This window comes from Dromiciops gliroides, chromosome 6 (assembly GCF_019393635.1).
Source record: "Dromiciops gliroides isolate mDroGli1 chromosome 6, mDroGli1.pri, whole genome shotgun sequence".
Lineage (NCBI taxonomy): Eukaryota > Metazoa > Chordata > Mammalia > Microbiotheria > Microbiotheriidae > Dromiciops > Dromiciops gliroides.
Window position 1 is genome coordinate 170725311 of NC_057866.1, and position 72089 is coordinate 170797399.

At 38.4% G+C, this 72089-nt stretch overlaps 1 protein-coding gene across 2 annotated transcripts; it reads left to right on the plus strand.

Annotated features, from left to right (window-relative positions):
- Nucleotides 1-37611: 37611 nt before the first annotated feature.
- Nucleotides 37612-46542, plus strand: NPY2R (neuropeptide Y receptor Y2). Of its 2 annotated transcripts, XM_043971623.1 has the most exons (3): nt 37612-37727; nt 38376-38703; nt 42795-46542. In XM_043971623.1, exon 3 carries the CDS (start codon nt 42815-42817, stop codon nt 43967-43969), a length of 1155 nt encoding a protein of 384 aa, XP_043827558.1. In that variant the 5' UTR covers nt 37612-37727; nt 38376-38703; nt 42795-42814; the 3' UTR covers nt 43970-46542. The 2 variants fall into 2 exon arrangements, with proteins under 2 accessions (XP_043827558.1, XP_043827559.1); XM_043971624.1 differs by lacking the exons at nt 37612-37727; nt 38376-38703 and adding an exon at nt 40610-40685.
- Nucleotides 46543-72089: the final 25547 nt, after the last annotated feature.

Sequence of the window (72089 nt, forward strand, 5' to 3'; positions counted from 1 at the left end):
CAGTTTCTTCATCTGTAAAATGCTATTATTTTTACACTTACCACCTACCTTGAAGTACTGTAGTAAAGAAATTGCTTTGTGAATCATAATGTAATATATCATTACTATATTAATACTTGGTGAATCTTAGATATGAGCTATTATTATTTCAGCTAATGACCTGAAATAATCTCTGTAATTTCCCCCCACTGTAGCAGTTTTCAGGCAGTTGATTGCTATTTGAATTCCTTCCTATTTGATTGCATGGTACCCAGCTTGTCATCCATTTTAAGGTCAATGAGTCCTTTAAATTCAAAATACAATAATGGAAAGTTTCTTGAGTAGAAAAGGACATTTTAAAAAATACATTTCTCCTAGTAAATTTCAGGCAAAACCTTAAAATTCCTTATATTTGGGACGTTTATGTTTCTTATTCTTAGTAAACATGTTCTCCATTTTCTTATGCACTTTAAATAAGAGAAAGTTCAATTTGTGTTCTATTAGAGTCTTCTAATGTTTAAACAGATTAAATGTAAAGAAATTGAAAGAAATGTCAAGCTTGCAATGTCCGCGTATGGAAAAAGTCCTACTATCAGCCAGTATGCTCCAATAAATGTCCCACTTTGCAGGTAGGGATCAAAAAGAGAATGTCAGACATAAAAAATTGGACCCTCCTTGGTTTCCTTTTAGCCAGGCCATGTCAATTGAGCATAACATCTCACACTACTTAAAGTAATGGTGGTCCAAGATAACAATACCAAAATAGGCTGAGAGTGTACAGAAAGTAGGTATATAGTTTAGCTTAAAATATTGTTAGTTTTAATGCAACTCCACAAGATTGTTGGAAATGATTATTTTCCATTTGTTATGAATCAATCTGTCATCTTAGGACATTTGGGCAGGCTATCCCCCATACCTGGAATGTACTTTCTCCTTATCTCTGACTCATAGAGTCCCTGTCTTTGTTCTTTTTTTGTTTGTTTGTTTGTTTTGTTTTGGGTTTTTTTGTATGTGTGTAGTTTTTTTTTTTTAATTTTTTGGTGAGGCAATTGGGGTTAAGTGACTTGCCCAGGGTCACACTGCTAGTAAGTGTTAAGTGTCTGAGGCCAGATTTGAACTCAGGTCCTCCTGACTCCAGGGCTGATGCTCTATCCACTGTGCCACCTAGCTGCCCCCCTGTCTTTCTTTAAGAGGCAACTCAAGCATCATTTTTTCACATGAAGCATTTTCTGATCCCCCCAACTCTTAGGACCCTTCCTCAAAAACTATTTTTTATTGAACTATTTTGTATATATTTTTATTTATTAACTTTATGTTTATGCTGCACCTGTATTTTATACATGCTATTGTCCTCCCTGTTAGAATATGAACTCATGGGAGTGGGGATAGTTTTAGCTTTGTATTCATAGTCCTAGGACCTAAAACAATGCCAGGCTCATAGTAAGGATTTAATAAATACTTATTTATGCTCATGTTGTGCCCCTACAACACAACCCTTAAAGAACTCCCAAATAATCAAGGAATTGATTATTTCTCTTTCTTCATTTTTTGCATATCTATATGCATATATTATTATACACACATATTCAACCTTGTCCATCAATATGCATATCCAGGATAGATAGACAATGAATTGGGCCTAGAGTGAACAGGAAAAGGGAAATGAACTGGAATGTCTTCAGAAATTGAAAAACTCCTTTATTGACCCCAAGCTTCCCATGAAATGCAAAGCCTGACTTAATAATTTCAAGAGGTGCTGGTGTGGTTATATGGCAAGGAGACATGGAATACAATTATTTCCAAGGTATTAAAAATATATATCACGGAGAGGACAATGAGGAGATACATGATGGATATTTGGAGTCTGTCACACATATTCAATTAGTAGTCCTAAAGAACAGGAGTAAAAGATGTTTTCAAAAAATTGTAGGATAGAAAGAAAAGATGGGTTGGTCATGTGACAAAGATAAGGAACAAGAAGAAAGCTAGCATGCTCTGTTGGCACCCTTATGATGTCAGGAGAAAGCAACAGAAACTTCTAGCACATTGAATGGCAAACTTATGAGAAGAGAAGAGTCATAGAGTGGGAAGCCATGGATGAGATACAATCAGCATTGATGGTGGGAACCCCTAAGTCAAGGAGATTGCACATTTATACATTGGAGAGAGGGGGGAGGGGGAGAGAGTCATCCTGTTCACTGTACCGATTATGAGATGTTCAGACTACATAGATTTTCGAGAGGGGGGCAGAAAGGTCACCACATCAAACTGTTTCAAAGTGACAAAATCCATGACCCTTTCTCTTTTCAAATGTTTTCTTAAATATTTCCCAATTACATTTAAACAATTGTAACATTCATTTTTTAAAACAAATTAAATTCTCTCCCTCCCTTCTGCACCTCCCCTACTTTGAGAATATTAGCAATATAATGTCAATTATACATGTGAAGTCGTGCAAAACCTATTTCCACACTAGCCATGTTACAAAAGAAAACTCATACACACACAACCTCCAAGAAAAATACAGAGAATGAAAAAAGTATGTTTCAATCTGCACTTAAGAGTTCATTGGTTCTCTTTCTAGAAATGGATAGCATTTTTCATCATTGTCTTGGGTTGTATTTATCAGAATAGCTAAGTCATTCACAGTTGATCATCCTTACAATATTTCTGTTTCTATTACTGTGTACAATGTTATCTGGGTTTAGATCACTTCAGTTGATATCAGTTCACATAAGTCTTCCCAGGCTTCTCAAAAACCATTCTGTTTATCCTTTCTTATAGCACAATAGTATTCCACCACAAGCTTATAGCTCAAATTGTTCAGCCATTACCCAATTGATAGGTATCCCCTCAATTTTCAAATATTTGCCACCACAAAAAGAGATGCTATAAACATTTTTGTACAAATAGGTCCTTTTCCCTTGTCTTTGATATCTTTGGGATACAGACCCAGTAGTAGTGTCATGGGGGAAATGGGGTAGGGGGGTTGGTAGGGATTAGGGGTTTGGGGTCCTTAGGAATTCCTCTTTAAAGAATTACACCCTCTTGCACACAAAAGCAGTTAGAATAAGATAGTAGTTTATTTCGGGGCTGAAGAAGAGAAGAGAAGGGAAGGGAAACCAAGAGAAATCCTTGGACTTCTCATGGGGAGAGAGGCATGGCACAAAGCATGAGGCTCTGAGATACCAATCTCCTTGAGCAGGAGACTGGCAGGTACTTTTATAGAGGACTGATGGGGGTGACCATCTGACTGTGGAAAGTTCCTTTAGTGAGGGAGGACCATCCCCCACTGGTGGTGGCTGGAGGAGTTGGGTGGCTGCAGATCTCCCAAGCCATCTCTTCAGGAAGCAGCCATACCTAATCTTATCGCCCCAGGGTTGAGGGAGACTGGAATGAAGAGTGGGGGTCTCGAAACTAGCTCGGTCTAAACTGGTTCCTTTTATCTATTTAGGTGTGTCTGTCCTTTGGATTAGTTGCTCAAGGAGAAGATTCTTTGATGTGCCCATAACATTAGTATTGCTAGTATATAGGATACAGACCTAGTAGTGGTATTGTATGCACAGTTTTATAACCCTCTTTATGTAGTTCCAAATTGTTCTCCAAAAGGGTTGGACCAATTTACAACTACACCAACAGTGTGTTAAGGTCCCAATTTCTTCCATATTTCCTCCAGCATTTGTCATTTTTTTTCCTGTCATGTTAGCCAATATTATAATTGTGAAGTGGTATTTTAGAGTTGTTATGATTTGCATTTTTTCTAATAAATAGTGATTGAAAGCATTTTTTTCATGTAACTATTGAAAGCTTTGATTTCTTCTTCTGAAAACTGCCTGCCTATTCATATTCTTTAACCACTTATCAATTGGGGAATGTCTCATGTGTTTTTGTTGTTTTTACAAATTTGGCTACATGTCCTATATATTTTAAGCCTTTATCAGACAAACTTGCTATAATTTTCCCCCCAGTGTCATACTTTCTTTCTAATTTCTAATTTTGGCTGCATTAGTAAAATCCTATCCAGTAATAATAGATGTACCACATCAGATATTTTCTACAATAAGGCTGTAGATACTCAGGTAAATTGTTGGCAAAACTGGTAAATTCAGAGTAAATGTTGCCTTTGTAGACCAGCTGCATTGGTGTTCCTATTAGAATCATACTCTTATAGCTTGAGGGCTCTGGAATGGAGGTGAGTAGAGTGAGTGCCAGGTACTAATGTGGGGAGGGTTCTGGGTGCATGAAGATGTTTCTGTGAAGACTTGTAGTATTTTCTTAGAAATGTGCAATAATGATAATATATTTGCTTTTATGTTCACTAGGTATTTATCTCCTAATGACCCCACATGGGAGTATTATGATCCCTATTGTGCTAATTAGCAAACTGGGGAACAGATAAGGAGGTATTTATACCACATCTTATTCTTAAAACTTTCCCATGATGGCTCCCTTGTATTTCCTTTATTTAAAGCTGTTTAAATCCTATGTAAAGTTATTAAATATTGTTTATATATGAAAGTACATTTCTCATTATTTGGTTATTACTCTAGTTTTAGTGAAAACTAGACTAGAACATGGAAGTAAAGAAGCAAGTCTTAGGTTAGCAGATACTTTGGTAACTGGGTGGAGGATGAATGTGAGAAATGTGGGCTCCTTTCAAGTTGATTGGAGCTGTCTGTGAAAACACCTACAGGTGATTCAAGGTCGGGGGAGTGGATTCAGATTCTGCTGGAAGAGTGGATTAGAAAAGAAGCAGGTACTCAAATGCTAATATCCACAAATGGGAGTTAATTCAAATAGAGGGCTTCTCCCGGAAGGTTCCCAGGAAAAGAAGAGTCAATGCCAAGGGCAAGGGGTGGGGCTGCGGTATTTGATTGATAAGCCAGAGGGAGGGCCAGGAGAGATGATAATTTTGCTGAATTTCAAAACCCTTTATATAATGCAATTGAAAAAAACGGGTACAATGATTTAGTAACAATACACTTTTCCCATTTACAACACATTGTGAAATACCTTTTTCAGCCACAATAGCCATTAAAATGATGTATTGAAATAAACTCGACTTCGAATCATGTCCATTTGCACAATTTTCAAAGAAATGTCCATTTATTAAAAGTTTTGTGCTTTAAAATTTTTATTGAAAGGGACTTGCCATCAAAAATGGTTGGAGACCACTGGTATCTCCTTTTTTATACAAGATTAAATCCTGGAGCTTGATAGAACTTCAGTAGCTCCCTTTATTCCAGTACTTTGCTTCTTTTGATCAGCTGACAGTTGACTGACCATTCTCACCTTACAGATAAATTCAGCTGACCTAGAGGAGCCAGCCCTTCACTCAGGTAGCAAGAAGAACAGTACTTTGCCATAAGTAGTTTCCAAGAGATCTATGCTTTAATTAGAGCTGATAGCACCTGAACATTTGGGACCTGTCATGAAATGCAAAATTTCTGTGGAAATTCAAATACATTTCCTGATATTAAGCCTCTTTCAGCTCGGAATGAATAATATCAAAAATACTTTTATGTGTCTCTTGTTCACTTTTTCAGTGAAAAGGAAGGATGTGTAATGCTTTCATTATTTGTAACGAGCTAGTAGAATTGATAGTGCTGCTTGCTACTTAATTCTCCAAGAAACATCCTGGGCTGAAATAGCTATATGACCTTTATTGAACATATTCCTTTAGATGCAAACGCACAAATAAAGGACATAGTCTATAAAGGTAATACCGCCTTTATATGAAATTTTAAGGAAAAAAAACCACTTATTCTATTCTTCCCTTTAACAACTCAATTTCTGATTAGTTCTAATAATAATTCTGCTATGCATCACTTACTTGAAAAATGTACTCTTGATGTACAAGTCAACTGAAAGATTTAGAACATCTTTTCTGTGAGTTTAGACTTCCTATTAAAAGCACAGAGAGGGGCCAGCTACACGGAACAGTGTATAGAGCACTGGCCTGGGAGTGAGAAAGATATGAGTTCAAATCTGGCCTCAGACATTTACTAGATGTGTGAGCCCAGGCAAGCCACTTAACCCCAATTGCCTCTCGGAGGAGGAGGAGGAGGAGGAGGAGGAGGAGGAGGAGGAGGAGGAGGAGGAGGAGGAGGAGGAGGAGGAGGAGGAGAAGAGAGGTAGCTTGGAATAGGGCAGAGAGAGTCAGTCCTTAAATCAGAAAGACCCAAGTTCAAATCTTACCTCTAATACATTCTACCTGTGTGACACTGGGCATGCCACTTAACTTTTCAGTGATCCAGGCAACTCTGTAAGACTGTAAAATGTAGGTAGATCAGTTGCCAGAAAATGATTTTTCTCCACTTGTGAAAGGTAGTGTTAGTCTGAGAGGCTGAAGTTTCAGAGCTGAAGTGTCCTGATAACCCATAGGTAGACCCTGATCCAAGCACACCAGCCTCAGGAACAGGAGCCTGTACATTTCCACTGAGAAAAGAATCCCTCCAAACTGAGCCAGAAACTTTGGGGTTAATTCCTGACTCTGCTGACTGTTTCTTCAGGAAATCGATTTCATGTTATGATCAATGATGGTGGAATGAATAGAATCTGGTGGATTAAATGTCGAGGAGTAGAAACATAGATTGCTCTTTTAAGTGAACCTGAACTTTAACAGGTTGGTGGACTTCTGGTACAATGCATTTTATTTCCCTTCCCAGCATGTGCCAATAAATATCAGTAAATTCCAGGAGCACCTCCTTAGTTAGATGTAAAGCACTGAAATCAGAGAAATTTAAGCTGAAAAGGAATTTAGGGATTATCTCATCCCACATGGACATTTTACAGATGAGGAGACTGAGGCATAGGGACATGCCCAAGGTTACAAGGTTAATTATAGAGTAGGGATTCAAACCCAATTCCTCTGATTTATAATAAGGTGCTCACTCAACCACTCAGCTCACTTTGCTTCATGCTGTGATGATTCCTTTCCCCTGCGGCTTCTTTCTAAACCCTGCAACCCACCAAGCTGTTTCTCTTTCATCCCAAACACCTCCCCCTCCTGGAAGCCTTTTCAAATTGATCCAAGGACAGGAAAGGGGATTGCCCTAGACTTTCCCTATCTTTCTTATGGTTTGAATAGATCCTTAACCAGGATTTTTTACATAGAACAATAATGCTAATTATTAGCTAATCTGCATCTAACATTTTAAGGTGTGCTAAATGCTTTGCCTATCTTAACTCCTATCTTGTTCTCATAACAACCCTGGGAGGTAGGGGCTAGTTGTTATCTCCATTTTAAAGAAGAGGAAACACAGGTAGATAGAGGTTTCTCATTTGTCCAGGATCACACTTTTAGGAAATATCAGAGACAGAATTCCAACTCAGGTCTGCCTAAGCTTTATCTGTTTATGCCATGTAGCTGTTTCAGGATGACTTTCATTGCTTAACCACATATTTCCTCACCATCCTTACTGTCTGGTCTCCCAGGGTCAATGGATAGTTTAGGCTTTTTTCCCAGAGGGATGGTAATTTATGCTGATCTCTACAAAGTCTAGACCACTTGTGATTTTTGTTGGAGGAGTTGTATTTAGGAGGTTTTAGGGTTTTATTTAGAAGGGAGCATGATATGGAGGTGAGATTCAGAAGATTTTAAGACCTAGACTTGCCTCCGTCTCTGGAAATTATGTAATCTTGGTTGAATATTTCAGCATCCACGATTCAGTTATCTCATCTGAACAATGGGAATAACAGTATCTGCTTCTTTATCTCACTGGCTAATCACAAGAGTCAATTGATTTAATAAATGGGAAAATGGGAAAGTGCTTTGTAAAATCAAAAATAAATGATACCTCAGTAGACCATGAGCTACTTGAGAGAAAAAAACCTTTTTTTTTTTTTTAAAGCACAGTGCCTGGCACTATATGCCCTGAATAAATGTAGGTTGACTTGATGACAAAAGTATGTAGGATTATTATTTGGTTCAAAGGATTAGGGGAAAGGGATCTTTAACTTTTCATTGTATTTTCAGGAATTTGAGGAAACTGGAAGGAAGAGGAGGAACTAGCATTTATATAGCACCTAGCATGTGAGAGTAGGTAGTTGCCATGGAAATTGTTTTCCCTATTTAATACTTGAGAAAAATAAGCTTCAGGGAAGTTATGTGACTGGTCCAAAGTCACATCATTAGGAAGTGATAAAATAGAATTCCACACTGTGCTTATATTATACTTCACCACGGCCATTTTCTTGCCTTGACCCTGCCTGCTAGTGTACCCTCCAAATCACTGCACCTTGCCATCCAAGCCCTTTGTAAGGGGCGGGGGTGGGGGGGTGGGGTGGGGAGTTGATTCTCTACTCTGGTACTTCCAACCTAGGGTCTAAGGTCTCCTGTTTAGTATCTATGTCACATGTTCTACTCTGTCTAGCCCATCCCAAGCATACTTAATATTCCACCCTCGTCATAGTCTTGCCACATGCCCTATCTGCCACCTGTTATACCTTCTGGGCCACTGGATCTCTTAGTCCTCCCTATCTCTGTGTGTGTACTCTCTCCTTCCTCCTCATGCTTCCCAAATCTGGAATAATTCTCAAGCCAGTGTTGCTATTGCTATTGGAAAAAGTATATTAATCAGTTTCCTATGGCTCCTCTTACAACTCTTGTGTCTTCCCCAACCAAATCACCTTTCCCTGACTACTGCTTTATATGTATTATCAACCATGATTGAAATGAAAGCTCCTTAGAGGCAAGGACCAATGCTTTTTATAGAGTGTTTGGCACCTAATAAGCATTTTACTAACTCTTTTTTTTTTACATTCATTCATTGACTGTGTTAGTGGATTTATAAGATCTCAATGAAAACTACCATGCTGTATGAAACTATGAAGTCTAGATGTTATGTTACTGTTGCCATGATTTTTCAATACATTTTAGTATAATATTACCTGCCCTCTCTTCTCCTTCCCCCAGTTACAAATGGATTGATTATACCACAATGAAAGATAAAAATCAATGTCATGGATGGGATTGGTTTAACATTTCTATCATAACCCTGATTTTCCCACATTTCTAATTCAGCTAGAAAAAAATTGGAGGGAGGAGTTGGCAAATAAACAAAGCTTTGGATTTGAGTGGGAGTTGGATTTTTTCTTTTGATTTTTTTTTGGTTTAGTTTTCTTTGAAGATAATCCTTTACATAATTTATGAAGTCATTTGGCTCAATAATTTTCTTAGTTTTGCTTTAGAAAAGCAGTGGTAAGATGACAACTAATGGGTTGATTGGAAAGCAAAATGTAGTAGCTTTTCTCATTTCAGTGCTTAACACCCCCTACTCTACTTCCCACATATCTATTGTTAATGTGTCCCTTCAAGAAACTTCCCACCCAACATCCTGCCTCCTTCATTCCTACCCATAATTATTACACAAGGTATAAATACTTGAAAGAAAGGAATTTGATATTCATATTCACAGAACTAGATAAGATTGACTCTTGGACTCAAAGAGACAAGGAAAATTTTAAAAGACTCCAATTTTTAATTGGCATTGAACTATTTGTCCTATAATAATGAAACATAGTTTTCTCGATGCTTTCTCCAAATTCTCACAATACTTATAAAACCTGCCTTATTTAAAAGAAAAAAGTGTACAAATGAAAGATCAAATTTGGTGGTTAAATTTAATTAAAATATTCAGTGGCTTTGTTCCAACCACATTATAGTTTTTTTTTTTTAATTGAGGGTGGGGGTAGGGGTAGAGGGGGAGCTAGAAAGGGGGAAAGATGAATGGGAGGGTGGGAAGGAGAGAGCAGGAGAGAAAGAGGGAGATAAAAATAGAGGCAAAGACAAGGAGAGAAAGAGGCAGTCAGGCAAATAGACACAAACTCCACAATGATGTACCAAAATTTGAACACTGCAAATATGGAATTAATTCTTCATGCTCTATATGATAGTAAAATTAATGTGATAGGGGCAGCTAGGTGATGCAGTGGATAGAGCACCGGCCCTGGAGTCAGGAGTACCTGAGTTCAAATCCAGCTTCAGACACTTAACACTTACTAGCTATGTGACCCTGGGCAAGTCACTTAACCCCAATTGCCTCACTTAAAAAAAATGTGATAAAGTTAAAGATGAAACATATGGGAAAAAAAAAACTTAAAAAGCCTTAATAGTCATCAGCTAATTAAGTCTTATCTTTTTGTTTCAAGAAAATATGTTAAAGAATAACTTTGAAACAATTTCAATACCAATACAAGATAAGTAGAACATATATAAATTATAGTTCTTTATTATTAATCTTAAGTGTGGATAACAAAAAAAGAGGGACTATTTCTGCTTATAATATAATTTAAGCTCTACGAGGGTAGGAACTATTTTTTGTTTGTTTTTCTTTTCGTATCAGCCAACATAGTTTTTTGTACATAGTAGGCACTTAATAAATGTTTGGTGGATTCGAGTAGTCTTCAGTGCTTTGATGGATCTATAATATGGCTATTACTTGTGCAGGTACTTCTTCCATAGGTACAGATGACAATTTCCTCATGCCTTCTCATTTTGTGATTTCCCTGAGCATATCTCCCCATAAACACTTCAAAGAGTATCCACTCAATCAGTGTCTATTTACATTTCCTTTATACCAGTGCAGCCCCTGGTCTCCTCATTCATTACTTCTTGCTTCTTGACAAGACTTGCCAGCATTGAGGACAGAAATTGTTCATGACTAAGAGCTACAGGTGCTATTTTAAAGTTCTTAATTGCCAAGTGTTTATTTTTTCTTTCCTTTTTTTACATGAAAATTTCCTTCTTGTATTTTTCATAAAAGTCATTGTCACCTTGGTGTAACAAGCAGTATACACACAGACCAATTTACCATTATTTATACTACTAGTATGATGGAAACACTAATTAGAGTCCTCAGTGCTGGGTATCAGACTTTATTATTTAAGAGCATATGAACATTTGTTTGTGTTATCTACTAGATAATACAAACACAAGAAATACAAAGGCTATATTGCTTAAATCAATAGCTAAAAACAAGGCACATTATGTCCTTTAATTTCATCAATCATTACTGAAAGATTTGAGAGAACTCCCTTTATAGGTTTAATTTCAGTAAAAAGTTTTCTATAGGGGCAGCTAGGTGGTGCAGTGGATAGAGCACCGTCCCTGGATTCAGGAGGACCTGAGTTCAAATCCGACCTCAGACACTTTACACACTTACTAGTTGTGTGATCCTGGGCAAATCACTTAACCCCAATTGCCTTCCCCCCCAAAAAAAGTTTTCTATAGCCTACTATAAATCTTCACTCACTGCTTGCCTTTTTATTGGCCAAAATGGAGAGTAGTAAGGGTTAATTTCCACCCCTAATTATCCCTTCTTACTCGAGGTCCTTCCAGATGGCAGTGATTTCATTACCTTCTCACTTGAGTCTATACTGTGAGGTGTTTACAATTCATTTTGGGGCAGATGAGACCACCGTATCCTATAGTGCTTTCTCAACTAATAACAGCACTGATTTTAGATTTTGCCATAAGGAAAGTTTTTGCTTAGTAGATTCATCCCAATTATGACTTCATTTGAATCCAATATGGCCACTACTTGATACAGGTCCTCTGAACAATCTGCAATTTTTAGTCTTCTATATACTTCTTAACTTAGAGTCTTAGATTCCCTGAAACCATTTATCTGGGTTTGATTTTGGGGTGTTTTCTCATTTTTTTTCTTACTGTATCTGATTCTTGTGAGACAGTGACTAATAAAGCCAACATACAATGGTATCAACCCTTACTATACTGAATTACTGATTCCATATAGAAGTGATTTCCCCCATGTCAGAACTGAACAAAGAAACTACTGAAACTCTATGGTGAAATCAGGGCTTGAATTAGCTTTGGCCTGATTGACCTATACTCAAGGAAAAGGAAGTTGGGAGTCTCCATTATCCCTTGGCCTCAGAAGGAGGAGACTAGTTCTTCTCTCAAGATTCATTAAATTTGATCGTGATTTTCCATCTATAAATGTAAATTATATTTTTCTCTGTCTTAGTAGAATTTGTACTTCCCTTCTTCTAAGGTCCATTTCATTTTGTGTCATTTTGTCTTTGGTCATAATTTTTATTGCCCTGGTCTTATCCCTTTGAAGTCGTTATTGCTATTATTGCCTTCTGAAGTTGTTGCAGGCTTGTTAGAAACCAAGCACTCTAGTCCTCAGACAGAGCACACATTTAGCTTCTGAGGTAATGGTTTTCCTTAATCTTAAGTTTGTTATGGCACTCTCTATAATTTCTGTTCTTCTAAAAAGGAAAGGAGTAAAGTTTTGTTACTATTTGGGCCTGCCTTTATCAATAGCTTCTTCATTTGTTTAGTGTAATCTTTTAGTCCTCTTCTTGTCACACATTTATTTAAATCCACGTATATCCATTCGACCGTGGCCATTTAAAGAACAACTGTACTGCTTTAGTAATAGTTTTTCATGGCTTGTTTTTGTTTTCATTTGTATAGTAATGGGTCATTGCCTCCTATGATTGTGAAAAATCCTGTGCAAAGGAGTACCTTCTGTTCTTCTGTCTTCTGCTGCCATTTCCTCAATCATTTGGACTAACCTCCCATCTTTACAAATCATCCCCAGGCTTTTAACCAAATCTTGGTCTAGCTTCAAAGATTCACCACCCATGTGTTACACTCTTAAAAGGCAGGCAGCATCTATTTCCTATGGTTTTGATAAAGTCTTTATGATTTTGATCTAACTCTATTCTGAAATAAAATCTGGTTTCTAAACTAGAAGCCATTTCCTCTCCTTTTCTGAAGATTCTGTGGTTAGTTTTAGGAAATCTCCGTGTCTACCAAAAGCAAATGCAAGATTTGATGCAGTTGGTCTACTTCAAACTGCTATAGAAATACCAAATGAGCATCTTAGAACATCATAAAAAGAAACTAAATTGTCAAGTCAGAAAAGTATATGGTGTTGCTTTCTCTTATCTATCATAGGAATTGTATTGTTAAAGAAAGTACCCTAGGTTTGGGAGACAAGGGAACCTAAGTTCATATCCCAGCCATTACCTGTTTACCCCTACTTTCTGTTTATATGAGTGTCAGCAAGTCACCTATCTTCTTTAGGTTTCTCATCTGAAAAATGAAGGGGCTGTACAAGATGACTTCTAAGTTCTTTCCCACTCCAAAACAATGATTCCATGAATTGTTAAAAAAAAAGATTAAGCATGTTGTAGAATTATCACTTAAGTAAAATTTGGGTCATTGGGACATTAGCCTATCAGTGGAATTGTCAGGAACAAATCTAATTTTATTTATTTATTTTTTGTGGGGCAATGAGGGTTAAGTGACTTGCCCAGGGTCACACAGCTAGTATTTAAAAAAAAATAAAGGCAGAATCTCTCATTCTGGTTCTGTGTAATGAATCCATACTTTCAACTTTATTTTCCTACAATCCAATGCTTAAACTCTTTTAAAGCCTAGGCTTTCTTAAGAATCTTGGATGATATTAAACAGACCATTATTTTCTAACTGTAGATTTAGTGTTGGCATTGTTTAGAGGCAGTATAGAAAAGTAAACAGAACACCAATTTCAGAGTCAGGAAGACCTGGGTTTAAGTCCTGTATCTGATGCATACTGCCTTTATGACTACGGATAAGTCTAAACAAATACCCCAGGTAACTCTCTAGGACTTTAGGTTTTAGAGAAGGTATGGATGGGGATTGGTAGATGTGTAATTTAAGATTCTAAATGTGGATTCTAATCTGTTCCCCCAGTTTGGGGGGAAACTGACTAAAATCACTGATAAAACGAGTTTAGGTTTTTAAGGGTTTATTGGAAAATAGAAAGAAAAAGATTGAGAACAGAATTCCAACAGCCTGGCATTCCTATCTTTCCTCAAATTTCCTGTGAAGTCCTCTGCCGCCACCACCATCAAGTCAGGAACCCAAAAACCCAAGAGGTCTCCGCTCAGGCTCCCTTTCCTCCTTCCTGTCTCCTCCCAGAAAATAGGAGGCTCCTCAAGTTGATTGGCTGGTAGCCTTGATAGACAGCACCCATGAGCAAATGTCATTTCCTGACGCCAAGGAAAAGCCACATGGCCTTGCCCTCTGAGGCATTTTCCTCATGGTGGAGCTTTCCCACAGCAAGTCTCCAGTAGGTGGCATCATTCCAATCATTACATAGAAGAATTTTCTTCACTGGGAATTCCCTGCATGAATGAAATCACACATCCCATCTCATCTTATGTTGGCATTAGATGTCCATTGCATAGATTGATGACTATGTGCTGTCCTGCTTTCTTAATGTTAAGAATACTTGGTGCTCACATTGTTCTTGGCTATGTTATATTTGTTAGAAAGTTTATTAACTTTTTTTAGAAGAGCTGACATCTTGGTGAACTGGCAACTGCAAGACAATCCACTCATGGAAATAACTTGTATATCAAGATTTTTCTCTTAAACACAAATGTGATGTTTCTCCAGATCAAAATTGTCTTATTTCTACATTGAACCCCAAAGTAATGGCTGCACAGCTCTCATCTAGATAGATTTTGTCTAAAACTTAGTTAAAAGAGAAAAAATCAAAGAGATCATTTAGTAAATAGGCTTTTTCATTTTTCAGCTTTTTGCCTGGGATGTTGTAGAGGCATAATGAGTAAATTGTAAAGAGAGTGTCTAGAAAATAAATGGAAAAGATGGTATACTAATGTCATCCTTAGTTATATGTCTTGTTTGGTGAGATATATCCAACCCACTAGGTCATCAGTACAAACACCACTGATGTGCCTGTATATTGCTATGTGCATAGTTGATTGCTGTATTTCTGAAAAGTAGTGCAGAGTTGAACTTTTGCAGAACAGTAGGGAAACTTAGCATTTAAAGGACTCCTGCAGGGAAAACTTTTGTTTACTTGTCCAAAAATCAGGGGAGGCAAACCAGACAATCTCTAAGGTCTTTTTCAGCCTTGTGAATTCTATCAATCATTCTAAAACAAAAATATGCTCTTCTAATAATCACTTGTTAATTTTCCCATTTTCTACACTTGCAATTTGCATGTCCTATATCAGAAGTACACCTGTATTTAATCTTGTTAGGTTATGTATTTGTCCAACAATTTTACTTTATAGTAGAGGGTGAGACCCTAGAGGGTAGGGACTGTTTTAATTTTGTCTTGGTAACTCCAGAGTTTACAACAGTGTCTTTCACAGAGTAGGCACCAAATAAGTGTTTCTTAATTGAACTGAAGAGAAAAAATATGGTGATGGCCATCAAGACCAGTAGTATAATGAAATTATTGTTCCTCTCCTCTTTGCAGTCTCCATGCCTGGCGTGAACTTCTTTTTTTGTTTGTTTGTTTGGTTTTTTTGGGGGTTTTTTTAGCAGGGCAATGAGGGTTAAGTGACTTGCCCAGGGTCACACAGCTAGTAAGTGTCAAGTGTCTGAGGCCAGATTTGAACTCAGGTACTCCTGAATCCAGGGCTGGTGCTTTATCCACTGTGCCACCTAGCTGTCCCTGGCATGAACTTCTGATTCAGGTTATGGAATGGAATATAAGTGGAGAGGTATGAAGCAAAAGGTGAGAGGGAAGAAAATGAAGGCAGAACATAAAGAGTTGAAAATTATACTTGTCATGTTCTTTAAGGATGAACATATGAAAATTACCTTTAAAAATGAATGAGATGAAAGAATTAGACACTTTGAAAAGAATATGTTGTCTGTAATTACATTAGAGACTTAGTCATGCAGTATTGTAAACTGAGGTTAAGATAGATAGTCTGCTTAACTACAATTCAAAGTAAATGGGTGGAAATTTTGAGTGTCTTACTATAACTTTAGCAAGCAAGTCTAATAGATGCAGGAAAAGGTTTTGAAAAAATACAACACTCATTCCTATTACAAACACTTGAAAACATAGGTGTAAATGGAACTTTCCTTAAAATGATAATAAGCATCTACCTAAAACCCTCAGAAAGTATTATTTGTAACAGGAATACATTAGAAGCCTTCCCAATAAGATCAGTAGTGAAACATGGATGCTCATTATCACCAATATTATTCAATATTGTATTAGAAATGCTAGCAACAGCAATAAAAGAAGAAAAATGGAAGGAATTGGATGATATACTTGGAAATCTTAGAGATTCAACTAAAAAGTTATTTGAAACAATTAATAACTTTAGCAAAGTAGCAGGATATAAAATAAACCCACCTAAATTATCAGCATTTCTAAAATCCAGCAAGAAGAGATAGTAAGAGATGCCCCATTTAAAATAACCATAGACAGAAAGAATATTTGAAAGCATACCTGCCAAGACAAATCCAAGAACTACATAAACAGAAGTATAAAACATATTTTATACAAAAAAAGATTTAAATAGAGAAACATTAATTGTTCATTGGTGCGCAGAGTTACTATAATAAAAATGACAATTCTACATAAACTAATCTACTTATCTAATGGCATCTCAATTAAATTACCAAAAATATTTTTTGAGCTAAAAAACTAATAAGAAAATTCATTTGGAAAAGCAAAAGATTGAGAATATCAAAGGAATTAATAAAAATGTAAAATAGAGAGGACTAGCAACACCTGATCTTTTAAAAATTATTATTTATTTAGAATATTATTTTCCCAAATTACATATAAATACAAATTTTGACATCAATTAAAAAAAAAACCTTTGTGTTCCAAATTCTCTTCCCCCCCCCCAAGACCTCAAGCAATTCAATTCAATTTATGCATGAGCAGTCAGGCAAAACATTTACACATTAGCCAGATTGTGAAAGAAACTTTAGATAAAACTTCAAATATAGGAACTAACAAAAAAAAATATGCTGGATCTTCTGCTATTCTGACTGTGGCTCCACAGTACTTGGGTTGTTTCTTTTTGGCAGCTTGCAATATTTTCCCCTTGACCTGGGAGCTCTGGAATGTGGCTGTAATATTCCTGGGAGTTTTCCTTTTGGAATCTCTTTCGGGAGGTAATTGGTAGATTCTTTCAATTTCTATTTTACCTTCTGCTTCTAGAATATCAGGGCAATTTTCTCTGATAATCTTTTGGAAGATGATGTCTAAGCTCTTGTTTTGATCATAGTTTTCAGGTATTCCAATAAGTTTCAAATTATCTCTCCTGGATGTATTTTCCAGGTCAGCTATTTTCCCAAGAGGTTATTTCACATTGCCCTCTATTTTTATTCATTTGGATTTGCTTTATTGTGTCTTGGTTTCTCATAGTCACTAGCTTCCATTTGTTCAATCCTAATTCTTAGGCAATAATTTTCTTCAGAGGGCTTTTCCATTTGGCTTTTCAAACTGTTGACCTTTTTTTTCATGACCTTCCTGCATCACCCTCATTTCTCTTTCCATTTTTTCCTCTACCTCTCTTACTTTATCTTCAAAGTCCTTTTTGAGCACCTCTATGGCCTGAGATCAATTCATATTTTTCTTGGAAGCTTTGGATGTAGAAGCCCTAACATTGATATCCTCTTCTGAAGGTGTACCTCCATCTTCCTTGTCACTAAAGAAACTTTCTTTGGTCCACATCTTTCTCTGTCTGCTCATCTTGCCCATCTTTTACTTGACTTTACTCCTTCTTAAAGTGGGCACTGCATCCAGGCTGCACTGTCCCAAACTTCAGGGGGTTCCAGGTGGTACAGTTTAAGGAGAGGCACATTCTGCACTTGCCTGGCTTGTGCTCTGGTCTGAAAATAACCCCAGTCCTACTTGCAAACCAAAGAACAACATTTTTGTTTCACTGGGTTGATAGCTCTGGCGAGCCTATGGCCCTTTCCCACCTGAGCAGCCGCCACTCAAGGCTGCTTCCTGGTTCCCAGCAGGGATAAAAACAACTGAGTTCTGCCTCAGAGCCAGCAGAGACCTTTGTAATCTCCCCCTGGACAATCCCTCAGCCCTCTCACCAGACTATGAGCTTAGTTCTAGAAGATGCTGGTGCTGCAGCTGATTCAGAGGCTCCAGAGGTCTCTTTCTCTAGCACAGCCTGCCTGGGGCTGGATCTGTGTTGGCTCAACATCAGGATTGGGTTACAGTCCCACCCGAGCACAGCAGACCCTTCCTGTTGACCTTCTAAACTGTCTTTGGCTGGAAAATAATCTCACCCTGTCCTGTTGTGGGTTCTGCTGCTCCAGGTATTGTATTATGGCATTATTTGAAGGGATTAAGAGGGATTTGAGTGAGAGCTCTGAGGAGTCACTGCCTGTCCTCCACCATCTTGACTCTGTCCAGCCACTTGTCAGCACTGGATCTTAAAATGTATTATAAGGCAGAAATTATCAAAAGTATTTGGTACTGGCTAAGAAATAGAAAGGTGGATCAATGGAACAGACTAGACATATGACACACAATAACAAATGGTTATACTAACCTTGAGTTTGACAAATGTAAATATTTAAACTTTTGGAATAAGAATTCACTATTTGGTAAAAAAAAATGTTGGAAAGCTGGAAAGCAATCTGCAAGAAAGTAGCTATAGGCTAATATCTTACACCATTTACCAAGATAAAGTCAAAATGGATACGAGACCTAGATATAAAGGGAGATATCATAAGTAAATTAGAAGAACATGGAACTTATTGCCTATCAGACTTAGGGATAGGAGAAGAATTTATGAATAAAGAAGAGATAGCATTATGAGCTGTAAAATGAATACTTTTGATTACAGAAATTTTTTTTAAAAGCTGTACAAATAAAACCAACATAGCCAATTTAGAAGGAAAACAGGAAATTGGGAAAACATTTCATAGACAGTTTCTCAGATAAATGTCTCATATCTCAAATATATAGAGAACTTTGTCAAATTTTTAAGAATATGAGTCATACCCAATTGATAAATGGCCAAAGGATATGAACATGCAGCTTTTGAATGAAGAAATCAAAGTTGTGGTATCTGATTGTGATGGAATACAACTGTGCTGTAAGAAATGATGATCAGGTTGATTTTAGGGGGAAAAAAAATAGAAAGACTTGCATGAAATAATAAAGAGTGAAATGAGCAGAACCAGAAGACTGTTATATATAGTAACAGTTGTATTGTTTGAAGAATACTCATTAATGAGTAAGTTACTCTGAGTATTATAAATATTCTAATCAACTACAAAGGGCCTATGAAGAAAGATATTATCCAACTCCAGGGAAAGAACTGATAAATAGAAGGTTGCATGGCATGGTTTTGTACATCCACACACTTATATGTAAAATGGTGACCATCTCTAGTGCAAGGTGGGGAGGGAAGGAGGATGAGAGTTTGAAACTTTAAATATAAAAAAATTAATTTAATTTTAAAAAACAAGGAAGGTTATATCAAGATAGGGACAGAAGCTAGGAAGTGAATCAACTGCCCTGTTAATTCAGGCTTCAAGAGAGTTATTAACCCAAAATTTTTTAAAAAGAGGAAAAATCTTTGGGAGCCAATTTTGGCCTGCTTTATCTGTACTACCTGTCAATCTATGCCAATTATCATTCAATGCCATTGAATTTTAAATTCCATGAAAAAAGAGATTATTTACTGCTTTTTTTTTTGTATACATGACACAGCACAATGACTAGCACATAGTAGGCACTTATTAAGTGTTTATTGAATTTTGACTAAACTCCAATCTCAATTTTACTTTCCTTGGTTTTATTTCACAAGCTAGATTCCATTTTCCAGGTTAAATAAGAATATATAGACTTGATAAACCTTTTCTTTCTAAGAAGCATTCCTTATTCCTGACCTTTGCTTTTTCTTTGCCTCCTATTAAAATTTCATATGACCTTTTCCTCAATTTCCCAGAGGCTTGTTCATTGACAGGATACAGAAGAGAGAAATTAAAAATTCAGACTCTTTCACAGTTGCCTATGACTCACTCAAGTCATTTTAGAGTTTAATAGTTATCTTTTACTTTCTAATTCCTTTCAGTAAATTTCATTTAATCAAATATCAAGTTAGTGAAATTCTTGGGTCCAAGTAAGGATGGAGGCAAAGCTGTTTGAAAAGCTATAGCTTTGAAAGAATTAAATCACACCCTTAGATTTGAATGCAAACCCAGAGTTCTGGTAAGTACATAGTGGTTGAGGAGTAGTAGTAGAAGGTGGAGCTGGTCTTGCTCAGTTGTTGGTGAGCTGGTGTAGCTCAAGCTTTTGGCACCACCATGTGGTGTAAATGGACAGCACCCTACAGTCCCTGCTCACACTTATTCTCTTAATGGGGATACCTGCTGGGGCATTTATGAACATACCTGCTTTCATATAGGACAGGTGTCTTACATTGAAACTAAGATACTTCAGTGAAAACTTCAGCATATGTGGAAAACAGTGAAAAAAATTTGGGAAAACATGGATCAGGAATAAGTCACAAGAAAGGTCAAAGATGTGTATACTGTAGAGAAACTAGATACTTATATTATGAAGAGTTTTATCAAGGAAAATATCAGAAGGAACATGAAAACATAAAATGTATTCTATTTTAACCAATAGGAAATGACTGGTTACTAATGTGAGGGTCGTTCCTAAATCTGTTGTCTGTATACAGTGATGTATTCATTAGAGAAAAAAATTAAATGAATACAAAACCAGAGAAAAGAAAAATGGAGGAAAAGATCTGATATGTAATTTTAAAAATTCCAATGTGATTTATTTAAATATGTAATTGGTACCAAAAATAGAAGATACATGAACACATGTATATCAACACCTATCATAATGATTTTGTACGGAAATTTAACCAGTGTAAATTGCCTTAATGAGGAGACTAAAAGAAGTAGCCAAACCTACTTGCCAAGTAGAGATATGCAGAAGCCAAAGGAAACATCATTTTGGAATATAAACTTGTATTTTAGTTACTCTAATCCCTTACCCTCTTAGTTCAGGTTAGATGCTGGGATGAAATGAAGCACTCAGGAATCACTGAACAAAAGAGGCTTACTTTATTCAAATACAACAAGGATAAACAGTAAGAACCATTATACAGTGGTACTTATCTTCCTTGCACAAGGTTCCCTTGGTCTCCGTTTGGAAAGCTGTGCAGTCAGAGTTTGCCAAACCCTTATCAAGGTATGGCAACTCAAGTGGTCGTAGGCACTCACCATGTCTGGGAGACCATAGCTGGTCCCCAGACCTAGAACCTGAATTAGGGAAATTGAGGTCAATCAGGTTGCATGGGGTGGATATAAGGGAATCTGCATCAGGAAATGCTGGTCATAACTCATTTTCTAGAAAAATATTATGAAGAAGCATGGTGGAACACTGTGAGCTGTGTTGCCTTATGATATGATAAGAAGCATCAGAAAGAAAAAAACAAATATAAAGAAACTAGGTAAGAGACTTAAAGCAAAATCACCATAAGGGTATTTAAAGATAAATTTGAAAGGTAGTCAACAGATGAAAGAAGAGACTTACAAAGTTTGATATAAGATTATTTTCACCATCAAAGATGATGAAGCTAGAAGATTTGGATTTTAATTTCATAATCTGAGATTTGTTTCTAGAAGTGGAAATAACTTGGAAAAAAATTAAGTTGCATGAAACATCTGGATTAGACCAAGTATACAAAGCAAAGGCAGGAAGTTCATATTAAAGGTCATACAATTCTGAGAGCATTGAGTGATCTATGCTCAAAGAACCTGAAAGAGGGGAAGATGACCAGTTTGGAAAAAGTCTTGTTCTTATTATTAACAGAAAGAGGGGAAAAGCAGGAGAGAGAATATCAAATACCTACTGACCCAAATGCTCATTTCCCCGTTTTATTGACTTTTATGAGAAAAATCTGCACTCAAACTGAGGAGGTCTTTAATAGGCATACTAGAAGAGAACCATCAGGCTTTTGAAAGTTATATCTCATAGTAGATTCCATCTGTATCAGTACTCAGAGGATTGAAAGATACAAAGAATGCACTATCATTTATTAATTATAAAAAATCCCATTTAATTAGAAGAGCAAAATGCTACCTTAAAGGCTCTCTTCCAATAATGTGTTGTCCAAGAATAAATTAAGACAATTTTTAAGAGTTTTGCTAAGAGTTCATGCACAGGCAACATTTCTTTTTTTTTTTAATTAAAAAAATTTTTTGTGTGTGAGGCAATTGGGGTTAAATGACTTGCCCAGGGTCACACAGCTTGTAAGTATTAAGTGTCTGAGGCCGGATTCTAACTCAGGTCCTCCCGACTCCAGGGCTGGTGCTCCATCCACTGTGCCACCTAGCTGCCTCCAGGCAACATTTCTTAAGATTAATAATAGTTCACATTATTAGTGTTAGTATTAATCATAATAGATTACACTACTTGACCCCGAGATCACACTTCTAGGCCTGTATGCCAAGGAAGTTACAGATAGAAAGTCAGGCTATACATGTACTTACATATGCACACACATACACACACACACACACACACGCATATATACACAGTAATATTTTTTATAGTAACAAAGAATTGGAAAGGAAATAGATGCCTATTAATTAGGGAGTGGATAAACAGAGTGTAGTACATGAATATAAAGAGATTGTTATTGTGTCATAAGAAATTATGAATATGAAGAATACAGAAGATGCATGTGAAGATTTATATTCACTGAAAGAAAGTAAGTTAGGCAGAATCAGGAAAATAATATATGCAATAACTCTAGCAATGTAGATGGAAAGAACAGCAATAACAACCATTTTTTAAAAAACCTACTGTGTATATTTTAGGATTAAGCTTGGCCCTAAAGTAGAGATGATTTTAAAGAGGAACTTCTTTGAAGATGCAGGGAAACATAAGTAATTAACATTACATAGACTATCACACTTGATCTGTGAATTGGTTAGTTTTGAATTATCTCCCACGGGGCAGCTAGGTGAAGCAGTGGATAAAGCACCGGCCCTGGAGTCAGGAGTACCTGAGTTCAAATCCGGCCTCAGACACTTAACACTTACTAGCTGTGTGACCCTGGGCAAGTCACTTAACCCCAATTGCCTCACCCCCCAAAAAAAAATTTATCTCCCTCTATGTATCTCTCTTCTCCTTTCCTCTTTCATTGTTGTAGGGGATGGCTCTCTAGGTAGGGGTGGAATATAAAAATTAAAAGATAATAATAAAATGTTTAAAAATGAAAACACTAGCTCACGTCTTTATGGTGCTTTAAAGTTTCCAAGTGCTTTTGTCATAACCCTGTGAGGTAGATAGCCCTGTTAGTCTTATCCCCATTGAAAAGCTGAGAAAACAGAGACTTAAATGGATTAAATTAATTTCTCAGCATCACAGAAATAGAAAGTATTGGAATCAGTTGGACATAAATTTTATGATACCAAGACTGGTGAGCTTCCTACTATTTCTAGGAAGGGCCTATATCATAGTGTTGTTGTGAGGATCACATGAAATGTTACTTTTTAAGAGTTTAGCTTGAATGCTTTCTTCTTGACTCTTTCCTTCTTTCCCTCACTTTTCCCCTCCCTCCAACTTTCCTTCCCCTTCCTTCCTTCCTTCCTTCCTTCCTTCCTTCCTTCCTTCCTTCCTTCCTTCCTTCCTTCCTTCCTTCCTTCCTTCCTTCCTTCCTTCCTTCCTTCCTTCCTTCCTTCCTCCCTTCCTCCCTTCCTCCCTCCCTCCCTTCCTTCCTTCCTTCCTTCCTTCCTTCCTTCCTTCCTTCCTTCCTTCCTTCCTTCCTTCCTTCCTTCCTTCCTTCCCTCCCTTCCCTTCCCTTCCCTTCCCTTCCCTTCCCTTCCCTTCCCTTCCCTTCCCTTCCCTTCCCTTCCCTTCCCTTCCCTTCCCTTCCCTTCCCTTCCCTTCCCTTCCCTTCCCTTCCCTTCCCTTCCCTTCCCTTCCCTTCCCTTCCCTTCCCTTCCCTTCCCTTCCCTTCCCTTCCCTTCCCTTCCCTTCCCTTCCCTTCCCTTCCCTTCCCTTCCCTTCCCTTCCCTTCCCTTCCCTTCCCTTCCCTTCCCTTCCCTTCCCTTCCCTTCCCTTTTTCACAGTAGTTAAGTGCAGCTTAGCACTCAATTTAACTATATTATTTTGTACTTTATATGTATAAAGTTTTGCTTTTAATTAAACACCTTGATAGTATCTAGTGATTATGTAATATTTCTTGAGAAGAACTCTTAGCATTCCTATTAACCAATAAATCATTTAACATTTATTAAGTACCTACTATGTGCCAGGCACAGCGCTAAGTACTAGGGATACAAAAAGGGGTATAAGAAAGTCCCTTCCCTCAAGGAGTTTATAATTTAATGGAGGAAGTAGCATGCCAACTAATATATACAAAGCAAGCTATATACAGAATAAACAGGAAATAATCAACAGGAAGAAGGCATTGGAATTATGAGGAGTTGAGAAAGGCTCCTAGTAGAAGGTAGAATTTGAATTGTGACTTAAAGGAAGCAGTAGGCAGAGTGGATGAAGAAGAGTATTCTAGGCAGAGAAAATGCATGGAACCAAGAGATGGAGTGTCTTGTTTGTGGAACAGCCAGGAGGCCACTGCTCCTGGATTGAAAAGTATGTGTCTGGAACTAAAGTATAAGAAGACTGGAAAGGTAGAAGGGCTAGATTATGAAGGTCTTTGAGTGACTGACATGGTATTTTGTATTTGCTCTTAGAAGCAAATACAGGGAGCCCCTGAAGTTTATTGTGGTGGGGGGTCAGGTGTTGTTTGTGACATGATCAGTCCTATGCTTTAGAAAAATCACTTTAGTGGCTGAATGGAGAATGAAATGGGAAGACACTTGAGGAAGGCAGACCCACTAGTAATCTATTGCAATAATCTAATCAAGAAGTGATGAGTGTCTGCAATGTAGTGGTAGCAGTGTTAAAAGAGAGAAGGGGGGGGCAGCTAGATGGATAGAGCACTGGCCCTGGATTCAGGAGGACCTGAGTTCAAATCCAGCCTCAGACACTTGACACTTACTAGCTGTGTGACCTTGGGCAAGTCACTTAACCCCCATTGCCTCACAAAAACAAAAAAGAAAAAAGCAAAACAAAAAAAAAAAAGAAAAGAAGTGAAAGAGTGGGCCTGACAGAGGGGGCAATCTGTTGAGGGAAATGGGATGGAATGGGATTGCTTGAATAAGAAGGGTTAGCCTTGGTAAGGAGTATTAGTTTAAACAACCAATTAAACATATAAATTAGTGGAAGAATACATTCTTAGATTATTTAATATATAATACTTGCAATAAAAGTATGTAGGCAGAAGGGAGAACATTGATCTGGATTGCTGAGTACAGGTAATATGGAATTCCAAAATTCATCTAGAGGCAGCATTTAGTACAGTAGAAGCAAGAATTATGTAAACCATTTTATCTAAGATTTAAGAGTTTCTATCTCTGGGGGAAAAGTACCTAGTTTCCTTCTTAGTCTAAATTTTCAAAAGGTTGATTTGCATAATGTATTAATATATGCAATGGATTAAGGGAAACTATTTTGTAGGCATTAAAATTCTTGTTTCCCTTGCTTCCCTGAGCCACACTTTAAATCTTTACTGTTGAATCAGAATCCTACAAGGGTAAAGAGGGAAATCTAGAAATTTGTTCTAATAATTCCACCTACATCCTAGAATAGCAGTACTCAATTTTTTTTCATCTCAGGACACATTTATACACTTAAAAATTATTGAGGACCACAAAAATTTGTATATATGAATGGTATATTTATCAATACTTGTCAAAAAGGAATTAAAACTAATTGAATTTAAAAACATTTGTTAATTTAAAAACAAGGATGAACTCATTGCATGTTTTTTGTTTGTTTGTTTTTTTCTGGGGCAATGAAGGTTAAGTGACTTGCCCAGGATCATACAGTTAGTAAGTGTCAAGTGTTTGAGGCCGAATTTGAATTCAGGTCCTCCTGAATCCAGAGTCAGTGCTTTATCCAACTGTGCCACCTAACTGCCCCTCATTACATGTTAACAAAAAATATTTTTGTAAAATCCCTACATTTTCCAGAACAAAAAAATAGTGAAAAGAAGGCATTGTTTTAGATATTTTTGCAACTCCTTTTAATGTCTGGCTTAATAGAAGACAGGTATGTTCTCATATATGCTTCTATATTTAATCTGTTGCAATCTGTTGACTTGGCTGAATTATATGAAGAAAATCCGATATCATACACATATGTTGTTGGAAGAGGGAGGAGTATTTTAATTGTTAAATAACATTTTAGTATTATTATGAAAATTAGATTTGACTTCATGGACTCCTATGGATCCAAACACCATTGTTTGAGAAACAGTGTTCTAGAAAGTTCTCCTTTTTTCTTTTTATCCTGAGTATGGTTTTCTTTTTACCCTGAGTACATATTGAAGCCACTCTCTGATCTGTGGATCTATGGATAAGAAAATTTGCTAATATATTTTAAACAACTATAATGAAGAAATAAGATAGGAATTGAGCCCATTTTGCATTAATTCCATTTTGTTTTGACAATTTGGCTGACTGAGTGTCTTTTTCATAGTCTTTGAAACATGTTTTGAAAATCATATCCGTCTTTTTTTCATTTCTCAGTAGACATAAAAAATAATTCAGCTTAAGTGTGCTCCATAAATTTGTTTTAAATCTCCTCGATAAAAAGTTTAATTTGTTTCTTTAATTTAATTCAAGAAATGTATAGAAATTATTCCCATATATGTGATGCATATAAATAGTTATTAAATAAGATTTATATATGCAAGAGAGTATATATTTTCTCTTGAGCCTTGGGTCTTCAGTACAAGCTTTCAGGGAATCAAATGAAAATTTATACTGATTAAATTTTGCATTCCCTGTCAGAGTGCCTTTTCTTTTGTTCTTGGATAAAATTTGAATTATGAATCATTTGCATCTAAATACCCCTTTAGATTTAGTTTTCTTGCCCATCTTAATTTCTATTTAGATGATCATGGAAAGATAAACATATTACACAATGCCATGTACCTTGCTTACAATCTATCCTAATTTCTCTGAATTGTAAGCAAAAAATAAAACTTTTACAAGATAAAGAAAAGAATGAAAAGCTTTGCCAAAGCAAAATTTTATGCCCAACTGAGAAATGGGTGCTAATTCACTTTGATGAACAATTTATTTTTTCCTGAATGATGCACCTGACTTCTTAATATATCTTTAGCAAGATTTTTTTCCCTTTAATTTCTCTGTTAGCTGTGTGAGCTCCTTACTGTATATACTAGTTATTTCTTATCTACTGACTTCATTTTACTGCTTTGTTCTTGTGGGAGTCTCTAAAACCTGAAGCCTCTGGGCCTCTTTGAGAGCCATAAAGCTGACTTCCAGCAGGCTACCTCTGTTCTAGATACAGAGAATGTAACTTTTTCCTTCTTAACACCTCCTTTCGGGGGTCATTTTCTAGAAATTTCCATATCCTATGCTTGTACTTCCTATTTGTTATGCCTAGGAATAATAGGTGCTTCCTAAATGCTTATGGGTTAATTGCTCTCTTTGTCAAGACCTAGTGTCTATCTTCTTGTGATATCAGAGATGCATCATGTAATCTCACTTTATATAGGAACATATATTAAGAGTTGAATAGGACCATAAAATAACATCTAGTCCACTCTCCTCATGTTATGTATGAGGAAACTAAAGCCCAAATAATTCATACGATGTACATGTCAGAAGTAGCAGAGCCAGAATCAATGACTTATGACCTTGTGAACACAGGTCTTCTGACTATTTCAAGCACTATTCATTGCAACAGCCAACCAAGTACATCTAAGGAAGAACCTATTTACCTCTCTATAAAACTCATGGTCTTCAAAGACCTTTTTTGGGGGGGGGTGGCAGCAATGAGGGTTAAGTAACTTGCCCAGGGTCACACAGCTAGTAAGTGTCAAATGTCTGAGGCCAGATTTGAACTCAGGTCCTCCTGAATCCAGGGCTGGTGCTTTATCCACTGTGCCACCTAGCTGCCCCCAAAGACCTTTGTGAATGTCTTGCAATGAAAGTAACCCAGGCATCTTAAAGTGAGTGTCATCTGTAAAGAGGCTGATGGAGTTGTTTGTGCTAGTCTGATTTTGATTTCTCAAAAAGACCAATTCTCCTTCCTGGTCAAGAAGCTACCTTTTTTGAGCCCCTGGGGACTACATTGAGCAGAGCTTTCCATCAATCATTCTGGGTCTATCTCTCCTTTGTTGCTTTTCTACCCTTCCCTCCCCATACTTCACTTCATGTAGGCTATAATAAATAACTAATGCTTTATTCATTATATGTCCAGATCTTTTGTGAACTGCCCCGCCTCAAGTTCCATAACAGTTATTGGTGATTTGGACCATACCTTATGAATCAAGTCTACACCAGAGATGGTAAAAAAGAACTGTTTTTGTCAGAACAATCTTGCTATTTAAATAAGCTTTTAATCTTGACTATTTCTACTGGGACACAGTCTCCCAACTTCCTCCAACAAAAGGACTCTAGGATTATGGGGGTGGAGGGAGAACCTGAGATCAAAGTGGGGGAATCAAGTTTATCTCTCTGTTGTTTTCTGTCTGTCTGTCTCTGTATCTGTCTGTCTCTGACTGTCTGTTTCTGTCTGTTTCTCTCTCTCTCTCTCTCTCTCTCTCTCTCTGTCTCATACACACACACACACACACACACACACACACACACACACACACACACACACACACACTGACCTCATTCCAGAGCAAAATTCTGGGGAAATGTCAAAAAAAATAAGCTTAGATAGATATAAAAGAGTTCCTTCTAGAAAAGAGATTCAATGTGCAATATGGATATGATATAAGACATTGGTTTATGTCCTTCACCACAGAAGAATTAAGATTCAAAGAGTAAGATACAGATTTTAAGATGCAAAATATATTGACACAGAAATATCATAACTCAATTATTTCATTACTCTTATTATATTTCCCTAAAGGTAATGTTCCCCCTGTAGTACTATTGGACAAATATTTCAATTGACTCTCAGTTGTTTTGCTGAGCTACTCCCAAGGTCCAGAACTCCTTTCTAGCCATGGTACAGATTGGGTTCTATTTAGATCTGTTGCTACAGCATCCTCCTCCTAATAGTTGGGCTCTACTCTTCTGAGAAGTGTACTTTTATAGAAATTATTGGACATCCAGCTCCCCACTGAATATCAGACTGAAGCATGATATTTTTCACTTTCTTTCATTTTTTCCCTTTTAAGTTTTCTTGTACAAAATGACTAATATGTTAATGTTTTACATAATTGCACATGTCTAACCTTTATCTGATTGCTTACCACCTCAGGGAGGGGTAGGGGAAGGATGGGAGAAGGGATTGAATTAGGGATTCAAAACTTTAAATTAAAATGTTTATTATTTTTTAAAAGAAAACAAAATAATGGAAAAAAGTAAAGACAGGTTTAAAGAGCCCACAAAAAAGAAATTATCAAGGATAATTGTACAGATATTCTAGAAGCAGCAGGTAAAATGGAAATTGAAAGAATCCACTAATTACTTCCTTAAAGAGATTGCAAGATTAAAACTCCTAGGAATATTATAGCTAAATTCTAGAGCTCCCAGGTGAAGGAGAAAACATTGCAAGCAGCCAAAAGGAAACAATTCAAATATTGTGGAGTCACAGTCAGGATTACCCAAGATTTAGCCATTTCCACATTAATGTATCAGAGAGCTAGGAATATGGTATTCTGGAAGGCAAAGGAGCTGGGATTGCAACCAAGAATGATCTACCCAGCAAAACTGAATACAATTCTTCAAAGAAAAAAATGGATATTCAATGAATTAGAGGACTTTGAAAGATTCCTGATGAAGAGACCAGAGCTGTCAAGAAAATTTGACTTTTAAATATAAGACTCAAGAGAAGCATGAAAAGGGAAACAGGAAAGAGAAACCATAAGGGATTCAATAGGATTAAACTGTTTATATTCCTACATGGGATGATACTTGTAACTCTTAAGAACTTTCTCATTATTAGGGATGTTGAAAGGCACATACATAGTCAAAGGGCATGGGTATAAATTGAATGTGATGGGATGATATCTTAAAAAATAAAATTAAGGTGTGAGAAAGAGGAATTCACTGGGAGAAGGGGTAAGGGAGAGATAGAATAAAGTAAATTACCTCACTTACAACGGGGTGAAACTTTTACAGTGGAGTTACAAGGGGGGAGCCCTTGAACTTTACTCTCATCAGAATTGACTCAAAGTGGGAATAGCATACACACCAAGTTGGGTACAGAAATCTATCTTACCCTATAGGAAAGTAGGAGGGGCTGATAGAACAGAGAACATATTGGGAGAAGTGGTAGCCAGAAGCAAAACACTTGAGGATGAACAGAGTGAAATGGGAGAGAAAGAGTAAGATAAACAGGGGAAAAATAGGATGGGGAAAAAGAATGGAACCTGGGACCTTGGAAGTAATTTAGAGCCATTTAGCAAAGAGGAGTAGGTATATTAGTATTATAATTTGCTTTCCTGGCAAGAGCTCAAGGTTAAGATTCCCCTAGTTTGAAATCACAAGCTACCCTGGAAACCATAATATTCTGTATGCTGGAGTTTGAAAGGAAAACTATAACTCCACATGAAGAGTAAATTGCTTGGAAAGGGAAAGCTATGACCATGTAAAGTAATGAACTGCAAGGGAAGGGAGGGGGAATGAGCAGTCTGAGCTTGCTTAGATAGGTTTGTTGGCTCAGTGGGTAATGAACAGCTCATCCTGCCTAGTTTCCCCGAACTACCTACTGCTTACACAAAAATGCCATACTCTCCTTTGTTCCCCCTTTCTCTCTTTCCCCCTTCTCCCTCAAGCCTATCCTTAAAGTAACTTGAGCTAGGCTCATCAAGAAATTTTAAAATACCTTACTTACCCTCAAAATAAATTTAAATACTTAAGGAAAATCATGGGACATTACAAAATTCTAATGAGCATTCCATCCAATCATATAAATCTAACCTGAGTTAATTGAAACATAGTTAAGAATAAGAACTACAGGGGCAGCTAGGTGGCACAGTGGATAAAGCACCAGCCCTAGATTCAGGAGTACCTGAGTTCAAATCTGGCCTCAGACACTTGACACTCACTAGCTGTGTGACCCTGGGCAAGTCACTTAACCCCCATTACCCTGCAAAAAAAAAAATAAATAAGAATAAGAACTACCACTGTAGTTCTCTGGCCAAGTCATAGCTGGAGTTTTGTGTTCTAGGTGCCACATTTTAGAAATGACACCAACAATCTGAAGAAGGTACTGAAGAAGATAACCAAATTTAAAAAAAAAATTTTTTTTTTAGTGAGGCAATTGGGGTTAAGTGACTTGCCCAGGGTCACACAGCTAGTAAGTGTTAAGTGTCTGAGGCTGGATTTGAACTCAGGTACTCCTGACTCCAGGGCCGGTGCTCTATCCACTGTGCCACCTAGCCGCCCCCCGTAATGAGAACTTTTTTTTTTTTTTTGCAGGGCAATGGGGTTTAAGTGACTTGCCCAGGGTCACACAGCTAGTAAGTGTCTGAGGCTGGGTTTGAACTCAGGTCCTCCTGAATCCAAGGCTAGTGCCTTATCCATTGTGCCACCTAGCTGCCTCCAGAAGATAATCAAATTGAAGTTGGGATGAGGGGAACTGAAAAATTCCTTATGAGCTGAAGAAACTGGAAAGGTTAAGCTAATAAAAGAGTATTCAAAGGGGATATAATAGTTGTCTTCAAATATTTGAAGGCCTTTCATGTAGGAGAGGAATTATAGAGGGAGTTCTTAACCTGAGGTGCATGGATCCCCATTCATTCCATGGATGGACTTAAAGGGAGTCCATGATTTAAAAAAATATTTTATTACTGTATTTCAATATATTTGGTTTCCTTTGGAATCTTATATATTTTATTTTGGACATTTAAAAACATTATTCTGAGAAAAGGTCTATAGGTTTCACCAGGTTTCCAAAGGAGTATTTGCTACACACACACAAAAGATATCTTTTGAATCAGAGTTTTGTTTTGCTTTTGCTTGGACCTAGAAAGTGAAAGGAGAATGCACAGGTAAAAGTCACAGTGAGAGAGATTTCAGTTTTCTGTAGTTAAATGCTTTCTAAAAATTAGAGCTATCGGAAAGCAGAATGGGACCCCATGTAAAATCATTAGTTCTCCAGCATTGGAGGAAATGTCTTTATGCAAAAACTCCATAATCCCTTGTCACTAACAATGTAAAGGGGATTTCTGTTTAAAACAATGGGTTGCAGTTGATGATTTTGGGCAGATCACTTAACGTGCCTGAGTCTATTTTCTCATCTGCAAAACAAAAAGCTTGGACAATACAGTGCTGAAGTAATTTCCAGCTCTAGATCTATGATCTATGACTTGAAGACTCAGAATCACGGAGGAATTTCTGTGATTCTATATGCTACACAAAGTCCTACCAGATGAAATTGCATTATAGTGTTTTCCAACCTTGATTGTGAGCAAAAGTTTGATTTTGTTTTGGTCATATATGATTGATAGATTCTTCACTACAGAATTTCATGGGGTTTCATTTCTGACCATTTCACACAGTCTGTAGGGAGAAGAAAAGAGTTACAAACTACACTTCAAATAAGGAGAAATGGGTTAAAATCTCACTCTCTCAGTGCCAGATTTCAAACTGTACAACAAAGAAGTAATAATTAAAATAATTTGGTACTCGGGGAGGGGGAGGGGGAGAGGTTTATCGGTGGTGCATATTAGCACAGAATATACAGAAGCAAACAAACATAGTTACCTAGTGTTAAACTAAAAAAAACAAAACAACTACCTGGGGAAAGAACTTATTATCTGACAATAACTGCTGGAAAACACTGGATAGCAATATGGTAGAAATCAAGTTTAGACCAACACTTCACACCATATATCAAGATAAAGTCCAAATGAGCATTTGACCTACATATAAAATTTTTTTTTTTTTGCAGGGCAATGAGGGTTAAGTGACTTGCCCAGGGTCACACGGCTAGTAAGTGTCAATTGTCTGAGGCCAGATTTGAACTCAGGTACTCCTGAATCCAGGGCCAGTGCTTTATCCACTGCTCTACCTAGCTGCCCCCCATATAGAATCACATCATAAACAAATTAGGAAGAAATTACCTTTTGATCTATGAAGACAGAAATAGTTCATGACTAAACAAGTGATAGTATTATACAAGATATATATATTATATATATATATATATAAGGTATTTTGATTATGTAAGAATTTTTAAAGTGTGCAAACTAACCTAATAAGGCTAAAATTGAAGGAAATAATTGGAAAGCAATTTTTCAGCAAGTTTCTCTGAAAAAACTATATTTCAGGTATAAAAGAAACAGATTCAAATTTCTAAAACTATGAATCATCACCCAATAGATAAATGATCAAAGGATAATAAATCAATATTTTTCAAAGGAAGAAATCAAAGTTATCAATAGTCATATAAAATGCTCTAAATCACTAACAATTACAGAAATGAAAAATTAAAACAACTTTGAGATTCAGACTGTTAATGATAACAAAAGGGAAAATGACACATTTGGGGGGCCACAAATATAGCTGCTAGTTGTATACAATACTATATATTAGTATACAATAGTACTAGTGGACTATTGATGGGACTATGAATTGGTCCAACCATTCTGGAAAGCAATTTAGAACTATGCCCAGAACGTTACGAAAATATACATACTCTTAGACCCAGTTTTACCACTGGTAAAAACAATCAAAGAAAGAGGAAAAGGTATATGTATAAAACTAACTTTTGGTGGCAGCCCCAAACTGGAAACCAAGGCGGGGGGGTCCATTATTGAGAACTAGATAAACAAACTGTGGTATCAGAATGTAATGAAATATTTTTGTGCTGTAGAAAATTTTAAAATAAATAGCTTTAGAGTAAACTTTGAAGACATATGAACTGCCCCATAAGAGAGAGGTGAGCAGAAATAGAGCTATTTATACAATGGTAACATTTTATAGTAAAACAAATTTGAAAGACCTGGGAATTCTGATCAACATAATGATGTATCACAAGTCAAAAATAATGAAGATGAAACACACCACTCAACTCCTAAAAGAGAGGTGACAAATATAAGATGCAGAGACATACATTTTTGGATGTGGCTAATGTGGGGCTTTCGTTCTTATTAATATTTAGAATTGCTCAATTTGGGGCAGTTAGGTGGCGCAGTGGATAAAGCACTGGCCCTGGATTCAGGAGTACCTGAGTTCAAATTTCACCTTAGACACTTGACACTTACTAGCTGTGTGACGCTGGGCAAGTCACTTAACCCCCATTGCCTCACAAAAAAAAAAATTGCTCAATTTGGGGAGGTGGATAGCAGGAGGGACAAAAAATACTTGTTGAAAAATAAAAACAATGTACTTAAAAAAGAAAGCCTGCACATTATAATGAAGGTGAGGCTTGGGAAAAAAATGAACTATTCAACAAAAATACAGGGGCAGCTGGGTGGTGCAGTGGATAGAGCACCAGCCCTGAAGTCAGGAGTACCTGAGTTCAAATCCGGCCTCAGACACTTAACACTTACTAGCTGTGTGACCCTGGGCAAGTCACTTAACCCCAATTGCCTCACTAAAACAAAAAACAAAAAACAAAAATACAGCTAATATCAGTGTGATAAAAGCATGGTTTAATGACAAAGAATTAAAAAATATTTGTCCAAATCTTGTGAGCTCAATTACAAATCATGTAAAAACAAGTGATTGCAGCAAAAAGACATTGTATATTTGAAATTATATTGTTAATATAAACCATGATAAGGCTTATATTGATAAATACATTTAATTATTTTTTTAAAAAAGCAAATTCCTTCTCTGAGAATAGCTGTGTGACAATGGTCAAGTCACTGAACCTCTCTGAATTTATTTCCTTATTTTTAAAAGGGTCATAAAAAACCTGCAGTACCTATCTTCCAAGGTTGTTAAGCTGAAAGGAGATAATGTATGTGAAATCCTTTGCAAACTTTAAAACACTATATAAATGCAAGGTCTTATTTATTATTGTTATTTTTTTTGGTGAGGCAATTGGGGTTAAGTGACTTGCCCAGGGTCACACAGCTAGTAATTGTTAAGTGTCTGAGGCAGAATTTGAACCCAGGTCCGCCTGAATCCAGGGCCTCTATCCACTGTACCACCTAGCTGCCCCATAAGGTCTTATTTAAAAAAAATACTACTTAAGTCCTTGTATACTAGTACAATTAGGAGTTCTTTAATGAATTAGTCATTATTGCTCATTTTACAGATGATAAAACTGAGGTGGGAGGTTAAATGATTGCCTAAGGTCAGCTGGTAAGTGGCAGAGTGGGATTTAGCAAGGGTTTGAAGGGTCTTTTGGTTCTGAATCCATTCCAATACATGATACATGTCCCCAAATGACACTGAGCAATGCCAGCATCATTGGAATCTATTAAAACTTTCCAAGGTGACTACTTTGAAGGTCAGCTTCCATTTAGATGCATACTTTCGTGTATTTATTTTTTTTAAATCTGTCATTACATCTTACATATATTGTTAATTGATGTAAATATCTTAGAAGAGAAGGTATTGATCATGCTAACTTAAGGCACTTGGAATTCACGTAGAATTTATAAAATGCTGTCTCTACAAAGATATTTTAAAAATTTGAAATCCACAGCAAGACTAATATGGAAATATGTTTTGCATGATTGCCCATGTATAACCTATATCAAATTGCCTACTGTTTCAGGTTGGGGAAGAGTGGGGAAAGGAGAGAGAGAATGTAGAACTCAAAACTTAAAAAAATTTGAAATCTGGAACACACCTTAGATATTTCTAGTCTGTTTTCTCTCTTGGTAACGGGAAAACATAAAATGCCCCACTGTATTCTCATAACTATATATCAATGTTGAAGCTCATATCAGATGAATTCATTTGCATTTTGTAGAAATGTTTTCCATTTCTATAATGCTTCTAAGTCTTCATTTGAGACCCATATATTGGGATGTGAGATACTATGTTTTCAGATGGGTATTTTGTTGGTATTTAGGAGAGGGGGTCTAGGTGTCCTTTTCCACAACAATTAAACATTGCTTATCTTAAAGAAACAGAATAAAAATAATTGTAATCCTAGTCTGTCATCTTCATAATGCTCACCAGATGATAGAAGGGAATAAACATTGCTCTCTCCTACTGAAATGAAGCAATAAAGTGACTCCTCTTGAATTACAAACAAGGTTGATATAGGAAAAGGAGGCTTGAGGTGTACTGATGTCAATCATGTACTCTTATTATTTTGCTCTGTTGTCCTCTCAGTAAATCAACCAGAGGAGGGATTGTCTTTCTCTCTCTCTCTCTCTCTCTCTCTCTCTTTCTCTTTCTTCCTTCCTTCCTTCCTTCCTTCCTTCCTTCCTTCCTTCCTTCCTTCCTTCCTTCCTTCCTTCCTTCCTTCCTTCCTTCCTTCCTTCCTTCCTTCCTTCCTTCCTTCCTTCCTTCTTTCCTTCCTCCCTCCCTCTCTCCCTCCCTTCTTCCCTTCCTTCCTTCCTTCCTTCCTTCCTTCCTTCCTTCCTTCCTTCCTTCCTTCCTTCCTTCCTTCCTTCCTTCCTTCCTTTCTCCTTCCTTCCTCCCTTCCTCCCTTCCTCCCTTCCTCCCTCCCTTCCTCCCTTCCTCCCTTCCTCCCTTCCTCCCTCCCTTCCTTCCTTCCTTCCTTCCTTCCTTCCTTCCTTCCTTCCTTCCTTCCTTCCTTCCTTCCTTCCTTCCTTCCTTCCTTCCTTCCTCCCTCCCTCCCTCCCTCCCTCCCTTCCTTCCTTCCTTCCTTCCTTCCTTAAATCAGGACTCAGCATAAGTAGGTTCTTGGAATGAAGCACGAAGGGACAGCATCGTGTCTTGCCTCCTGGAGTGTAGTAGATCTGAATATGCTTAATGACCTCTGCTAAGGACATTGAATAGAGGTAAACCTTCTCAGCCTTTTCTACAGTTGAACAGCTACAGAGTCGACAAAGGGGAAAAATGTCATTTAAGGATATTAACCACCAGAAAGTGGGCAAACATAATATATAGTGCTTGTCCTGTGTCTGTGAACATCTGGTAATGGCAATGGGCTAGAGCACCCTTGTAGGGTGATACAGGCTCCTCCATCTAATCTCTGCCTTGGCTTATCTGAGACCAGCCAATGCAACCGGAAGACAACAAATCAAGCTCAGCTTTTGACACTTAGTAGTTATGTAACCCCGGGCAAGACATTTAGCCTTACCTCAGGCAACTACCTAAAATTTAGCTACTATGGCACAGTCGTAATGTCTCTGGGTTAGTGCAGAACACTTCATTAAAATACCTATACAGGGGGCAGCTAGATGGCGCAGCGGATAAAGCTCTGGCCCTGGATTCAGGAGGACCTGAGTTCAAATCCAGCCTCAGACTCTTGACACTTATTAGCTGTGTGACCTTGGGCAAGTCGCTTAACCCTCATTGCCCCGCAATTGCCCCGCAGCAAAACAAACAAACAAATAAATAATAACTATCTAGTGGTTAGAATTTTTCTCTTATTCTGCTCGAGTGCCAGCATCTAAACCCATGTGTGTGAGAGAGACAGAGAGAGACAGACAGACAGGCAGGTAGGCAGCAGGCAGGCAGACAGACAGGAAAGGGAAAGAAAGGACAGGACAGAAGAGGAGAGGAGAGACATTGTTCTCTCCAGGCACAATCCAGATGTTTATTTCAGTAGCCTTTCTATGTCTAATTCTACCTCTCCCTCCCACTCCTACTTTAAAAAGTTCCCTCTTTTCCTCTGCTCTTCCCCTATTTAAACCTTACAAACTTAGTAGTGGAGCATAACGGGAGTGAAGGAGAATAGGTGCGGGTGCTCCAGCTCTCTGGGCTCTATTCATTGCATACCCAGCCTACAGGCTTGCTCTCCCAGAGCTTGCTGTAGTTTCAGAACCAAGCGGAGCTCTCGCTCAGGGTAAAAGGTCTTTCTACTCTTCGGGATACCATCGGGACCTTCTCTCTCCTTGGAGAGGGGCTCAGTGCCAGGACTGATTGCCCACTCCCCTCGCTTACCCTCTTTGGATACTGAAGGGCATAGGGCTCCGTGGGGGCAGGGAGGGTGGGGAAAGGGGACTGTACAGCTCCCGGAGAAGGAGAAGGGGGAGGGGGCTGAATGAATAACAGGAGCGTGGCTGGAGGGAAAGTGGAGACTGGAGGGGGAGTGCAGGTTGCGAGTGTGGGGGGGGGATGGTTGCAGGACAGTTATCTCTGCACTAAACAGCAAGAAGTAGGCAGGACGCTCAGAGGGTGGGCAGTTCTGGTGCTGGGGGGAGAGTCACTCTCTCCTCCTCTATTCCCGCCGGGGACGTTGTCCAGCCCTTTCCTCCGGTTCGGGACCCCGGGAGCTGACGGCTTTTTCTCTCGCACCTGTTTCCCTCCTGCTCTCTTCCGGGCGCTCTCTCTCTCTCTCTCTCTCTCTCTCTCTCTCTCTCTCTCTCTCTCTCTCTCTCTCTCTCTCTCTCTCTCTCTCTCTCTCTCTCTCTCTCTCTCTCTCTCTCTCTCTCTCTCTCTCTCTCCCTTCCCCTTGGAGCTTCTCATCCAGTCTGGCGTACTTTCTTCACAGCCGCTGAACCCGCTTGGGTGGCAGAAATCCCTGGCACGGCAGCGCCGGGGGAGCCGCCCTCCTCTGCATAAGAAAAGAGGCTCGGTTCCGGCTGTGTTGGACTGCTGAGGAGGCAGTGGAGAGAGAATCCCGCCGGGAGAGTGAGCTCGGACTCAACTCGGGGAATTTTCTCCCCCTGGTCCTGGGCACTGGACTGGACGGGACGAACTGGACCGGACTGCGCCCTCCGCGCTATTCAAGGGTCCCCTGGAGCTTGGCTCCTCTCCGTCTGACTGCAGCGGCCAGTAAGCCCAAGCAAGGATAAAAGGGGAGAAAGACAAGGGGACTGGTAAGCCTCATCTGACCCACCTGGTGTGACAATGGGTACCCGGAAGAACCGCGGCTGGGTCTCGGAGGAGAGGGGAGTAGAAGCTTCTTTGCAGGCTCCTTAATTTGGGTTCAGGTAGCTCGCTGATGGATAACTGTCAGACCCTCATTCGAGACATTAAATGCCATTATTTCCTTTATTTCCTCCACCCCTACCCCATGGCCCAAGACCTCCTTTCTCATGTCTCATAAACCTCTTACATGCCTCTTCCCAATTATAAATTGAGAGAGAACCTTCACCCCAGAGCCACAAGTTGTTTGGGCTTCATGCCTATTACTCAAAAGCGTGGCAAGAGAGAGTCATCGAGGATGTTGCGTTGACTTTCTCAAGCTAATGAGAGCTCCTTACAATAAGGTGTCCATTCATTGTCCTCTCAGAGTGTCCACCTGGTGGCTACAAGCATGGGAGCAGTTTTGGTAGAAGAAAGAGTGCTCCAAAGCTGTATGCTTCAAAACCTTTTACAAGAGGGTGGGCATTTTTTTATGTCAGTTGCATAGAGAAGACTAGACGAAGATAATGTTTGGACTTGTTAGGAATAATAATAATGTATGGTTCATATAGCTATGAAAGTTTATCATAATAAGTCTTATTTTACAGTTTTCAAATTGCTTTCACATATATTACCTCGTTTGGATAGAGGGACTTCAAAATTAACCCCACAGAGTAGGAACATTACTGGAACATTTGTTGCATGTTTCCCCCTCTCTTCCACTATCCTCCAAACAAGCATCTGACCGATTTCCACCCCCACCCCCAATTTCTGTAGCTATTTCCTAAAGGTCAGGAGGGGAGAGGGATGGGAGATCAATTAGTATGAATTCTAGGAATGTCCCTGAGATAATTAGGAATGAAAATTGTGGAAATGTGTAATTTAACAAACACATATCTTAGACAGCATCAGACCATTGCAGAATTTTCTACAAATACAAAGTTTTTTTTATTCATGTTGTCTTTAGACCCAACAGTTTATTATTTCCTGCCTTGAGATGATTTAAAGATTTTTGTTTGCTTATTGGTTTATTGACAGCCATAGTGTAATAAAACACTTGAGTCAAGAACACCTGGGTTCGAATCCTATCTTGGATATTTAATGGTTGTATGGTTCTGGGAAAGTCACTTATAGCTCTCTGTGCCTCAGTTTCCTCATCTACAAAATGAGGGAGCAAGACTGAAAGACCTCTATGTCCTTCCATTTCTAAATTTACGACCCCATGATACCATGAGGTATAGTAGAAAGATTACTGGATTTGAAGTTAAAGGAGCTGAATTAAAATCCCACTATTGCCACTTTCCACCTATGTGCCCTTGAACACATTCCTTACCTTCTTCGGGACACAATTGAATTGGGGATTGGATTAGGTAACCTATAAATTCCTTGTAACTTTGAATTCCTTGAAAACCAGCCAACTAGAGAAACTCGAGTTGCTCTTTTCTTAAAGCAAGGCTTCTTAATCTGGGGGCTATGATCTTGCTTTTAAAAAAAAATCTTGATAACTGTATTTCAATATAATTGAAATTCCTTTTGTAATGCTATGCAATTTATTTTATGCGTTGAACAACATTATCCTGAGGCAACCCCAGACTACCACAAGGGTCCATGATACACAAAAAAGGTTAAAACTTTCTTTAAGTGAAACTTATTCAGAATGATTGCTTATTCCTTCCTTCTTCTCCCAAGGTATCTCAAATAATGTGGAAATACATTTCTTTCCTTTGTCCCAAGCAAAAGTTTTTAATTGTTTTGTATTTCTTTTGTTTTGCTTTGTTAATTATAATACTTCTCCATATATCAAGTGACAATTTCCTCTGCCTTTGTACCCATCTTTTAGAGCATCTACTTGCATAGAAGTACAACTTGGGGGTGACACCTCCTTTGGAAAACACAGTGCAGTGGCAGGAGATCAGTAGAGTTCTGGGAGAAAAAAGACAACAACTGGATAATGGTATATGTGCTTAGATCTTAGTTTTGTCTAAGCTCTAAAGTGCAGCTGTTTTTAATAACTGGATCAAGAAGTCAGAAAAAGAGGAATTAAGGAGAAAAAGTAGAATAAAAGAAAATAAAATAATTATGACTATATATACAAATCTGCAGTTAATTTGAGGAATAAACCCCTAGATTTCTGTAAAATCTGGTAATATTTTTTACAATTTAATAACTTTCTAAATTTTAAAACTTTTTAACTTTTAAAATATACTTAATTGGGTTCTTTCAAGTCTTCTTTCAGGTAAAGTTGAAGGAACTTGAACAGTTTGAGGGAAATACTTGTACTCCAGGACAACAATTGTTAGCTTCTGTGTTTTCTTATGACCCCAAAAAAGGAAGAAGATATGAAACAATATCCAAGGGTTTGGGGATCTTATTTTTTCCAAGTGGATAGGGAGGCTGGCCTGGGAGTCAGGAGGGCTTGGGTTCAAATTCTGCCTCTGACACCAACTGGGAGTTTGACCCTGGGCAAGTCACTTAAAATCTCAGTGACCCAATCAACTCTCTAATACTATATTTAAGACAAGGTAGTCATCTGCATTATTCCCCAGCAGGGTCAAAGAAAACCTAGTGCAGTAAACAGAAGGCAGCAATGTGAGCTGTTGATAGAGGACTGGCCTTGGAGTGAGGAAATCTTGGCCTCAAGTTAACCTCTGGCATGTGTTCTCTCCGTGACCATTAGCAAGTGATTTAACCTCACCAGAAATGCTCCAGAAAACCCTCTAACAGTTCCTAATCTGAATTGGTCAATGATCTGCTAATATCCTAGGTCTTGGCCATCCCTCACTAACCAAAAATATTAGATTTTCACAAAACCTATATTGACTTCAGTGAAGAAAAGTATCATTTTCATATTTGTTAGAAACCTGAATTGTTTTGAATAGAATTCCAAGATTGACATCTTTTCTTGGTAGTAATGGTGACAAAAAGTTGGTCAATGGGCCATTTGGTCATTCCTAGGAGAAAGGATTGTAGGATTTTGGGGGTTGGTGTGTGAGATGAAAGAAGATTTAGAAGTCATCTAGTCTAGACCTCTCATTTGCAAATGGCGAAACTAGGACACAGAGAGATAAAGTGACTTACTCTGAGAAGAAGTAAATCAGGTCTTTGAATTTCAAATCCAGTGTTCTTTCCCCTATACTCCATTGCCTCTCTATGGGAATGCTATTTGGCTTCTCAATCACCTGCCCCAATGGAAGAGAGAATATTTATGAATTACACATATATTATTTATATTAATTTTAGATGATGATGATTACCAAGCTCATCTTCAGAGACCTTTGGCAAGCTATTACATGTCTCTTGGTGTCATCATCTGTAAATGTAGGGGGTAGGACTAGGTACCTTAAATCTCTAAATTCTATGACTGTGTCTCTGTGAATTGGCTTTTCCAAACTATAATTTGCTTTAGGCTAATACTGGGAGTAATAAGTGTACCTCGAGGTCACATGAACCAGAATTCTGTTGGAATCAGAGACAACATAGACAAATTAGTACAACTAAGGAAAAAAAGTGGGTAATTGGAAGTTGACTGTACCTATATTTACTCTCTGCCCCAACCTCATGCATGTATATACCTATGAACTAGCTAAGAAACACAGTTTTCAGTTTTGAAGTGTTGTTCATGAATCCAGAAAACTTAACACTGGAGATAGATGGAACTAATTCAAGGTTTCTTCTAAAGTTAGACACAACAATTGCAAGGCCTTATTATTGAAAGAAACGATCTTAGGAATATGTAAACTATATTAGAAACATTATATCCCATTCTAATATAGCTTTATTTGTTTTTTTTAAAGGGAACACATTTCAAATATTCCCTTTGGAAACATTTTCACTGCATGTAGTTGATTGGGGCACATGAAAAATCAGCATATTCACCAAATCCTTACAACAAAGAATTATTTCCTAATAGGATCCTATTTTATGAAAATTTAATGTTACAGGGAACTTCCATTCTGGTTCTGATCTCTGATCACAAGTGCAAGGTTAAGTGTCTAGGCTAAGTGAATTCTCTTTTTTTATCTTTACTAATTTTTCATTTTAATGATCCTTGTACTAATTCTAGGCCCAGGGCAACTGTGCAGAATGAACATGGGGCCAACAGGAGCACAGACTGAAGAGAATCAGACAACAGAGGAAACAGAGGTTGAATGGTATGGGACAGCACAAACTACCCCAAGAGGTCAGCTAGCCCCTGACCCTAAACCAGGGCTTGCTGATAGCACCAAGTTGATTGAAGTTCAGGTTATCCTCATATTGGCCTATTGCACCATCATCTTGCTGGGAGTGATTGGCAATTCTTTGGTGATCCATGTGGTGATCAAGTTCAAGAGTATGCGTACTGTCACCAATTTCTTTATTGCTAATCTCGCTGTGGCGGACCTTCTAGTGAACACACTATGCCTTCCCTTTACCCTTACTTACACCTTGATGGGGGAGTGGAAGATGGGCCCTGTTCTGTGCCACCTGGTTCCCTATGCCCAAGGCTTGGCAGTGCAAGTATCCACAATCACCCTAACTGTGATCGCCTTAGATCGACACCGTTGCATTGTATACCATCTGGAGAGCAAGATTTCCAAGCGGATCAGTTTCCTGATCATTGGCCTGGCCTGGGGAATTAGTGCCTTGCTGGCTAGTCCCCTGGCTATCTTCCGGGAGTATTCTCTGATTGAGATCATACCTGACTTTGAGATCGTGGTATGTACTGAGAAGTGGCCAGGTGAGGAAAAGAGCATGTACGGTACCATTTATAGTCTCTCTTCCTTGCTGATCCTGTATGTTTTGCCATTGGGTATCATATCTTTTGCCTATATACAGATCTGGAGTAAGCTGAAAAATCATATCAGCCCGGGTGTGGCCAATGACCACTACCATCAGCGTCGGCATAAAACCACCAAGATGTTAGTGTGTGTGGTGGTGGTGTTTGCAGTTAGCTGGCTGCCTCTCCATGCCTTCCAACTTGCCATTGACATTGACAACCAGGTCCTGGACCTGAGGGAATACAGGCTCATTTTCACAATATTTCATATCATTGCCATGTGCTCTACCTTCGCCAATCCTTTTCTTTATGGCTGGATGAATAGCAACTACAGAAAGGCCTTCCTCTCTGCCTTTCATTGTGAGCAGAGGCTGGATGCGATTCATTCAGAGGTATCGGTGACATTCAAAGCCAAGAAGGACCTCGAGGTGAAGAAGAATACCTGTGCCAATGACTCTTTCACTGAGGCTACCAATGTCTAAAAAGCTTGGTTTCTGAAAAGTTGGGGAATGGTTTCCAACTAGAGTCACTAAGTGGCTTTCAAAGAGGTCCTTAGGCATATCCTCTTTCAACACATTCCAAGAAAAACCCCAGCACTTTAGTCAAAACTTCTGCTGGTGATTCATTGGAGAGCTGATAGTCAATATCTATGTGCAATTGTGCAAACTAAGGCATACTGAAAGGGGGTTTTGTCTTCACTGGATCGTGGGCTGAATTTATGAGCATGAACAGAAAAGTTGCACATGGTTTCTTTATAAGAAAGTAGAAGGAAAGTTTTGCATGCAAAGTCTCAATGCATGACTAACATTTCATTGAGGAAAGAAGATAAGTACATTTACCTGACAGCTCCCAACATCATAGGACTATGATTAGGGATATCCATGTGATTCACAACATGCACCTCTTCTCACAAATTACTCTGCAAAAACATTTTTCTCCAGGGAATAGCATGATGTTCTTGGATATTTTTGATTTATCTCTCGTCTCCCTAAAAACTGCTATGATGATCCTCTCAGATAGCCTGCTGAACATTATGGTTTTGAAGACTTTAGGAAATAAAATGAAGCCTTTTGGTATTATCAATCATTTGACATTTGGAAGGAGAAATGCCTCAAGACTCAATGGGAAAACCTTTCTTGAAACAAAATTCATATTTGGTTAGTGTTTTTTGAAATAAGAGGGTGCAAGATTGAACTTTTCAGCAGAATATAGGAATGTAAACTCCCATTCACTTTCCGGTGTAATTTCTGCTTTTTATCTGGATAATGTAGATAGATAAAACAGGATATGATTTGATCATGTTGAAACACTGCTAATTATTATATATTTTTAAACATTTGGGTTTGTTTCACTTCTCCAGGGTTAGGCCTGGGTTCACCATTTTCAGATATAAACTTAAATTTGCAAGTGAAGTCTGGTTGAAATTGAATAAAACTAGACATTCATTCGGCTGCCTGTTGTAACCATCAGCACTTCTTGTGGCCATCAGTAAGTTGTTGAAGTTCAAGTATAAAACACAATTTACTGACTGCATCTTATGCTGTGATCTTCTTCCATTTTTCTGCCCCCCCTTCCCTTTATGGATTCATTCAAAATAAAGACAACAACACAATTCAAAGTGGAGCTTATTGGGTAAAAAGCAATTGTTTTCTTTCCATCTCATACATGTTCTCTTTGGATCAATTTCACTGTAATTGTTCAGTGTTCTTTTTTCTTTCTTAAAAAAGTGTTTTTGATAATGTAGAAATAGATACATAATATTATTATTATATATGTATGTAGTGGAACTTTAATGTAATCTGATGCCTTTGTTTTAAAAAGTTTCATGAATATAATGTTCACTTATTTGAAGAGATATTCATTACCCTACTTCACTTTTTAATAAGAGTCAACATATCTTTGAATTTGAAGAAAGATTGGTGGGTATGGTTTCAGTCAATGTGAGTCCTTGATATCTAAGAATTACAGTGAGTATTAGCTTCAGCCAAAGTAAGATATTGATGTTTAATAATTCTAAAAGGGCTGAGAGTTGGAAATATGATTTCCAATGGGAAATCCTTAGGTGTATGATGATACTTTAGGGAGAGGTAATTGTCAAAGAGTCTGATTGGAGTCTATGGTTTCCTTTGCCAGCAGGCGGGCTCCCAAAATGATGAAGGAGTGTTAGGGGCTTTTTTCTTTCTCCCTGTTCCAAGGTTCTTGGGGGGGGGGCTCAAAAATGGTATTTTTTGACCCTCATGAAATCGACCTAAATAGATTTAAATATATTTAGTCTTTTGGACACTCTTTTAAAGATTTTTTATTACCATCATATTGTATCTGGTGAATTATAAGTACCATCTATAGATAGTTGCTATATTAAAAAAACTCAAGTAGCTGAATATTGCTAATGTTTCATTTCTTTGTAAATGTGACCATTATAAATTGGAGAAATCTATTTTGTTAACCTTGGACAAGAATCAGTGGAAAGCGGGATGGATTCAAAGTTCTGATAACTTATTTCAGCTCCCAGCTGTCTTTTTATACCCAGTGACTTTGCGCAAGTCATTTAGCTTTTCAGAGGTTTCAGAGGTGAAATGAGAGTATAGGAATCAATAAACTTCAAGGTTCCTACCAGGTTTGAATCCTGTGACTTATGGTCCATTATTTAAGTATTTTGGGGGAGTGGTTATAAATAAAACACTACTTCTTAGACAGACCAAATTTCTTTGAAGTAATAAAAGAAGTACAACAAGAAGTGAAATTAGAAAGATAAAAGGGTGGGTAGGCAAGGAATAATGTATATTGCTACAGTATTATATGATTAAATAATTTATTTATCTATTGTACATAATTTTACTGCTTACATCAATTTTGTCTCTGAAATAGTGTGTCCATTTCTTAGGAAGTTACTTAGGTCAATTATAGGTTAAATATAATGCATAAATAATATAGAATAATTCTTCCCTAGGAAAGCAGTTCCTAGAGGGAGCACCCATACATTTCCCTAACATCTATGATGTGATAGTAAAATCGTAGTCTGTCTGTATCATTTTTTAACTATATAATATTGGATTCTCTTGACAAAAAGTTTTGTTGACTTGAACAAAATGTCTTAATAAAATGTTTCTTTTGTGTATTGGTATTATTTTTAAAAACAAGAATTCTGAAAGTAAGAGGATGGGGTTACTCTTATACATTTTGGGATTTAGACACTAAAAGCCCAGAAAGGTAAATAAATAAACAAACAGTCCAACATATATGCATGAAGTGCTATATCAAGAACACTAGGAGCAATACAGAGTTTGAATAAGATACAATCCCTGTCCTCAAAAAGCTTTCATGTCAAGTTGGAAAAGTGGGAAATTAAGAACAATGCCCACAAGAAATCAATGAAAGTAGAAACCCATTCTTTTAAATGTAGCAGAAATGCAAACAGATGAAGAAGAATAGAGAGGGAAGAAAACCCAGTAGTGTGTAATAGCAAAGAAGCAAAAGTTTAATTTTTACATTCCTTTTTACAAATATCTATAGTTATCTATATATACATATATGCAGACAAAGACAGCGGTGGGGGAGGGGGAGACAGATAGACAGAGAGAGATTGATTTGAACTTGGAAGAAGCAATATAGTAATGGGGAGTGCAGCACCTAGAGAATGCAAATGCCCTGATGATTTGTATTCTATGAGCAACAATGTCCCTATTTGGAGAATGGATTAAATTAGGTGGTTCTTAATTCTTTTCTAGTTTTATGATTCAATGGCAGGATCCATCACAAGGGAATAACAAACTCTCAATAAAGATATAATATAACAAGAATAATACCTTGCATAGTACTTATTTTTGTTTTGTTTTGGGTGAGGCAATTGGGGTTAAGTGACTTGCCCAGGGTCACACAACTAGTAAGCGTGAAGTGTCTGAGATCAGATTTTAATTCAGGTCCTTCTGAATTCAGGGCTCATGCTCTATCCACTGCACCACCTAGCTGCCCCAAAGTTCTTATTTTTTAAAGCACTTATGGGATTCCTACAACAATTCTGCAAGGTAGCTAGGATAAACATTATATCCACTTCATAGATGAAGAAACAGGTATAAAAGTTAAGAGGATTGCTCAACATTCAGCAAATGTTGGGACTGAAATTTGAGCCCAAATCTTTTGGTGCTAATTCATTCAATAAATCAATCAACAAGCATTTATTAATCACCTTCTATGTGGCAGGCACTATACTAAGTAATGGGGATGCAAAAAGAGGCAAAGATACTCTAACATCAAGAAGCTAACAGCATGCAAACAAATACATACTAAATAAGCTATATACAGAAAAAATAGGAAATGATTAAGAGAGGGGAGGAACTAGAATTAAAAAAGGTAGGGAAGAGCTTTTAGTAAAAGAGGAGATCTTGGTTGGTACTTGATGGAACCCAGGGAGATCAGTAGTGAAACTAGAGGAGGAAGAGCATTCCAAGCATGAGGACAGTCAGAGAAAATGCCCAGAGCTAAGAGATGGTGTGTCTATTTGAGGAATAGCCAGGAGATCAGTGTCACTGGATCAGAGAATATGTGGTGAGGAATAAAGTGTAAGAATACTGGAAAGGTAGGAGGTGGCTAAGTTATGAAGGGTTTTATATGCCAAATGGAGGATTTTGTATTTTATCCTGGAGGTGATAGGAGGCTGTTGGAGTTTATTAAGTAGGAGGCTGACATGATTGGACCAGCACTTTATGGAAATCACATTAATGACTGAATGGAGGATAGATTGGAATAGGGAGAGACTTGAGGAAGGCAGACCCACTAGCAGGTTATTGCTGTAGTCCAGGCATGAGGGATGAGGGCTTGCACTAGAGTGGTGTCAATGTGAGAGGAGAAAAGGGGGCTTATACGAGAAATAATGATTTTTGGGGGGCAGGGCAATGAGGGTTAAGTGACTTGCCCAGGGTCACACAGCTAGTAAGTATCAAGTGTTTGGAGCTGAATTTGAACTCGGGTCCTCCTGAATCCAGAGCCAGTCCTTTATCCACTGCACCACCTAGCTGCTCCCAATGAGAGATATTGTAAACCAAAATCTTCAGGCCTTGACAACAGATTAGATAATAAGGATGGGAGAGAGATATGAGGAATCCAATATGACACCTAGGTTTTGAGCCTGAGGGACTGGAAGGATGGGTTTGCCCTCTCTAGGAAAGGTAAAAGGGGAAGAGGATTTAGGTGAAAAGTTTGAGATGTCTAAAAGGAAGGTAAAGATGGAAGACAGAAACATCAGCAGAAAGTTTGGGGCAGCATAGATAGGAATGAGAATCATCAGGACAGAGATAGGAATTAGGTCTATGGGAGCTGATGAGATCACCAGGGAAGTAATATAGAGGCAGAAGACGATAGATCCAGGACAGAACCCTGAGGGACGCCTACAGTTAGATGATGTGATCTGGAAGAAGATCCAACAAAGGAGACAGAGAAAGAGCAGTCAGAGAGGTAGGAGGAAAACCAGGGGAGCATCATGTCCTAAAAACCTATTGAGAGAAAGCATCAAAGCAGAGAGGGTGATCAACGGTGTCAAAGAGGGGTCAAGAATTGAGAAAAGGCCATTAGATTTGGCAACTAAGAGAGCATTAATAACTTTGGAGAGAGTAGTTCTGTAGAATGATGAAGTTGGAAGCCAGAATATAGAAAGTTAAGAAGAAAGTGAGAGGGGCATCTACGTGGTACAGTGGATGGAGTACCAGTCCTGGATTCAGGAGGACATGAGTTCAAATCCGGCCTCAGACACTTACTAGCTCTGTGGCCCTGGGCAAGTCACTTAACCCCAATTGCCCCACCAAAAAAAAAGAAGAAGAAGAAGAAGAAGAAGAAGAAGAAGAAGAAGAAGAAGAAGAAGAAGAAGAAGAAAGTGAGAGTGGAGAGAAGGTGAAGGTCCCTACTGTAGATGGCTTTTTCAAGCAGTTTAGCAACAGAGGGCCAAAAGGATACAGGATGAGAGTTATTGGGGATGGAAGGTCCGATTGACTAGAAGCTTCCTTTTAGCTCTTTTCAGATTTCATGGATAATATTGTAGTATGTGGACTTTCTCTTTCATGTATTGTCTTCCCCAGTTAGAGAGTGAGCTTCTTGATATCAGAGACTTGTCCTTGTCTCACATTTTGTATTTGTATCCCCAGGGCTGAGCACAGTAATTGATCTAGCAAAAAATCTTAATAAGTGCTTTTCCTTCCTCCCCTCCTCTCCCTCTCTCCTTTCCTTCTTCCTTCCTTTTTTCTTTCCTCCCTCCCCTTCCTTCCTCCTTCCCTCCTCTTCTCTCTTTCCTTCCATCTCTTTTTCCTTCCTTCCTTCCTTCCTTCCTTCCTTCCTTCCTTCCTTCCTTCCTTCCTTCCTTCCTTCCTTCCTTCCTTCCTTCCTTCCTTCCTTCCTCCCTCCCTCCCTCCCTCCCTTCGTTTTCTTCCTTTCTCCCTTTCTCTTTTCCTCCCTCCCTCCTTTCCTTCCTCCCTCTCTCCTTCCTTCCTTCCTTCCTTCCCCCCTTCCTCCCTTCCCACACTATACCTGTCATTAATATGGTGAGCAGGGTTACCACACTCCCTATGAAGAGGCAAACTGATACAGAATCAAACCAAACCAAAAAAAAATTGAGTAGATGAAAGCTTCCATGACAATCAGAATTGGAATCAGGCCTGTTGTACTTCCATCCTGGGCAAGACAGAGAGTCTATCTTTTTTCTCTTTCTCTCTCAAAATACAAATATATGTATATGTGTTATAGAAAAAATAGGTGTATAGAAAACTATCATTTATATCATTGGTCACTTTTCATTTTGTTACCTGCAGATGACATCAAATATCCATTCTGTTTTGAATACAGAAAAATTTAAAACTGACCTAGACTAAGGTGTTAGGAGAAAAGTTCCTGAGATTTGCTCTCCAAAGTATATGTCAATACTGGATATGGTGGTACATGTCTACATCCCTGCAACCTTTAAGCTAAGGTTGGTGGGGGAACTAGGGAGTCCTCAGGAAGAGTAGGACTAAAGCTAATTGGGTGTCAGCACTCATTCTGAAACCAATATGTCGAGTCTCCAGAAGGGCAGCCCTCCCCCCACTCCAGATGGGAGTTGGAGCTGCCAGGCTGCCTGAGGAGGGGTGAACTGGTTCTGGTTGTAAATATAACAGATCAAAGCTTCTGTGATGCTCAGAGGGGTATCAGTGGCTGATGTGCTTCCAGTCTGGTTGAGATAAGGAAACCTAGTCTCAAAACAAACAACAAAAAAGCAAATAAAATATTGCTCCAGTCAAGAACCTTTCCTGAGCAACTGTTGCTGAGCAGAGAAAAAATCAGAATCCTGTTGTAGTAAATGCAAAACAAAACACCCAGATCCATGATGAAACACATTGCTCACCCCTACAGGTAGGACTACAGGTGTGAAATGCTTCACATCCTGTCAGATACAGTTGCTGTGTTGGAGTAATTCCCTTAACTGTCTCCTTGTTACAAGGGAAGATTCTGTTTAGGGTCATAGTTATTGAGAAGTAATCATGGTGTGAAAAACAAAAACCATCAATGAAACTTATTTTTTGATTAAACAAATCACCTGATCTAATGTAAAAATATGTTTAATGTTATTATGTATATATATATATATATAAAACACCTATATCAGATTGCCAGCTGTCTAGGGGAGGGGAGAGGGAGGAGAGGGAGGGAGAAAAACTCTGAAATTGGAGAGCTTGTATAAACAAAAGTTGAGAACTATCTTTATATGTAATGGGAAAAAAAATAAAATACTTTATTAATTTAAAAAAATAACATGAAAAAAAAAACCCAAATCATCTGAGCTTAGCTGATCTCAGGGGGTTATTTGTGGTAAAAACAGAGGTTTTTTGTTTTGTTTTGGTGAGGCAACTGGGGTTAAGTGACTTGCTCAGGGTCACACAACTAGTAAGTGTCAAGTGTCTGAGGCTGGATTTGAACTCAGGTCCTCCTGAATCCAGGACTGGTGCTCTATCTACTGTGGCACCTAGCTGCCCCAAAACAGAGGGTGGTTTTTTTGTTTTTTGTTTTTTGGGGTTTTTTTGGGTGGTTCAGTCATATCTAACTCTGTGACTTCATTTGGATTTTCTTGGCAGAAATACTAGGGTGGTTTGCCATTTCTTTCTCCAGCTCATTTTACAGATGAGGAAACTGAGACAAACAGGATTAACTAAATTACCCAGGGCCACACTGCTAGTAAGTGTCTAAGGCTGGCCTGAACTCAGGAAGATGTGTTTTCTTGGTTGCAAACCCAGTACTGTACCCACAGTACCACCTAGCTGCCCTTGGGAACAGAGGTTGATTTTTGGAAATGCGAAGTGCGCTATATATTCCATCAGTGTCAAGGACAGTCAGTTATACTAGTCAAACAGTACCTGGATTCTGTCTATGTGGAAGATAATTAGAGGAGAACACAGCTGGCTGAAGTGGGGCTGACATCATTTTTCATTACCTGCAGTAGCTTAAATAATCCTGACATTGAAAGATTATTTCTTCTCTTTGTTCCAGGAAAAAATAGTTCACTGGAAACATAAACTTCCCACTTACCATGAGGAAAATGTGATTCTTAGCATTGCCTGAATGACTTTTGTCAGATGTAGAAGTATAGCATTCCACAAATGGATTCTGTCATCCACTCGCTAAATCCCAGAAAGATAGAAATTTGTTTTCTCTCTAAGCTATGGTCTTTGCATTTAATTGTTTAAAGATGTATTGCATTATATGTAATAATAATAATAATAATAAATATATATCATGTGCTGGGCACGGTGCTAAGTGCTTTACAAATGTCTCACTTTGATCTCATAATCTTGGGAGGTAGGTGCTATTATTATCACCCCCATTTTCCAGATAAGGAATCTTCAACTCACAGATGTTGAGTGACTTGCCCAGGATCACACAGTTGGTTAGTGCCAGAGGTCAGATTTGAACTCAGATTTTCCTGATTATGGGGCAGAGCTTTGCCTGGAGTCGGAAAGACTCATCTGCATGGATTCATATCTGGTCTCATATACTTACTAACTGTGAGACCATGGGCAAGTCACTTCACGCTGTTGGCCTGTTTTCTCATTTGTAAAATGAGCTGGATAAGGAAATGGCAAACTACTCCAGTATCTTTGCCGAGAAAACCCTAAATGGGGTCATGAAGAGTTGGATGTGACTGAAAAATAACTGAACAACTTCCTGATTATAACCCATTGCTCTATCTGCTGCTCCCCCAGAACCTCATCTGATGGGTGTTGAGGCCATAGCCCCAATCTCTGAAGTTAGGGATGTCACCAATAATTAAAGCACATCCATGTATTGCTTTAAAGTTTACTAAGTACTTTTCGTACAACAACTGATGAGGTAAAATGCAAACTCCTTTAGGAAAATGTAAGGTCATTTAGTCGACTATAAACTTCACAAATTTTTTTTGGTTTATCTCTGTTTCCTCAGAGCCTTGAACATAGCAGGATCTTAATAAATGCCTTTGGAATGGATTGTAGTAGAGGCAGATGATGCAAGTTTTAGTAGCCCCTTTTTATACATGAGGAAACAGAAGCTCAGGTTGGCCAAGTGACCTCACATGCTCACGTAGATGGTAAGTGTCTGATGTGGGATTTGAAGCTAGATCTCTCCCAATTCTATGTCTGGTGTATATCTGTATATGTATAGTTGCCATAATATATACACATGTATTCATGTAGTCTATGTATTATTATGATATTATTATATGCATATATTCTATTATTCTATTGTATATCATTATATATGTATGTATCCAGTTTTTTACATGTATGCATATATGTGTGTAAAGATATAGATATACAAAAAATTAACCACCAAATAGTATTTCTAGCTACTCTCCTGCTCCTATTCAATAGGAAGACTCAGATGGAGGTAAGTCCCATACTCTTCCTCCTAAAATATAGTTTCTAGGACTAAAAATGTGACAGATTACAGTGGAACTGCCTTAGTTCTCCTATACATTTTTTGCTTTTATTATACCCTAATGTTTTTTTTATCTTAAGAGTATTTTATTATTTTCCAGTTACATGTAAAGATAGTTTTCAACATTTATTTTTATAAGATTTTGAGTTCCAAATTTTCTTCCCTCCCTCTCTTCCTTCTCCCTTCCCCAAGACAGAAAACAATCTCATTATAGGTTATCTTAATGTTTTCTTAGGATGTATTATGTGATAGTGGGTAGTCCTTTGACCTAGGCCTAATAGAATTAGTTCCTTCTACTGCCCCCCATCCTATGCAAATAGACTGATATGCTTAGGTAGTGTATGGGTGTTGTACTATTTGTATAAAAGCAATAAAACAGTATATGATAGAACATCTGTGATAAAGTTGTAGGCTTGTATCTTCTCCTTTACCCAAGCCACTCCCAAACAGGGTATAAGATCATTCAGAATCTAGGAATTCTGCGAAAGGCACAGATCAATTTGTTCAACACTCCTGCATGGAGAGAGAGAGAGAGAGAGAGAGAGAGAGAGAGAGAGAGAGAGAGAGAGAGAGAAGGAAAAGGAGGAGGAAGAGGAGAGAAAAGATAAGGAAAGAGAAAGAAAGAAAAAAGAAGGAAAGAAAAGGGAAAGGAAGGAAGAGAACATTTATTAAGTGCTTTCTGTGTTCCAGGCAATAAGCACTGGCAATATAAATAAAAGCAGCCAAAAAAGACATTCCAGTGCTTACATTATAATGAGGAAAAACAACCCATAAAAGGGAGATGGAAAATGGGGGTGTGTGATGAAGGTATGAGTGCACAGGCAAAGCTTCTGGAAAGATGTCGAAAAGTAGAGAGAAAAACGAATGGAGCCAGGAGTAACAAGAACATAATCTAGCATCTCATGGAATGTTGACCTAAGCCAAGACTTCATCAAATAGAACAGAGGAGCTCAGGGTGAAGGCATCTTCATGGTGAAGAAGCTGTTGGTATGGGAGGTAGAAATGGCTAAGAATGAGGAACGTAGGAGTGGAAAGAGCATGGCTTGTGTGCTTCATTAAAAGTCTAGGAAACATAGCACTATTCCCAACTGTTGTCTTCCAAGTAAGGCCTGTCATTAGATGAAGGAGTCTGGAGCTCTGGGCTCTGGGACCTCCTCTAGCACTGGGACATGGAATAGGACCCTGTCCAGACCAAGGTTTCTGCAACTCATTCTTTTCTATTTGGTATTCTATCACTGGCAAGGACCTCTATGCATTTTTCTGAGACCAGGTCAGCTCTCATAGAATAGGAAGAGTGCTCTCAAAAGCAAAATTTGGTAAGGAGAACCTGTTACCATTTCACTTGGCATCGCAGAGTTTGACTTCATTTTGAACACTTTCACATGGCCCCATGTCTTATGACTTCTGTGTCTCTGCTCAGCTCTACCATTTCCTAGTCTATATCCAAAGCCATTGTGGGTCAGGGGGTAGGAAGGTATAAAGAATAACAGAGGTACTACATCAGTAAATATCAGACTGTGTGAAAACCGAGCAAATCATAATAGGGCATCATTTACTGAACTAAAGATCTGAAAACACTCAAAGAAACAACACAATATCATGAAAAGAATAAAGAAGATCTGAATTCCAGTCCTGGCTTAGCCACTAATTCGTGGTGTGATGGTCATGTACTTAATACGTGTGACTGCACAAGCTTTCTCTAGGAACAAGAAATTGGGAATAAACTAGGTCACTTGTTATGATTACTGAATACAACCTTTCATAATGTGTCCGTAGCCTATTTCATGAAGCCACTTAGAGCAAGTGTGGTTGGGTTTGTTTCCTTGTGTGGTATACTTAAACCTTCAAGCTTCTAAGTTTGCTCAGCACTTATACAGTCTTTGAGAAGTCCCAAACTTCTATGCTATGGCCTGTTCATTCATCCATTCATAATCCATCCACCAATTCATTCATCCACCCATCCACCCTTTGGAGGGTTGTTGCTATCTATCCAAGATTTATTAGATATCAAAATGCACTGAATTAAGGGAGAGAGAGGAGAGAGACAGAGAGACGGACAGAGAGAGACAGACAGACAGACACACACACAGAGACAGAGAGACAGACACACACAGATTAGGTACTGTTAAGAACTGGGGATCCAAATACAGACAAAAATATAGACAGTCTATGCCCTCAAGTAGCTTATGTTCCAATGGGAGAAGATAACACATAAATGGAGCTGGTACATAATAGACACCTAAAGGGGGGGTTGGCAAGGCAAGGTGGAAAAGTGATCCAGAGGGCCTGGGGCTGAGCTAGATGGTGATATAAACAAATAAACAAAACCAAAACCCAAACAAGAACAGAAAACCAGGCATAGAATTTTCAATCTAGGAGGGATAATAGACACACACCATAGCACAGAGGGAAGAGTGCTGTGGAGTTCAAAGGACTTGGGTCTGAACACCAGCCCAGGGACTTCTTTATTATGTCACATTGGTCAAGTCACTGACCCCCTCTCAGCTTCCATTTCCTCTTCTGCAAAATGGAAATAATAATGATATTGATTCATCTTCCTTACAATGTTGTGAAAAAAGAGCTTCACAAACCTTAAATGTCATGTGAATATTATTATTATTATTACTATTACTACACAGATAAAAACCATACTCATTAAAATAGGATACATTCTTTCACCATAGGGCTATACCACAGGAGGAATCCAGACAGCTACTAGTGATGATAGTTTAAAGAAGGATTGCATCTATTGGAGACGTTGATAACTGTGATGTCAGGAAATGCTTCACCCAGTAGGTAGAGCTGAAACTGAACCCATGAAGGATGAGAATGATGTCTGTGGGTAGTGATGGAGGGGGAGAACATTTCTAGTGTAGGTGAAAATGTGAGCAAAGGGGTAGCATTAGAAAAACACAGGGCATGTTGGGAGAAGGCAAAATGGGATGTCCAGTCTGGCTAGGACTTATAGATGTATTTATCATCTTTCTATTATGTTTGTCACTGTTCATTAACTGTAGGTGACAAAATTTGATGGTGTTATGCAAAGCCATGCATAGCTTATTCCAATTGGTTATGCATACAGGGAATTTCATTTTAAAATGTGAACTGAATACTTAAAAATAAATGACATTTTATTCATCGAATGAAACTAAAGCTTTACTCAACTTGATTTTTTAAAAAGTTGGCAACTGAACTTCTCTATGAAAATGCAAACTTTGCAAAGGGGTCCTTTAAATTAGACCCTTCTCTTTCTCCAGAAATATAGAGCTACCTTTTCAGATTTATTGTCATGACTAGAAAGAATATTTCTTCCACTGGACCCTACTCCTCCAGCCCCACACTTTGCCATGAAGGGCTGTCTTGTGGTAGAGTTTAAGGACTGGTAAAGAGATGCATCCTTGTCTATCTGTCTGTCTGTTTATCATTTATTAATTTCTCTACTTATTTCTCTATTTGTTCATTCATTGATTGTTTACTTATTTAGTCATTTGTTTATCCATTCAACTATCCATCCATTCGTTTGTTTATTCATTGCCTTTCTTGAGTGTCAGAGCCCTAGTGCCATGTATTATATAAGCTGAATCCTGAGAAACAAAACAATCTTTTCTTTTTCTTTCCCAAAAAAGCCAAAAAAAGGTCTATTTGAGTTTTCCCTAACTTGGCTCCCTGACTGGGGTTGCCTGCCTAGGGGTCTCCTGGTTTCAGAAGGAAGAGGGAAAGACTGTAATCCTCCCTGGAAAAGAGCTGTGCTCTTTCAAGAAGTGCTATGGGAAGGTTGGAAGAGGGTCATCATGCTCAGAGGCCTGCCTTCTTCTCCTTCAAGCCCTAGAATCTCTCAAGAATGATGGAAGGAGGGGCAGCTAGGTGGTGCAGTGGATAAAGCACCGGCCCTGGAGTCAGGAGTACCTGAGTTCAAATCCGGCCTCAGACACTTAACACTTACTAGCTGTGTGACCCTGGGCAAGTCACTTAACCCCAATTGCCTCACACAAAAAAAAAAAGTTTAAAAAAAAAGAATGATGGAAGGAAACAAGTGGGCTGGTGAAGAAAAAACACAAGTATCAGGGATGGCAACTATAGCAACCAGAGGTTCCCAGAGTTTGGAAAGCTGCCCCTCACATCTGATGGGCTCTGGATAGAAGCAGCTCCACTGTAGAGTGTGCCTACAAGCATACTATAAACAAATGTATAGTCACGTATTTAGAGCTGTATTTATATGCAGACCATTCCTCAATGATACCATATGATCTTAGACTAGACTAGACTAGAGGATCCAAAAGGGTAAAAGGAAGTAAAGAAAGAAAGAAAAAAAGTAAGGAAGGAGGGAAGGAAGGGAAGAGGAGAGGAGAGAAGAAAAGAAAAAGAGAAAGAAAAAAGAAAGAGAAAAAGGAAGAGAAAGAGAAAAGGAAAAAGAAAAAGAAAAAAGACCTAGTTGACTCTTCCCTGATCTGACTGGCTGGCTGCCTTCCTTGGGCAGGAATGAGTTATTTCTTGGGGTGGGAAGAAGGAGGACATCCATGCTTGTTTAGCTTTTTCTAATTTGTTCTCTACAGGGTCTAGCTCTCTTCATTCAGTCTGTACCTGTGATTTGCCAGCACTAATTAGATGTGCATATTTTATAAAGGAATACACACATTACTGGCAGAACCTACATTTCCTGAAACACAGAGCTTTCATCCAGGGCTATCATTTTATCCCAGACACTGATCTGACAATGCTTGGATGCTTCTTTCTTTAGGAGCCTGGCTTTTCAAATTGCTAATGAAACAGCTTAGGATCAGTGGGGGGGAAAAGCTACAATGGGGATACAGTACTTTGCACACTCCCTTCTGCACAGTAACTAATGAAATATTTCTTTTTGCTCATTAGCACTTTGAAAGTGTGCAGTAAAAATAACATTAATGAGGTTTCATGAGTTTGGGGGGCCTTAGAGAATTTGATGGTTAAAGCCTTCAAATTAGGTGGAATCTGTGGGATCACAGCGACTGCCTCATATTTAGAAATAAGTTATTAAAAACTAGGCGATAGAATAAAATCTCAGCATGCTCACCTCTTTATTGTAATTACATTGTAAATCATAAGGACTGGAGCCAAAGAAGGCTTGTTCTTTGTCAGGCGGTAGAGTGGCTCCAGAAATATCAAAGACCTAACAAGACCTCAGAGAAGCTTGTGGCCTGGCACAGAGGCTAAGATTCTGATTCCCCGCCCCCCCACCCTTTATGGTGTAAATGAGATCACATGTAAAAGTAGAGCTACCATTGATTTCTAGGAACATCAACCTTAATGGAAGAGCTGGTGAACATATAGCACTTTACATTTTGCAAAGTGCTTAATATAAATCACCTCATTTGATCCTCAGGACATCCCAGTGGGAGTGAGACTTCAAGCATTCTTATCATCATTTACAAGGAGAGAAAAGGGATTTAGAAATGCTAAGTGGGCAGCTAGGTGGCACAGTGGATAGAGCACTGGCTCTGGATTCAGGAGGACCTGAGTTCAAATCTGGCCTCAGACACTTAACACCTACTAGCTGTATGACCCTGGGCAAGTCACTTAGCCCCCAATTGCCTCACCAAAAGAAAAAAAATGCTAAGTGACTTGTGTATGATCACACCACTGGTGAATATCCAAGGTGGAATTTGAACCCAGGTTTTTTTGATCCCAAGTTCTATATCCTTACCCACTACCCTATGCTGCCTCCACCCTTAACAACAGAAGAACTGGAATGTGAGAATACCTTGAAGGATGAAGCTGGGTCAATTGACATAGTGCATTTTTTATTTATAAGGAATAGAAAATAGAGTAGGATGAGATTTTTATTTAAAGTAAAATTATATCTGCTTGTGTTTATTTGCATTTCAAGTGCATCTGCCCAGATAGAAATCATAGTAAAATTATAAAAGAAATTTTTTTTGCATCACAAATTGGAAAATAAGCATGTTTGAAGGGAAAAATAATTGTAATATTGTGTATATGTTGAATATTAATAAAAATAATCACAATAGCTAAAATGTTTATAGCACCTTAAGGTTAACAAATTAGGTATATAAATATTAGGTACAGCCTAATGGTTTTTAATTGTTTATATAGTAAAATTATCACTATAATATTTCTATAACTTTCAAGATTTTTACCCTAGGGAGGATTGGCCGCATAGAAAGAACACGGTTCAAATCCTGCCTACCTGTATGACATTGGACAAGTCACTTAACCTCTCCATAGGCCTCAGTATCCTCATTTATAAAACAATATGGTTGGACTACATGGTCACTGATGTCCTTTTCAGCTTTAGATCTATGATCCCTATGACCCCTAGTCCTTGCCCCTGGCCCCGCCTCTGCATGCTGGAAACCACTAGATCTTTCTATAAATCTTGCATCAGAACTCTCCTTTATATGTTTTCTCCCTCAATTGGAATTTAGTTCCTTGAGAACAAGGATGGCCTCACTTTTCTATTTGTATCTCCAGCATTTAGCAGCATAGTAATTGGAACATGATAAGTGCTTAATAAATGTTCATTCATTCACTCATTTATTTATTCATTTACGAATTTCATCCTAAGTTCTACACATGGATCTATTTTTTTGTTTTTGTTTTTTTAATCATAAAATATTTTATTATTTTTGTTACATGTAAAGATAGATTTCAATATCTGCTTTCATAGGATTTTTAGTTCCAAATTTTTCCCGCTCATTCTCTCCCCTCCCCAAGACAGAAAGCAATCTGATATAGGTTTGCACATAGATCTATATGTATATTCCTCTATCTCTATGTATTTGGGGTGGAGGGAGAGGGAGAGAGACAGAGACAGATTGAGACAGAGAGTCACACACACAGATAAAGAGGGAGAAGGGAGATGGGGGAGAAGGAGAAGGAAAGAGTGGGAAAAACATTGTGTTAGGAATCAGACAATCAGAACACCTAAATTTGAGCCTTAGCTCTATTAGTAACTATGTGAAAATTTAGTTAGTCATGTAACCTTTTGAGCCTCTCCAGATTGAACAAATATTTATTGGTCACCTATTATGTGGTAGACACTGGGCTACTCCACACAAAAATCTAATATTGATCCAAGGTCTACCCTCAAAGAGTTTACAGTTTCGTGATAGATGGCAGACACAAACTCAAATATGATAACACATAATATGAAGAAATAGGGTTAAAGGAAAGATGCTGAGAAAGTGTCCTAGGAAAGTTCAGGAAAGCAAAGAACCTTTTCATAAATGAGTTGCCTTCTAAGTCAAGCTTGGAGACAAGGAAATTATTTCGATAGGCAAAGAAGAGGTGCACAATGGAGACGTGAGAAAAGATGTGCTAAATGCTAAGGCAGGTTCTGGCAGGAGATAAGGAAACAGATGTTATAGACTGGTTTAGTGGGAAAGTAGCCTGAGTGAAGCGATCGGCATTTCTAAAATGAGGGAGTTAAGATGAGATTAACAGGATCTTTCACCTTTTTTGTGCCGTGATCCCTTTGGCATGCTGATGAAGCCCATGAACCCCCTTTCAGAATAATTTTTCTTAATAAATGAAGGGAATGGTAAATTGTAGCTTGTGGTGGTGAAAATAAAGATTTTTTTTCTCTTTCAAGTTCACAGACCTCCCCCCCCCAAATCTATTCATGGGCCCAATGAGGGGGTATATGAACTCCAGGTTAAGAATCCTTTCAAGATCTCAATCCTACAATCCTCTGATCCTCAGTGGGACAGCTCACATGCTGTGCCTTAACTTCACTCTCCCTTTACTGATAGGGAGAAAGGGGTTGGATTTGTCATTGTAACTGTAGGTGGAAGGTATTTTTCTATGATAAAATATGAATAAATAAGGCTCTAGAAAACAACTGCCTTGGGAAGGAGAGAATCTAATTAAGTGACTCATTATCCAAGAGACATTAAGGGGAAGAGGAGAATAAAGGAGTAGGAAGACCTATCATCTGAGCTCTGAGAATGAGTTGGGACTTAGAAAAGCCTAGTTGAAGTAGGAACACACCAAGAGATAGGTCAAGGAAAGGGTTTACCCTTTCAATAGGATGGAAAACCCAAGCTTCATGAAGAAATTAAGTTCAAGTTCAATGGGATCATAAGTTGTATTGCCATGGACCAAGGTCCTCCAAGAAGAATTGGACTCTAATGTTGGTTGGGCCATCAGTTCTCAACATTTTTTGAGTATGAGGACCCATTTTAAAAAACAGTTTTTCAGACATAATAACTCCAATTTATTTTGAATTCAGTAATACTTTTAGATTAATTTGTATTTAATTAATCACAACATCTATTTACATTTGAATACTAATGATGCAGACGTGGGCAAAATGTATTATTTATTCCTCCTGCAGAACTCTTTTTTTTTTTTTAATGTATTATATCAAGTCATTGAATGAGGTAAATCCCTTTCAATAACTGCACACCACCCCAGGTATTTAAAGATTGGAAGCCACTGGTCTATGGCAATGGGGAGAGGAGCCAGGTCAGCCATCTGGTTAGTTTACTATTAGTTGGACCCATTTTAAAAAACAGTTTTTCAGACATAATAACTCCAGTTTATTTTGAATTCAGTAATACTTTTAGATTAATTTGTATTGAATTAATCACAACATCTATTTACATTTGAATACTAATGATACAGACAAATAAGAGAGGGACAGAGAGGGAAAATTAGGACCATTGGAAAGGTGCAAAAAGGTGTTATGCCGGGTGCTAAGGAAATAAAATGGGGTCAATGCAAGTCCAAAGGCCAGGAGAGAGAATCTCCAGAGGCCACATAGGAAAGGGAGGGTTTTCCTTGTTCTGAGATCTTAGTGGAGAGAGAAGGACTTCAAATGTCTGGAGCCCTTTCAGAGGCTCTTGGAGAGGATGGAGGAAATGCTGCAGAGTCCTCATAGAATGAATGAAACCCATGGGAAGAATCTTTGGGAATCCTGAGGTGAGATGTTTGCCAGAAGCCCCTATACTTAGAAATCAGCTTCTAGAAAGATGGAGAAACCAAATCTATGATGGGGAAGAGTTCAGAAGCTTGGGCTTAAATTCAACCAAGATGATGTCAGGGCTTCTTGACTCTTGGAAGATCTGGGGAGAGGTGTTACTCAGGAAGAGGAAGAGCTAAGCAACAGGTAAGTTTTGTTCTGTATATTGGCTCAGAAGGCCAGGGTTACCAGTTATCACTTCTATAGTTGTGTAACCTTGACACATTTTCCCTTTTCAAAAAAATTTAAACCTCTTTATGTCTCCCTACAGGGAATAGCAAAAACAGTAACAACAAATCTAAAATCTTTAAAAAAATACTAAAGAAAGGTTGCGTGCCAATTTCTGGACATTGGTTAAAAGATAAGTCAAAAGTGATATTCAAGAATCTGGGCAGGCATTGAGGGACACAAGTAATGTAATTCTTTTTATTTTTTGTTTTTGTTTTTGTTTTTTTATTGAGGCAATTGGAGTTAAGTGTCTTGCCCAGGGTCACACAGCTAGTAAGTGTTAAGTGTCTGAGGCCGGATTTGAACTCAGGTACTTCTGACTCCAGGGCCCGTGCTTTAATCCACTGCGCCACCTAGCTGCCCCCAAGTAATGTAATTCTAATCAATTCAACAAGCAATTATTAAGCATCTGTTATATGCCAGGAACATAAGACCTGGGGAAACAAAATAACACTGCCCCTGTCCTCAAGGAACTTACTTATCAGAAGGAAGAGGACTGATATAAGTTATATACATACATACATATATATATATATATAAACTAATAAAGGGGTGCTACCGAGCCAACACCAAGTTTACCTATGATAGAGCAGTCATGGGGAGAGGGGGTGGTATTGGACCGAGATGATTTTGTCAGTTGGTTTTGCTTCATTTAGATACTGTTGTTAGTGCAAGGGAAGATTCAGGGGTTGAAGGCTCACACTGGTAGATTTCAGGAAATGACTGATTCAAAAGATGACTTGTGGGGCAGTTAGGTGGCGCAGTGGATAGAGCACCGGCCCTGGAGTCAGGAGGACCTGAGTTCAAATCTGGCCTCAGACACTTAACACTTACTAGCTGTGTGACCCTGGGCAAGTCACTTAACCCCAATTGCCTCACTAAAAAACCAAAACAAACAAACAAACAAACAAACAAAAGATGACTTGTGAGTAAAACATACATCAATAAAGAGAGTGGAAAAGAAAAGTGGAGGCTTATGACAAGGTGGGAGGGCAGGCCTGTGGCACCATAAATACTCTGGTAATGTCACAAACCCACAATCCTCCCAGTCACTGGGACTTAAAACCCAATATCATCCTCAGCTCCTTTCTCATTCCCGCTGTACAAGCAAATCATGACATTTTTACCCTCATCACAGCTTTCATACATGCCCCCTTCTTTCTACTCACATAGACACCTACCAACTTCAGGCCCTCATTACCTCTTGCTTGGACTATTGCAATAATCTTCTAATCGACCTCACTGTCTCAAGTCTCTCCCCAGTCCAATTCATCTTCTACTCATCTGTGGGTGACTGCCCTAAGGCATAGGGCTGACCGTATCCAAACTCAGTAAACTCCAGGGTCTCCCTATCACTCTAGGATCAAATAAAAGTCTCCCATTTGACATTTCAAACACTTAATACCTTTGTTTCTTCCTACCAGAGTTCTGCAATTTTATTCTCAGATATGGACTCTATAAGGCAGCTGCACTGGCCTCCATTCAAAATACCATATTAATTTCTAAAAGGAAATTATATTGGTGATTTCTCCAGTAGAATGATAGCTTGTTGTCCCTCACACACAACACTCCATTGCCCATCTCTGTGCCTTGGCTCTGGCTGCCCCCATGCCTGGAATGTTTTCTCCCTACTTCTACCCCTTAGCTTCCCTAGTTTCCTTTGAAACTCAGCTCAAAGGGCAGCTAGGTGGCGCAGTGGATAAAGCACCAGCCCTGGATTCAGGAGGACCTGAGTTCAAATCCAGCCTCAGACACTTGACACACTTACTAGCTGTGTGACCCTAGGCAAGTCACTTAACCCTCATTGCCCCACCAAAAAAAAAAAAAAAGAGTGAGACAGCTTAATCTCAGATTATACAGGTCGTTTCCCTTCCTCCATTTTTTCCCTCTGTGATTACCTTCTGTCTATTCTGTATATATCTTGTTTGGAACTGCCTATTAGGTTCTATTTCCTCCATTAGAATGGGAAGTCCTGCTAAACAAATTACATAAGTGTAATGGAATAATACTGTGATATAAAAATGATGTATGCGATGAATACAGAGAAACATGGAGAGATCTATCTGAATTGATACAGAGTGAGGAAACAATACATATAGTAACAACAACAACGAAAATAGAAAGAACAATCACAATAAGCTATCAAAGCTGAATGTTGCAAAATTATATAGAACAAGCCTGGATCAAAACAAAAGATATGAAAACATATTCGTCCTGCCTCCCATCCTCCCACTCCTTTGCAGAGGTGGGTGGTCCACAAGTGTATATTGCACATCACTTTAGACTTTTTTGTGCATTGATTAGTTATACTGAACTTTTTTCTTCTTTTTTTCCCTTTTCTTCTGTCTTTAACAATACTATTTGTTATATAGGATGGCTCTATGGGAGGAGATGGGGAGGAATACTGAAAGAAATGTCATGTAAAAAAAGAAAATATATCAATAATTTTTTTAAAGAAACAATTTTATAAAGAATATGAACTTGAGGGTAGGGACTTCTTGATTTTTTTATCTGCAGCACTTAGCACAATGCCTGGCACATAATAAGAGTTTAATAAATGCTTGCTGATTGATTAACTTTTTTAAAAAAAGACTATATGTTTCCCAGGCTTTGAGTGCAAGAGATACCCATTGACTGGTCCCGCACTGATCAGCACAGGAGCTTGCTAGGTTTCCAAATTGGGTAGTTTATCCCTCCTCAGGCAGTATGGTGGGCCAGTGCTCTTGGCCCCCTCCTTATTAATGCCAGACTTACTATGGACAACTGATTGGTTTAACACACTGAAGCTCAGAACTCCTAAGCTCAAAAGATTCATCAGCTTTCAGCCCCGCCAGTATCAAGATTTACATGCAAGCTAGTGCCACCAGGCCCAGCAGACAAACATTTTAGAATGAGCCTTTCACCAGAAGCTAGTGAATGGGATGGAATGTAAAAAGGCAGGCCTGGTCCTTTAATACAAATCTGATTTTTTCACTTGACAGCACCAAATCCTTGGTACCCAGAGTGAGGCATATCAATAGCTAAAAGGGAAGTATTGATTCCTCGGGCCTATTATCTCAGGCTTCCTAATGATATAGTAGAATAACATAAAGACTAAAATAGATACGCTCTGAAAGAACCAAGTCGCCCCCCCCCCCCAGGTAGCATGTAGAAAATTATATGGTAAACACTGTTCAAGAAGCAAGGCTCGAATGAGAACCTAAGGAAAGTGTTCGCAGGGCTCCAGATCACAAGCAGTTTGATCTCCCTCAGAACAATACTCCTGTGATTAACCTCTCTTCCCTCCCACTCCAACTCTTTTTAAGCCCAAGCAGTGATTTACAATCCAGGAAGAGGCCTATTTCTTCTCTAGATGTAGCTTAATTACACAGAGAAAATAGAGGTCCTGTTGCCTCCTTTCAAAGTGATCCCATTTAGCATCTTTGCCCTCACCTTCATTCTCATGATTTTGCTAACCAAATAGATGGACAGGCCCAGTCAAACCTTCTAACTCTTGGTAGACTGTAATTTTCTTTAGGGCAAGAACCATGCTATTTTTCATCCTGGTAGTCTAGAAACTAGCCCAGTAACTTCCCCACAGTAGGTACTTAAGGAATGTTTGTGAAATTGAGTTGACTTTTGATGGATGATTTCTATTTTCCAAGAACAGAGGAACAGCAGTTTGGTGCACAGAGCAGAGAAAGGAGTTATGACTCTTTGGGTTTAGGAAGCATCTCTTTGACAGTGGTCTCAAGGAGATCCCAAACTTTGGGCTTGATCCTTTGGTGAAGAAAGATCCTGCTATCATGAAGCAAATTACTGTTTCAGAGGGGGAAAAAGGCCTCGCTAGATTTATGGATTGTGACAGCTGGAACTGTGGAGCAAGAGTTCGTGTCAATCCTGAAGATACAGATTTGAGATCTATTCATCAATAAGCCTTTATTTAGCATTTACTATTGTGAGACATTATACAACATGCTAGGGTTTTGGAGAATTTAATACCCTATGTTTAAAGATTGTTTTATAAAGCAAATGTACCCTGAATGAGTTGAAAAAATATATAGGGCATGGGGGCAGCTAGATGTCGCAGTGGTAAAGCACCAGCCCTGGATTCAGGAGTACCTGGGTTCAAATCTGGCTTCAGATACTTGACACTTTCTATCTGTGTGACCATGAGCAAGTGATTTAACCCTCATTGCCCTGCAAAAACAAAACAAAACAAAACAAAAAATATAGGGCATGCCCAAAAGTCTACTCAGTGATAGCTGAGCATTTATCCATAAAAGAAGAGGGGAAGTTAACTGAGTGAATGAATAACTCGGTTGCCAAGATACTTCTTTTCCTGGCTAGAAGGAAGTTACCATAGATTTTGTTGAGAGACTTTGTCCAAAGCCGCGGTAGAGTGGGGCAAAGGGACAGAAAAGGAAAAGATAAAGAGTGATTTTTCCTCCCTTTTTCTTTCTGATATAGAAAAAAAGATTGAAAAGAAAGTACAGGGGGGAAAAGGCAATCTGAGATCTTCACCAATTTAGCAAAATAACTCTCTTCCTGGAGACTAGCTAATTAGTGTGAATGAAGCACAGGTGTAAGAAAACCCTACTATAAATGAATGCAGGCCACAGGAGACCTGCGTTAAAAGACTTTTAACAGTCAAACTGTGAGCACCTTGAGTGGGAAAGCTCAACATTTGGAAGCTTCCTCGGAGGTAAGAAAAGTTTTTTCTAAGAGTAGGGGGAAAAACACCTTGAAATTAAATTGTTATGATTGAGACATTTTAAATTTAATGGGAAAGTGTGAAGGTATTTAATTGTGGCTGTTTGTATAATTCTCTCAGCTATAATTTGTCTTATTTGTAAAACAAAGGTAGTAATTAGCTGGCAATTTTGCTATTTTCTAAAGAGTTCTATTTTTATAGAAAAAGTAAAATTTGATAGCCAATGTTTCACTTTTGCATCTGAGTAATATGGGTTTGAAGAGCTCTTTCTATTTATTGTCACCAATGTTTGCTGCTGCTAGAATGGTATCATTAGTATCAGCAGACTCCAGAAGGACATAATTCATCCCTACAACTTGCATTTCCAAGCCTGTCAAGTGGTGAACAACATCAATTAGAGCAATGAGAATATATGAGTTCATTAAGGAAGTATACAGAAAAAAAGGTCAAGAACAACATGGGGGGGGCGTGCAGTGGGTAATCACTGTTAGTGGGCAAGAAAGGGAAAATATGCCTATTGAGAGAGAGAGAGAGAAGAGAGTAACAAGGAAAATTGAACTGATGTAGATCTCCTTGTAGATAGGGGTTTCAAAAAAGAATGGAAGATAAATTTTATTGTACTAGAAAAGAATAAGGAGAAAAGGTCTTGAGTGATTTAAGTTGTTCATTTTTTTTATTCAGTTGGTCATACTAATTCATATTTAAAGCCAACCTTGAACTAAATTAGTTACAATATGTAAAAGAAGCATATAAGGTGAAATGGTGTTTTTCCCTTTAGTTTTTAATGACTTCAGGGGCCCATAATAATTCTGATATATAGGATTTATCAGTTTCACCTTCAATAACAATATGCATTATAGTGTATAACTTTTTCCCCTTATAAGACTCATTTTTAAAGAGGAAGAAATATTAAACTTCTTGCACATCCTTCTTAGTTGAATTCAAGGAAGAATGAATCCACATATAGAAAGGGATTTCATGCACTCAATCCCAACCCCCACAATCTTATTGTAACATCTCTGACTTAGATCAGTGGGTTCCTGGTTAGTGATTCTCAAGCCTTGGGGGGGGGGTGTGTGACGACAGGAATCCCTTGGGCTAAAAAATTATTTAATGACACTGTTGGCAGTAAATAATTGTACAGGACGCTAAGATTAGTATGTTACATTACCTCAGGGGTTCATAACACAATTGTTGTTAAAAGAGGTTCATAGATTAAAGAGATGTTGGGAACCACTGCCTCAAATGTGATAAACTATGCTTATTCAGTTTCTAATGATATCAAGAGAGGTGAGAGAGTAATAAAAGCTGCCAAAGCATAGCAATGGTAAATACATGGATGGGGTACGTTAGCTTTTTAGGAATTTTGCTATAATAAGAGAATAAAGAACTTTATTTGGAATGGAAATGTTTGTAGTCATTAAATATTCATAGGCAGTAGTGCCAACCATTTCCTATTTCAAAATCAGGAGACTATGATTCTTATTCCTGCTTGGCCACTTCCTTGCCTTCAATGCTACTTTTTTATAGATGCCCACTTTGGGTGGGGGGTGGGGGGAAGGTTGGACCTGTGCTTTCTGTGGAGTATAGAAATCCTGGTGAGTCACTTGATAATGCTGAGGAACTCCTTTAGCAATGTGCATCAGCAGTATCTCTATCTTTATAGTTCTCAATGGTGCCTGAGACCATGAAAAGTTAAATAGCTTGCCTAGGTGTCACTATCTATAATTCTCAAAAGCAGGACTTAGAACCATTTTACCATTAATTCTACTACTTTTTCTGCTTGTCCTTCATAATTTATCTTGACTATAGTAACATCCATGTTAGTTAAGTGTAGAATTTGGGCAGCATTCTTTTTTTTGTTTGCTTTTTGTTTTTGCAGGGCTATGGGGGTTAAGTGACTTGCCCAGGGTCACACAGCTAGTAAGTGTCAAGTGCCTGAGGCCGGATTTGAACTCAGGTCCTCCTGAATCCAGGGCCGGTGCTCTATCCACTGCGCCACCTAGCTGCCCCTAGCATTCTTTTTAAAAGGTTTCTGGCTTTGCCTTTGGAAGCTGGAGGGTTGAGAGTTACATTCGTCATTTGCATATTGGAAAGAATAAGTTGATTTCCAAATTCCTGGGCTTTTGAAGGCCACTCTCTTCAGTAAGTTGTCATTTCTCCATTCATGACTTCTAATTTTGCTTGTATACAGCTCACTTGTGTGTAGTTATTTGCATGTTGTCTTCCCCCATTCAGTCATGAGCTCATTGAAAGTCAGGGTAGTCTTTTGCCTTTCCTTGATTCCCAAGTGCTAGCAGAGTGCCTAACACATAGTAGGTGCTTTGTTGTTCAGTCTTTGTTGTGTCCCATTCTTCATGACTGCATTTGGAGTTTTCTTGGAAAAGGCATTGGAGTAGTTTGCTATTTCCTTCTCTAGCTTGTTTTATAGATGAGGAAACTGAGGCAAACAGGGTTAAGTGACTTGCTTTGGGTCGCACAGGTAGTAAGTATCTGAGACCAGATTTGGGAAGATGAATCTTCTTTACTCTAGTCCTGGCACTCTATCCTCTGTACCACCTAGCTGCAATTTGAGTAGATGCTTAAGAAATGTTTATTGACTAACAGATTAGTCAAAGAAGGTCCTGGAAGGATCTCAGCAAATCATTTGCTCCATCTTCTTAGTCATAAGCAAAAGATGTCAAAGCCACATAAGATTTACAATGATCCTTTCTGCTTTTGAATTTGAAAAAAGGATGGGAACTCTGTGTCTTTAATTCATATCCTGATGAATGCACTTCTAATTCTGTAGCCAGATCTCTCTCCCCATACCATGTTGCTTTTTCATGCCAAAAAATTCTATAGCCCATATGACATGTTGCTTTGGTTTTTGTTTGTTTGTTTTTGTTTTTATTTTTGCAGGGCAATGGGAGTTAAGTGACTTGCCCAGGGTCACACAGCTAGTAAGTGTCAAGTGTCTGAGGTCGGATTTGAACTCAGGTACTCCTGAATCCAGGGCCAGCGCTTTAACCACTGCGCCATCTAGCTGCCCATGTTGCTTTGTTTTTAATTGATTGGACTGGGGCTGTGATTTCTTTGTAATAGAGAACTCCTGGTGAGGGAACTCCCTCTGCCAGTGTGGATTGAGGACTCTGGATAATTTATTTTCTCATAGTACTGCCCAAGGTGCTGAGAGGTAAAAGACAGAGCCCAATGTCACACAGTCAGCATTCCATTGCATCAGAACCTGGAATGGGAACCTAGCTCTTCCTGACTTTGAGAGAACTTTAACCATGACCTCACAAAGTATTCTTACTCTCTGCTAAATTTGTAAAAATGGAAGATGAAAAGAATCAGGTATGGAGTAACACACAAGAAATGTGAAATCATCCAAAAGTTTCCCCCCCCCCCCCCTGGGATGGGAGAGGGCCTGATTGAGCATTGAGTAGCTTTCCTCTGCTCTTAACCCACTATCCCTTCCCCCTGGTCTTTTTTTATTTGGATGTTTTTTGGAGCTCGTCACCCCCTGGTCTTTTCTGAAAATTTCCATGCCCAGAAAATAGAGACCTCCACTCACCAATCCCTGTGGTCTTTTTTTAGCTGTTTTATCAGAAATGGAAGGTTACTCAAATGTACTTCTTGGAAAACTCCCTCCATACCTCCATAAAAACCACAACCCTTACCTCCCTTAGCTTCTCTGGTGTGGAGCAGATAGGGACCTAGACATTTTAAAATCAACTAAGAGGAGTGACAGAGTTGGGTTTCCCGGGTTGAAGGGTAACCCCTCTGCAAGACCATTTCTGACCCTCTTCCTGCCATTACCTCCTTGTTTGTTTACTTCCCTTCTTGACCCCATTTACCTGCATGTTCTCATTCTCAAGTGTCTTATTTTGGTCCTTGGGCCTTCCCTTGTGTGAATTAGAACACAGAATCCTGTAGTCACTGGCCAGTCAGAGGGCATTTCACAAAAGAATCAAACTCTACTCTTCCTTTTTTTTTTTTTTTTGGTTTGTTTTTGTGGGGCAATGAGGGTTAAGTGACTCGCCCAGGGTCACACAGCCAGTATCAAGTGTCTGAGACTGGATTTGAATTCAGGTCCTTCTGAATCCAGGGCTGGTGCTTTATCCACTGCCCCACCTAACTGCCCCCTACTCTTCCTTTAACGAACTAGGATGTAGCACAATTTTGAAAGCTTGATAGGTACTTTAGATGGCTAGGCCTGCTTGGGATCCCTGAGTTATGCTGTTTTCACACAGTAGTTACTCAATTAATACTGTTGTTTGACTGACTGAACAAAGTCCCAAGAACAAGAAAAGATCAGAGTAATTAAAAAAACTTGATTGGCATGTGAGAGGACTACTACAGAAGGAAGGAAAGAAGTTCATTTTGAATAGATCTATGGGTCTTTGTGTACTATAAGTTTAAAGAATCAAGTGTAATATGGTAATTGGAGAATCTGACTTACATTAATAGAAGTATGGCTTCCAGGATTAGGAAAGTGATAGTTCTACTATACATAAGTATATGAGGAAATTGAAACTGAGAGGTTAAGTAACTTAAGATCACAGCTCATAATCACCCAAATCCTACCTCAAACATTAGGTGTGTGACTTTAGGCAAGTCACATAAGCTCTGAATCAGTTTCCTCATCTATAAAATAGGGAGGTAATAGAACGAATTGTATGGGGTTCTTGTAAATGTCAGATGACATTATAAATAAAATGTGAAATACTATATGTATTTTATCAATGTCATAATTATCAGTTCTAGGTTCCCCAATTTAGGAAGACTATTGATAAACTGGAGCACAAAGAGA

Coding starts and splice junctions, on each gene's coding strand:
- NPY2R (XM_043971623.1), top strand. CDS start 42,815: ATGAACATGGGGCCAACAGGAGCACAGACTGAAGAGAATCAGACAACA.